This window comes from Leptodactylus fuscus, chromosome 5 (assembly GCF_031893055.1).
Source record: "Leptodactylus fuscus isolate aLepFus1 chromosome 5, aLepFus1.hap2, whole genome shotgun sequence".
NCBI classification, from domain to species: Eukaryota; Metazoa; Chordata; class Amphibia; order Anura; family Leptodactylidae; genus Leptodactylus; species Leptodactylus fuscus.
The window spans coordinates 159,037,321-159,109,409 of record NC_134269.1 but is presented as its reverse complement, the minus strand read 5'-3'; the positions used below and the strand labels follow the sequence as shown (position 1 = coordinate 159,109,409).

The window sequence follows — 72,089 nt, the reverse complement described above, 5'->3', positions numbered from 1 at the left end:
AAGCACAGTATATTTGTATAGCAGCTGTGCTTGGTATTACAGCTCAGACCATTCACTTGAATGAGACTGAGCTGGCCATGTGACTGATGAATGTGACGTCAGCAGAATGGGCATTCATGGTCCACCACTACTCCTTCAGACAGCTGATCCACAGAGGTCCCCAGTTTCAAACCCCCTCGGACACGTGATGACATATCCTAAGAATAGGACATTAAATAAATAGTCCTGGAAAAACCATTTAACTATTTAAGCTCCCAAAACCTTCAATGGGGCAATAAACTGATACCTAGACAGGGATGAACTTAGCTACATGGGACCATGTATTCTGACTTAAAAGAACAGTACAATAATCAGATTTGTTAGACACCGAGGTGGAGGGGAGGAGACACATGCAGGTACTATCTTATCTGAGCTATTAGGGAATATGAGAACAGGTTGGAATTTGTAGTATACAAGAAGAAAAAGATTTTACCACCACTAGGACCAAACAGTAACAAATTTATGTAAGAGATAGCTAAGATGATTGTCCTTAAAATGTTGGTAGTCTCACGTTCAAATCTGTAGTGGATGGTGAGATATGGAGACTGAAGGTCAAAAGTTCAAAACATTGTTACCCTTTTGCCCTTTTGCTTGTGAGAAGGTGACAAGCAGAGTGCTGGAGTCCTGATATATATCAGTCCCAGGTTTCTGACCTATGTATGGTCCAGGTGGGTCCTGGGCTCATGACTGGGCCATAAAAGACTGCAGAGCCTACACTTCAAGGCAGATCCTGGGAGCGAGAGGAGGATCCTGTGTCTGTCCTGACACACTAACAGTTTGGTGAGACTGTACTGCAATATTGTTGTTTGTATGTGTGGTTGGTAGTAAGCCACACATAAAGTTAGCATTGTTATTGTTTAGTTAGTGCTCAGACGAGCAGGGTTTTGTTTGACATTCTCCTGCCTGAAGTTAAGGCTGTATTTTATTTTGAGCCAGAAAAGGCTGCATTCCTGTGCAGATCCATGGAGTGAGAGGAGGCGGCTGGGTCTGTCTTGTAACCTTGAGTCTGGTGAGAAAATATTGTGCTTGTTTTGTTCATGTGGCTGGTAGTAAGCCACAAGTATAATTCGGTTATCATTTCTGTTTAGTTAGTCGCTCAGACGAGCAGGATTTTGTTTTGTTTTTTGCCTAGCTGTATTTTGTTTTGCTCATTTTGTGCCTGAAGTCAAGATTTATATATTTTCCTGTTTTTTTGTAAAATAAACCTGCAAATTTCGTACCTGGTTTAAATAAGCCTGCATATTGCTGCATATTTTGTTTCTGCCTTTGACTGGTTGGGTCTGCACCACTGCTTCTACCAAATTACCTATATATTTGTAAGCCGATGGCTGGTCAGATAATAAATAATCTCACCCAGACTACTCAGGTGGGTGAGATGAGAAACTCCAGAAAGTATGGTTCTCAGCAGATACTTTAGTCTACTGAGTGTTATTTCAAAGTTCTGTTTATTGGGCTGGATTTTTTAGGAATGGCAGGCAGGTTGACAGTGGGACCTGTTATTCCACCCCCCTCCAGTCCACACTTTGCGCTTGTTCCTGCAGCGACTCAGCTGTTGAGACTCTCCTCGTCAAGGAGGCTTAAGAAGCCAGCTCCAGCAGCAGACTTTGGGCAGAGCGTGGCTGGAGAGCCAAAGAAAGAGGTCATATTTTTGGAGCTGTGTCCTGAATGATTCTACTGGCTTTTGGATTTGTTATTCTAGGTGAGGTAACCTATTCTATGTTTAGTTAGAGCCTAGCCGGGCAGGTATTTATTTTGTATTGATTCCTTTTGTTGCTGCACTACCTTTTGGAGTGAAAATAAACTCTACCTTTGTTTCGGACTAAAGAATCTGAACTTTTATGTCTATGCTACCCCACCTAGCAACCCCAAACCCTGACTATATATATATATATATATATATATATATATATATATATTGCTCTAAATAGCGGGAACGTTTACCTTATTGATATTTTTTTATTTTCAACAAAAATCATGAATTCAGAACAATTACATTTTTATTCGATGACAAAAATAGACAGGAAATAATGAGTTTGAAACTGCAAATTTATTTTACATAATATTTTGTCTATATATAACGCATAGGACATGCACAACAGGTTATTGACATAAAAATTGTACTGTATCCTAGCGTATGCCCAGGGCATACTGGGTTTTGAAGATTCAGATAGTCAGAAGTGTACATACAGTATAAAGCACTACGACAGTTCCTTAACAATGTATAGTATCATTGGGATCTTTTTCTTATCTTTAAAACTCTACACATGTGGGTTTCTTCATTTGACTCTAGCATATCTTGTCGAGTGCAGCACATAGACTCCGAAGTTCATCTTTTATTTGACAGAGGGCAGTCCTGACCTTCTGAAAAGAGTCTAAGATTTCAATGCTGCAAGTAAAGGGATCGTAGTGCAGGTAGAAAGGCTTCTTCATCTTCACAACATATTGTCTAAGAAGCAAGTCAAAAACACGTTAGTGCATATATCATTCTATTTGCTTACTAAGTATGATAAATATGGCAGTAATACAATTGAAAATGATTCAGATATTGAAATCTTGCACATACAAGCATATAAGACCCTGGAGGATATAGCTGTGCTGTTATGTTTGTCTGCTTATGTACTGTAGTCAAAGCATCGCTGCTAATTCTATTCAGTTCACTGCGCTCACACTGTATATGCAGTAAAACTGAAGACCATTGTTGCTGGAATATGCTTCTGTCTAGATTGCAAGAACGTAATCCTGTCCTGCATATTTACCATTGAGTGGGTCTAAAGCCCAGGATCATGTATTCTCATCTATGGTTCACGTTTGTTGCTAGATTAAAATGATCCCAATAAAAATAAGCAATAAATGCACAATGTATAGTCAAAATACAATAGGCCCCTATACTTTAGACTGTTGACCAGTTCTGCTAAAATCAATGGATTTGGCTGACTTCATTCTTAAGGGAACTTTTGCCTCCCACTTTTTGCATCCTTCAATAGATATTAATATTAATAGAATTTTTTTTCTCTAGTCCCCATTGTTTGTGAGCAAGTGCTGTAAGTTACAGCGTCCAATATTCAGATCTGGGACTGCCTATCTGACAGTAGACAGCCTAATCGCCATACTCTGTGATGAAACTAACAGCATTGATTGCTCAGCAACACTAGGGGCTAGAGAAAAAATTCTGTGTCAGAATCAGTGGAGCAGCACGTATTGAAGGAAGTAAAGAGTTGTAGTTGGTGAAGGTGGTGAAAAGTTCTCTTTAAGTTCTGTGCTAGTGTATCACTGTATAGGCCTTCTTTATTGCTTTGTTTCTTTCTTTCCCCGCACAGTTGTAGTGTCATCCTCACCTGAGTTTCACTTTGGAGTCTTCAAAACTTTCTGATACAAAGTATACAGGCTGAAAGGAATTGTCTTGATATGGTTGGATTGCGGTAACTTCTGGATCAAATGGCTTAAGTTCAGGCTTATTTGATAACGCATACTGAAAATACACAGTCGTTGTATTATTACAATCTAACAAAAATGGGAGTTATCTTTACAGAATATATCCATATGCTGATGATGTCATAATGCTCATAATGGTAATTTTCTGTCACATAAGCTCATATCTCTGTGCCCCAATTCCTAGTTTAAAAGGTGTCTACCAGCTCCCCCAAGCATATTAAACTACTACCCTAACACCATAGAGCACATTACAATGATAAAAAATATATTCCTTTGCTATATGTGTCACGTTTGGAGATTTCGAGAAAAATAACTTTGACGTCTCATGTAAATGAGACATCCTGTGTACTGTGGTGAGCCTTCAGCCCTAGGAGCACTGGGGTTGCTACTTAAGTAGGATGGGTGAGGTCATAGCAATGGGAGGATCAAGGTTGTGCAGCCATGAGATGGTAGGGGTCTGTGCAGAAAGAGCAGTGCTCCAGGGCCTCCAGTGCACCAAGAAACTCATTTCCATAACATTTCAAAGCTCTTTTTCCCTCAATCTACAAAAGTGTAAAACATAAGAGAGGTATGTAGTGTACCCCTGTAATGTGCTCTGTAACACGCTGACGGCAGATGAATATGTGTAGGACAGATGATAGTCTCCCTTTAACTTGTTAAATGAATAAACAATCTTGTAAGCATAGATTTCTCTTTTAGCTCTATACAAATTTCAATCTACAGGTACCAGACATATGCTGGAAGAATGCTATTTAAAGGGGTTGTCCCAGCTCAAGGATCCTATCTATACTGGTATCATATGTAAATTGAAGACTTTTCCTAAATATTGCTTTAGAAATGCTGCTTTGTTTGCCTGCTATGTGATCTTATTCCTTCCATTGTTTACACAGTGTTGCTATAATCACGGACCTGTAAGACAAGTGTCACTCACTGCTCTTGGAGGCAGGACAATCCGTTCAGCTAATTGCTGATATCTGTTATCTCTCTATGTAAACACACAGATAACATGAGTCTGTTCTCTACAAGCATCTGCATATTATCTGATCTGCATAAGCACTGCAATACTTCTCAGGCCCGTTCAGCAATGGGGCGAGGGAGAAATATAGAAAGTGAGAAGAAGAGACTGCAGGCAGACTGGTGAAACAAGAGGATGGCAAAACCCCTTTAAGACCCCTATGTTGAGTACTACGCTGCATTTTTGAGCATGCATATACTGTAGTACATAACACATACAGCCTATTCATAACAGTGGAAGCTTTCTAATGTTTTATTCTCCATGTGATGGAACTGCAGGGAAAATTAACCCTTGCTTGCAGATTTTACAGCTAATGACAGAGACTTAGTAAGTTAACAGTATTTGGTTCTCCATATACAGGTTAGAGTTTAATGGTCGTGCTTACAGAATTAATCTTTATGTAAACTTCCATGGCTTCCTTTAACCAATCTAGAATTTATCCCTTCCTTCCTGCTACTTTATTGACAATGTAATAGTGAATATTTATTAGGGAAACTCTTTTAGAATTGCATTCGATTCTGCAGATCCATGAATGGTATGTAATACTGAAAAAATTGAAAAAGAGGCATTTTTACAACTTTCTTGTTCTAAAACTGTTTAGAAACTTAACATTGAACATAGATCGCATATGCTGAAGACCTTGCAATAGAAAAATTTAGAAAACACTTGTGGCTATTCTTTAAAATATGCTTTCAAAAATTCTTACCAAGAGTTCCCCATAAGATGACAGCAAACCAGCTCCATAGGCCTTAATAGATCCATGCTGCTTGCAGAGTCCAAATTCAATGGTGAACCAGTACAGCTGCAATGATTTTCCATCTTTTAGAATATGTCTGCTTATGCTAGTACATTTTCTGACTTGATACATTACATATTGCCTATGAGACCCACATAGCATTTATTTTTTACTATATTATTGTGCTTTATATTGTACACAGTGGTGTTTTCTTAATCTATAGACAATATATGCTGAAACCATTAAAGGCAGGATTTTTTTAAAGTCAGTTGTATGTTCAAAGATACACTTGAGATAATTTTCAGCATCCACACGGAAGGAACTGAATTGAAAGGAACTTGTCAGTAACACTACATGGCAGAGATTAAGTTTAGCTTGTAAATAAAGTGGACTCATGAGTTCTGGCAGTCTCTATTTGTACTCCTGAATATCAGAATTATACAGCTATCCCAGTAAGGATTTTCAAATTAAGTGCACAAGTCTTGTGATATCTAAGGGATCTAGTTTATATGGTGAATCCTGATAACAGATCCTATTTAATATCAGATTCTCACATTGCAGTCACATGGGAGCACATCCTCAGTAGTGATATGGCCAAAACTTTGCCAAATCATGTGTTTTCAACTTGTTTGGATATTAATAAGAAGTTACCCCTCATTCACATCTATGTTTGTATTCTGATTGGGGGAGTCCACATTGGGACCTCCCCCAAACGGAATACCAAATGCAATTGCATGCGCTGTGCAGTAAAAGCACATGGACCCCATAAACTATAATGGGGTCCATGTGCTTTTACTGCACAGCGCTTGCAATTGTGTTTGGTATTCCATTCGGTGGGTCCCTATGCGGACTCCCCCAAGATGGAATACCAATGCAGATGTGATTGAGGGATTAAAGATAAATTCCTGGTAGCTATAGCACCCTTGCTTCAATACTTCTCACCAGTCTGTGTTCACTTGACTGAGTGATGATATACTCATCTACCTCCATGATCTCTACAGCAAATCATTGGCCTCAGTGGTTGGATGCGGCAATTATCCGATTACTTAGGCACATTATTGCTGCAGCTATAAGGTGGTGCAGATATAGGCCTTGAAAAGTTGGCTATTTCCTCTGCTGGGATAGGTGCAAGAAGAGTTAAGCCAAGGGTGAGCTGCATGCATAGAGGTAGTATAGGTGCAAGTCTAGGGAAATCTGTTGCCGCAAATTCACCGTTTGTAGTTGTATGTTGAGTTGTTATATTATGAACTATGTAACTGTTGGATTGACATATGCATTAAATTTTATTAGGCATGTATAGCATTTGCATGTGTGATATGTGAGGTCATCATGCACTCACTGATTCTGGTGGTTTCTGAAGACTAAATTGTTGGCTAACTCCGTACAGGCAGAATGAAGTTGTGCCCATGAGTTGCACCATGGGTGAAGTTTGTTGTTTCCCCATGGTGTGACTCACTGACATCAGTTGTCACCCAGGTTGACCAGGGAGGACAATGGCTTGTATTTAAGGGTCCGTTACTGTATTGCAGATGGCCTGCTGCTGCAGGATATCTTGGTAAGTGAAGAGAGGGGAAAGACTGGCTTGGTGAGCTGGCACACCTGTAGGTAGGTAGGAGTATGGGTTCTGTTGTTGCAGACAGTGCACCCTCCACAAGAGCAGGAGTTACTTTACCACTTCACTGTGTTTGCCAACCCTGTTGAAGACCTGCTGTACTACAAATATCTTCTGCAATAAAGTGGGAATCCCAGTGAGAAGCCCGGTGCTAAGAGTGTCCTTTCTCTGCCAAAAGGAGACTCCAGACAATTTTCAGGTTGCTGTATTTGGCTGGCGAGGAGAAACCACATTGAACACAGCAGCACATTGTTTGCAGAAAAGAGCGTTGTCAGCCATGTTGAGCAACCATAGCATTGGTAGCAACCATGTATTATATACAGCCAAGTATACAAAGAGCAGAGGGAAGTGCAACAGGGAATGTATCAGGTGAGTATGGAAACATTCCTATTCTATTGCATTTCCTACCTTTGCCTTATTTTTCTTAAATCTGAACACAAGTAAACATCCCATAACAATTACTTTTACACTTACAGTTGACAGTTTTTCAATATCTTCATCAGATGCTCCAAGTGACGCTAGACCAATATCCTGCACAAAGAAACAATTTTAATAGGAAGTTTTATAGATACTGTCCGTATATTAATCATTTCAATTATATCTGCAATGTTTTACTTTACGTAGATAAGTTACTAGGAATTGATACATTTATTCCAATATCTTACCTGTGAAAATTGTGCAAAATCTTTATCCGCAAGCATAGGGATGTGGCCCAGCAATTCATGGCAGCAATCACTTAAACAAAATATATACAATGTGTAGAAATGCTTTGTACTATATACACAAGTTCATGTAGGTTTAGCAAGATAATTTCGCAGGAAACCCCTATAAGTTCTACTGATCAGACTCTGAGGAGGGGTTTTGAAGGCATCAACACTGATGTTCAGCCCAGTGTACAGAACATGAAGGAGATTATTCAAAACAGCTGATCAGCAGGGGTACTGAATGTCAGGCCCCCCCAGCAATAAAAATTAATGAGCTAGCCTAAGGATAGAACATCAATATTGAGATATGAAGAACCTGTTTGAGGGAAGAGTCTGCTTAAAACAATCTTTCCTTTACTAAGCAATAGGCGGCAACTGGTCAACGAACCATACCTATATATGTGACAACACAAAATGTAGACAAAACAAACAACAACAAAGGCAGGTCAGCTAGCCAAGGGTCCAGTAACAGTCAAGCAATGCAGTACAGAATCAAAATCCAAGAGAGTAGTCAAAGGGTAAGCCAGAGGTCAGAGGTCAGCAATACAGAAGTAGCAGAAGAGGAGCTTCTGCAATAGTCAGCAAGTCTATGAGGGCCGATCTCCTGTATATAGAAAGCCCAAAATCCGCTCTAGGCTAGAATTAACTATTAGATGGACATAGGGAACAAGGTGCAGGAGATGGGTGTGGTGGAAATTCTATTACAGGAATAGATGTAGCAGCGTTCACACAGTGCAACAAAAAACATTAAGCAAGGAATCAAAATGAACTCACTTCCTGCGCCTCAGCGTGCAAGTGGAAGGTGAAGCAGTGACTCGAACAGGCAGAGATGTAACACAGGGTGTGTGGCTATAAAGTTGCTTATGTATATAACATTATTCAGAAAAACTACCTGTGTACATGTCCAGGTTCCTATGACACGACCCTAACTATTTTGTAGATGCATTATTACTGACATGTTATATTCATAAAGGGGAGGAAATATATAGTAAATGTAAAAATTCAGTTCTAGAAACAACATACAACAGTGAGCTTCGCTGTTTCTGTATCTTCTTGGTCAAGGAATTAGTTAATTCATGAAATTGTACTTACGGCTCTGGTGAATGCATTGCAGATGAAGGATGTCTCAGGTACTGGGTACTTGGAAACACACAGAAAGCTAGACATGCCAGGAAATCTCGTGCAGAAAGTAGACCAGCAGCCGGTCTCAGTTTGAACCCTGTTCTTTCTATGCAAAAAACAACACAGTTGTACTCAAGAGACGCTCACAAAAAGTATTTCTAGAAAATTTTTCCCAGGCATCAGTGGTAAGGTCAGTTATTGTTATGAGAAGTATAACAGGGCAAATGTAAATGTAGCATAGTATAAAAGAAATCCCTGTATATTTGAGCTTAAAATCTGAGACTAAGAGATTAAGGCTATGGCACCAAGTAGTGTATTGCAGCGTTTTTCATGGAAAGTCTGCAGAGGTTTCCAGCAGGTAATGGTGTATTAAAAAAAAAAAAAAAAGGATCAGGGGCCCACCAGACCCCCTAAGGTCATGGGCCCTGGGGCAGCCACTATGGAGGTACTTATACCACTGCCCTTAAAGTTACTGTAGGATGTTTTTCAGTAAGACGATCAAAAAACAGCTAAAATGCCTTTTATAGGTATATGAATGTAAATATGTCCAGACAAAAGCTTCTTAGGCAATATAAACCTCAAGCATTCAGGAAATATGCAGGGAAGTAAATACTGTGTTATATTAGTTCCTGAATACTTGCCAAAAGAAAGGATTATTTTCACCACATAGGTAAATCTATGGCAGTGATGTCTTGAGCTTGGTACTTTGTGACATCCCATAATAGGTTATCCTGTTTCCAAAAAGTAACAAAGGATTCCCTGTGGATTATAGGCTTATGTAAACCAAGACTTGGATATGGGAGAAAGCAGCACTAACTAGAGATCTATGTCTGGTCAGTGGTTTATTCTATGGATTGTTCAACATCTTAAAATATGTGTCCAGAAAATGTATCTAAAAAGTGCAGGAACTTGGCCGATCTCCCATAACCGAGGGGGTCTGTTAATATTTCCCGCACCACATTCATTCACAATGACTAACGTAAAGACTACAAGTCCCAGAAAGCAGATCACCCGAGCTAGCTATGTAGAGGCAATGGCTGTGCAAGGATTGATGGGAGATTTCATCTCTGAAGTCTAGACAAATGTGAATATATATTGTGGAATTGTAATACAGGGTGGAGAATCTTTATAAGAACAGGATTGTATCTACAAAGTTATTCAGTTTTTAGTTCTAGATTAATTCTACTTGTAAAATGTAAAAAAGAAAATTTTTAGATTAGATTAGTGTTAGTGATGCCCAATAAGCACAGCAAAATCTGTAACAATAAACAAGGGTTTCTGCAATGTGGGGCCTTAGCTTTACAGGGGTTTTCAAGGTGGGTGTTTTAGATATTGGGGGACAATAACAATATAAGGAGGTATTATTAATATAAGGGGTAATTGGGGCAAACAGTAGTAATACAAAGAGGTCATTACGGGGCATTATTAATATACGGGGGACATTAGGAGGCTGTAGTTGTGTAAGGGGGTATTCATTAACTTATGGGGTATTGGGCCACAATAATTTAAGGTGGACATTATTGATTGAAGGGGGTATGCAGTATTAGGGGGCATGAAAAATTATTATTAATTATGAGGGACACATGGGGCATTAATAATTGAGGGGCACTCTTATTTTAAAGGGGTTATCCCCTCCTTACCTGTACTGGCTTGGCTGTCACCTGCAGCTGTCATATCATGGCAATGGTGGCACAGCACCCAATCACTGTATACTGCTGTCTACTGCTCTGAATAATACTTAGTAAATATTTAGCTATTCTTATATCGTTCCCTATTTTAACCAACATGGTGTCTTATTGACTTTCTTAAAGTACATAAATTGCATAATAAATCACATAAAGCTTAGTCATGTAGAATGACATCAATAAACTGTAAACCATCCTCCCCTTTTCTTGCTCAGGGGCTGTCAGGGGAATCAGATTTCTCATTGGCTTTGGCATAAGGTTTGTTGCCTTCAGCCCTAGGACTCTCCATCTTCTGCTCACACAGATATGGTGTTTCAGCTGGTTAGTGTGCTGACCAAGAATGTTTGTGTTTTATTGTAACACACTGCCACCTGCTGGCTGAAGACAATGTTTATCAGATGAAACAAACTGTGGCCAAGTCATTATTCTAGTGGCTTCAATCACCCATAAGTATGGCTTTTCGGTTGACCACAATGATGTATTTTACATACAAATATGGTTTCAGAGTTGAGCTCCATACAACACCTTTATTCTTTTACACCACATTTCTGGCTACAAAAGTGGCTGAAAACAATTGTAAGTTTGTCCTGACATTTTAAGCCAATGCCACATATTCAACAGGGTATATACTAAGAATTTCCCTTTACTATCCTTGTATGCAGCAATGCTTTTATTATAACTCACCATGCACCCTATTGAATCCCCTGTATTCTGGATACTTACAGCAAAACCTTAAAGAATAACATTGTATTTGTTGAACTTTTACCTTTTAAGAAATTTGATACATCTTGAAGTTGCGGTATGGAATTTTCTGAATATCCGCAATATTTTTCCAACTGGTGAAATGTATCTAAATATTGCTTGCAGGCATAGCTTGGATAGAGACTGCTGAGTGATCTGTACACTTGTCTCCTGTAATTGTAATAAAACAGGTACAATTGCCAATACTGAGGCCCTGTTCACATCTGCGTTCGGGTTATTTCGTTCCTCTAGCCGCATGAGATATGTGGGGAGAAGAGTCCTGCAAGGAGCACTTTTCTCTGTTTTGTGCGGAAACCACATGGATCCCATTATAGTCTATGGGGTCTACGGGTTTCCTTAGGTAATCCCCTTTTTTATGCAGATAGGTTTCCGTTTGGGGGTCCCCAAGTGGACTCCCTGAACGGAGACCTGAACGCAGATGTGAACAGGGTCTTAGATGTATAATGTGCACACAAGGTCAGACACAATCATTTCCTAGTTTTGCAAAGTTATGTGGGGGGGAATTATTGCATCACCTCTTCTCCAGAATATGCTAGAACAAGGAGTGGCGCGATAATTCAGCAGTAGCAATTAAAGTGACAGTAGCCTGATACAACTATACAGTATTATAGTGCACAAACATGAACATTCTGTATTAGTGAACCATACGCGGCATAGACTTGGTACAATACACAGAGAATAAACACACACAGACTATAATACATGGTCTGTCTTGAGCAGTCCTCCTCCACATAGCACACAACTTTGGAGGGGGGGGGGAGGCTTCCACCACCTTACAGCATAAGATGGAAGGACAATTTGCATTTAGTTAAAAAGCACTAGCTAGAAGGCTAATTCTGAACGTCTGCAAAAGTCCCCTCTTTGGGGCTGACAGGCAGAGGCCGATGACATGGCCCACCCAGTTTCTTTGCCAACCTGCAGTGACCAGGAGAAGGTGGTAATAGAAGTTTATATGAAATAAGCTGCTGTGCATTATAATCATAGTTACTGTGACCAGGGGGCCCTAGAAGACAGCACCCCTATGTTGCGGTTTGTGCTATATGACTTTAGTGTAGGTGTCATCAGCTTTACAATTATTGCCCGGCACTCCGAGGACCTCATCTTTGATTTTTTTATTTAAATCGGCACGCCGAACAAAAAAGGTTGCCTACCCCTGCTCTACATCCTACAGGGAGAAGAAGAGTCCACTGTGGAGATCGCTGCCCAATACGTGTCCAGCTGTCACCAACTAAGAGGAAGATGAGACTCCACGGACTGTTATACCCCAAACCACCCGCCCCACCCCACCTCCCCATATAGCGGTCACCAACTAAGAGGAAGATGTGACTCCACGGACTGTTATACCCCAAATCATACACCACCACCCCCATACTCTCCCCCTCGACTCCAACTCCCCCCCCCACACACACACACACACACTTTACTAGCTTTGGCAATGCCAAATATCCATTCAGACATGCTGATAAAGCCTACTTGATTTGATTTGATTTGTTACATAAATAATATGGTTGATACGACCACCAAGTTTGATCATGCTGCAGAGACAACCCTATATACAGGTCTGTAGAATACATCAGTCAGAGAAATCTCTGCAATAAATGTCCAGCAAGGAAAAATTCCCTAGTATGGGATTTCTTATCCAGATCATAGCTAAACAGTCATGGAGTTACTTACCAGGTAGCAACTTCTTCAGCAGTATATTCAATTCTTGGGATAACGTTTCCACTATAATAGAACAAATGACATTGACAATATTTACTGCTTTTGGTTGTTCCAGTGCATAGATCCCATATATGAGCCAGTCTGGACCATATGTACAGTTAATAAGGATACAATGATGGGAAATATTCACAAAATATGGGAAATAATCTAAATCACATCAATATTTGATTTGACCAGCCTTTGCCTTTAAAACTCTCAGTTCGTTTAGGTACACTTGCACACAGTTTTTAAGGACCTTGGCAGGGAAGTTGTTTCAAACATCTTGGAGAACGAACCACAAATCTTCTGTGCATGTTGGATGACGTTGAGATCGTCGTTCTGTGGGAGCCATATCATCACTCCCGAGGGCAGTCACACCAAATATTGATATGATTTAGATTTCTGTTTAGGATTATGTATTCTAGTGGCTCTGCACAGTATCACACAATGTATGAAAAATGGGCCCATTGAGCTCAAACAAGAACCAGGTCCTTGTAGTATCATGAACCTGAGGAGTCCATATTGATTCCTTGCTATTCCTGGCTTTATCTTTGTGAGATTGGTAACACCAGTATCAGTAACTCATGAATGTTTGAAGTTGGTTCTAAGAAACTACATTGGATTCAAAAAAGGAAATTTGCCAAAAATAAGTAAAGGTACTGAACAATTCTTTTTAGACGGTCTAAAAGACAGGTAGTCAGAACAGAATATCCACCAAATTTTTCACTGAAGCTAATACTACATCAGGCGTATCTTTCAGGTGTATAGTCTATATCTATATCACCTATTGGTTGGCTTTGTTTTATCCAAATTTTGGTGCATTTTATCATATCTTAAGCCACATCCTTTTCCTTTTAAGCCATTCCCACGTCTACAAAGACAGAACAATTTTCAAAAATGCACCATATTTTCGCACATTTTATGCCCCAAATATAGACAGATCTACCATAGTAAATTTGCCCCATTGTCTTGTGATTGTATTAAATACTAAGGTAAGACAGAACCATGTTGTCTTATACTACAATGGCAAAGAGACAATTACTCTGAGCTTGGGAATAGGGGGAAGATCACACCTAGACTTCTATTTTTATCCAGAGTTTGAAATTTCCCACTAACTGTATAAGTCCATAAGCAGTTATGTCCCCTAGTGGTACCCGTGTGTAGCAGCCATATTGTTTACCACTGCTGATACAGATTCCATAAATATATATATATATATATATATATATATATATATATTTTTTTATAATAACCTACTCTTTATACTTGAAAGCCAGTTCTGCAAAATATGCTCTTCTTTTCTTGTATTCCTGGTCCCCAAATCCCTATTAACAGAATTAACAAAAGGTAAGACTTAAGTGCACCACTTTACTTATCTTCTATGCATTAAGTTGACTGTAGTATAACTTACAAGGATCACAGGGGTCGGGGGAAGTGGTTAGAAAGGTGTTCGTACTCTTGCATGGTTATTGAAACATTGGGGGAATAGGCAATTCAATGGTCATATCACAATATATATATATATATATATATATATATATATATATACAATATATATATATATATATATATATATATATATGATGTATATATGTATATTGTAACTTTTCTTTCATTGTGGAACTAATAATTGAGAAATCTGCACAATAATTGTAACTATTCAAGGCATGAAACTCGATCATCAGTGTTAACGTTACAGCAATGAAAACATGCTCAACCTTTGCTACAAAGAAGAAACCGTCCAGCTCCCAGCTGTATAGAGCCGCCCGTGTATACATGGGAACGGGCTGTGTTTCCTGCCATATGGTATTAGTTACTCAGCACATACCCACCCAGGGACACAGCCTCTCAGAGCTTCACTAGATGACATTTTCTTGGTTTTAGATCTGACAGCAGTGGATGTAAAACATCCTAATTTCTATGTAAATGATCTGTCTGGGAAAATTATATAATACTTAATTCACGTAGTAATTATATGTGAGCCAAGGGTCTTAGCATTGTGGCTCCCCTACAAATCTGGTTACGATGAGCAAAATGTCTCATTAGTTTTACGTTTATGTAGAATGACAGTTGTCAAATGTTCTGCGGCCGAGCTGAAAATCATTTTGGCACATGTGAGGGTTTCCAAACAGAACAAAACCCATTGCCCGCAAACATGTAAAAATGCTGGATACTGAATATGTATTTTTCTTTAAAAAAAAAAATGAAAAGCTTAAGTCTTGTAAATATGGACTAAAATCTATTTAATGCAAGGTTAGAGAGAGTTTAGCTTTCAAAAGGATTTCTGGAGACCAATAAATGCCCACCAATAATCATAATCAGTATGGTAGCTTACATATGTCTAAATCTGGGAACCCCTGTACACCTATCCACATATTTGTGCAAATATAAGCTTCAGGCCTAAGATTATACCAGGTAACACATGGAAGATAGTTGTAGGTCAAGCAGTGGAGTGTGTGTGTATATATATATATATATATATATATATATATATATATACTACCAATTTTTCTTTAATACTTACGGGATGATCTTTGTCAAAATTTGGTTCAAATCTCAAATTAAGGTGCTGGCACATGTCCAGGTCCTGGACTTTTCTTGGAAATGAAGGTGCTGTTTCAGATATATAATAAAACATACAGCACAGGTGAGACAACACAAAAAAAGCTAAGCAATCATATTTTTACTTAAAGGGTTTATTGTTTACTATGGACACAACTTACCCCATATCGACAGGAGGGGGACAAGTGACTGACTTTTGGCCCCCCATTATTATGAGAAGGAGTGCCATGTATCTTGTTTAAATGGAGCGACGGTAGCATAGGCAGGCTGCCACTTTATTCATCTCTATGGGACTGCCAGGAGATAAAGATACTACAGTCCTATGAAAAAGTTTGGGCACCCCTATTAATCTTAATCATTTTTAGTTCTAAATATTTTGGTGTTTATAACAGCCATTTCAGTTTGATATATCTAATAACTGATGGACACAGTAATATTTAAGGATTGAAATAAGGTTTATTGTACTAACAGAAAATGTGCAATATGCATTAAACCAAAATTTGACCGGTGCAAAAGTATGGGCACCTCAACAGAAAAGTGACATTAATATTTAGTAGATCCTCCTTTTGCAAAGATAACAGCCTCTAGTCGCTTCCTGTAGCTTTTAATCAGTTCCTGGATCCTGGATAAAGGTATTTTGGACAAACAATTCAAGTTCAGTCAAGTTAGATGGTCGCCGAGCATGGACAGCCCGCTTCAAATCATCGCACAGATGTTCAATGATATTCAGGTCTGGGGACTGGGATGGCCATTCCAGAACATTGTAATTGTTCCTCTGCATGAATGCCTGAGGATTTGGAGCGGTGTTTTGGATCATTGTCTTGCTGAAATATCCATCCCCGGCGTAACTTCAACTTCGTCACTGATTCTTGAACATTATTCTCAAGAATCTGCTGATACTGAGTGGAATCCATGCGACTCTCAACTTTAACAAGATTCCCGATGCCGGCATTGGCCACACAGCCCCAAAGCATGATGGAACCTCCACCAAATTTTACAGTGGGTAGCATGTGTTTTTCTTGGAATGCTGTTTCTTTTTGGACGCCATGCATAACGCCTTTTTTTATAACCAAACAACTCAATTTTTGTTTCCAAAATGAAGCTGCCTTGTCCAAATGTGCTTTTTCATACCTCAGGCAACTCTATTTGTGGCGTACGTGCAGAAACGGCTTCTTTCTCATCACTCTCCCATACAGCTTCTATTTGTGCAAAGTGCGCTGTATAGTTGACCGATGCACAGTGACACCATCTGCAGCAAGATGATGCTGCAGCTCTTTGGAGGTGGTCTGTGGATTGTCCTTGACTGTTCTCACCATTCTTCTTCTCTGCCTTTCTGATATTTTTCTTGGCCTGCCACTTCTGGGCTTAACAAGAACTGTCCCTGTGGTCTTCCATTTCCTTACTATGTTCCTCACAGTGGAAACTGACAGGTTAAATCTCTGAGACAACTTTTTGTATCCTTCCCCTGAACAACTATGTTGAACAATCTTTGTTTTCAGATCATTTGAGAGTTGTTTTGAGTAGCCCATGATGCCACTCTTCAGAGGAGATTCAAATAGGAGAACAACTTGCAATTGGCCACCTTAAATACCTTTTCTTATGATTGGATACATCTGGCTATGAAGTTCAAAGCTCACTGAGGTTACAAAACCAATTTTGTGCTTCAGTAAGTCAGTAAAAAGTAGTTAGGGGAATTCAAATCAATAAAATGATAAGGGTGCCCATACTTTTGCACCGGTCAAATTTTGGTTTAATGCATATTGCACATTTTCTGTTAGTACAATAAACCTCATTTCAATCCTGAAATATTACTGTGTCCATCAGTTATTAGATATATCAAACTGAAATGGCTGTTGCAAACACCAAAATATTTAGAACAAAAAAATGATTAAGATTAATAGGGGTGCCCAAACTTTTTCATAGGACTGTAAGCTTCTCTTTGGCCGTCTTATAGAGAACCTGTGTGGCCATCACTCCATGAAAATACAGGTACAATGCACAGGATTCACATACTCATGATCATTGTGTGTCTTTGCTAAGAATAACATATGGATATTGCTCCATATCTGTGCTCAGTGCACGCGGAGTGGGGTACAGTTATTCCATCTATCAACATTATGAATGATTCTTGGCACTTACCTTATGTCCTTAATATTTTATTACAGTTGGATTAATGTAAGCCTCTACAAACCTTTAACAATGGATTCATGATGTTATGAAAGCAAAATGTCTAAAGATGAAAGTCCTAGTTTAGTTAAGGGGAAGGGGGGCTGTCCTCACACCCAGTATGTCTGTAGTAATAAAAGCATGTCTCATGAGCTGACATTTCTGGAGCATTTTTCCTTATAATTTTGTGCTATTTCTCTTTTTGCCTTGGAAATGTAATAATAGATTGCCAACTGGGTGTTACATTCCCCTCGTCAAAGGGGGGGGGGGGGGGGAATCCCTGCATAATCTGACAATAGGGGTGACATAGTCTGTCCAAGTCTAAAGTGTAGGGACACAACACCAACGAGTAACATCAAGATCTATTTCTACACTTCTAGTAGGAATAAAAGGAACAACACAAATAAGGGGAGTTCATCATTCCTCTGCAACAGAAAAGTGCTTTATAGAAGTTGGTCCATCAATTATCGGTCACATTAAATGTCTTACTTCTAGGACTTTTTTGTTTGCAATTTCATATATACGATAGAATCTAAAGTTCTTATAACTAAATGCTGAGGAACTCCAGCATGACTTCACACCTTTATTTGGCTTTGCTACCAATGGCACTACTCACGTGTTAGATCTTTGGCTACTTTTACATCGCCTGCTGTTTTCTTCAGTGAGGATAGTAAAGAACAGATGGAAGAGTTATGGATGAAGCATTTCACAAAGCAGTCTAGTTCTTCTTGCTTATTGAACCACCCAGCAGGCCTGGTTTCTATATGATAGATGATAGCCCCATGTTTCTGAAGAAAGAAGTATACAGTAAGTAGACATTCACTTGTTTGTCCTTGCAAACAAGGTTCCATTTATTATGGGTAATATTCATGTTATTTCAGACAGGCAGACTACATATTCAAGATTTATTGTTTGCCATTGTCAGGCCTGAAGATGATGAAGCTGCAATGGCATGTCTAACAGACTATCCGACTGCATTAAACATTTCCCAGTCCCAATTTTCCATTAGATTCACATTTTATATTTTGATAAATGTTCCATATTTTATCAATAGAAAAACTCTGATCTCTGTTCCAACTGCTTTACAATGTCATTAATCTGTCTGCAAAATAGTTGCAATGGATGGACCATCAGTTGTTGTTTCATCTTATACACTACTAAGCCATTATAAATGAATGAGTCTACATGAAATATTATGAAGAACGATTGTTCTGCCATCTACTGGAGAAATATTATATTCATGATATTCATATTCATATGCAGGTCCAGTTACAATCTATGGTGGTGCCTTTTTAGCTGTTGTAGTACTACTGTACTATACTGTGTCATGAGAAATGGGGCAATGGATAGTCTATGAGATCCAGTTAGAAGAATCACTGTCCATACGTTACTGGGGCTCATAAATATCCTAGAGGGAGATCACCACTTAGTTCTCCCAGTATCACCCAGATATTAGAGCTGTTTCAAGGAGTTTCTCTCTTTCTGGGAAATTTGCAAGATGCCACATAATACAACAGCACCATACAGTAACAACTGAACCCTCAATATCCAGCGGAGCACTGAGGGGTTAAAATTGGAAAGGAATTTGTCCTTTCTGAACCCACTGTAAGTAGTAGTCAGCCTTCAGTTAGATGACCACGTAGAGTTAATATCCAAGCTTTAATACTGTATCTGGTCCTTTTCCTCAGCCCAAACATATGTGTCCTATAAAAACAACAGTGCTATGTCTACTAGAAATCTACAGAATCCAAAGTAAATTTACCATACAAAAGCATATAGATATGGTGTAAATGTACCTTAAACATAAGCATACTCAATGAATACTGATCTGCTATATTGCAGGGCTTGTAGAAAATTAAGAAAATGCACATCTTAAAGATGTATATACATTAGCATTAATCCTACTTTATGACTCAATGTGTAGGTTTTGCTGCAGTTAATCTTAATATCTCATTCCTTGATGTCATTCTCACGTAAACTCAGGATGCTGGTATAGTGTGTCCTCACAATATTGTCACACTATGGGGCTACAATACCTGCACCTGTCTATGGAGTGGAGATACCCACAGGTCAAACTAATTTGGAATGGAGTGAAAAGACAAACCTACCTCTAAGATCTTAAGGCTGCTGGCTAAAGGAGACGCACTGGAGTTCCTGAAGGTAAAAATCAAATTCAAGGTGCTGCCGCCGTCTTCAGGATGTTCAGATGTTACAGCTACGGGGTCAGAGGCCGATAGCTCGGATATTTCCTTTTCCTTACGGGCATCTTCTATAAGACTTTGCTTTCTGCACAGAGATGTTCCCACTTCAGACTTCATAGTCAGCCTTTAGTCAGAACTAAGTGATACATAATACATATGAAGCAGTGCTGAGATTATCATATGGCACAACTATGAAGATGTCATCGGTCATTTGTCACAGGTCAATTAAGTCAACTCCATTATTGTACCTAATAATGATTAGAATGAACCTGACTATAACATACCTGAATATTGAATTGTTTAGCACGCAAACACTTCTGCTGCAGATATGGCAGTCTTCAGTCTTATATAGCCTGCAGTGGAGCATTTATGAATATTCATTGATATACCTTCACACACTTCCTATTCATTGTGAATGCTTTGTGTTGATCCATTGTTATCAGATGCTCTGAAGCATTGTGTGTAGCAAACGATAGGAATAATGATCTGAATGAGATTCTTTTCATCAACAGGAAAGTGATAACATGTATCTGGTTGGCTGTATGTCTCATTGACTGGCCTTATTATAGCTGTAATACTATATGTTATGAGGAAAAGACCTAAAATGAGTTTGTCACCAGGGTGAAGCATGTTAAACCAGTAACACAGGCAGCTAAGTCAGGCTTGCCTGTACTGCTGGTTTAACGGGGAACTGAACCTTGGAATCCAAAAATAAAAACAAAAAGTTGCACAATGTAGTTCATCTCTAGTTATATCATTTGGATTAGCTGCTAAACTTCTGTTAATAGATAGGACAGACAGAGCTTCCTGCCCCTGTGCAGTGCCATTACCAACTGGACACCAGCTTACAAAATAAGCATGACATGGAAGTTTGGAAGGGGCAGGACTTATTGCAGAGGGGGCAGGGCTTAGCTCCCATTTAGTGTAATGGAGATTGCAACTCCAGAGCATGAATTACACCTAGGAGAGGGGACAATTACATGTGTGTGGTTTTCATCTACTTTATTCAAATCACATAGCGTTCCCAGATTCATGAAAGGCAAAACTATCTAGCTGTGTCATAAGAGGTTTATAATGCTTCAGCAGCAGTTTATATTACAGCATTGACTGGTATGTTGCCCAGCTTTTTTGAGTCCCTAAAAGATACATCTGTCAAGTTAAGGAACAATTACAGAGAATGGCATAACCTGGTATGATTTTGGAACAATAATGGAGATTTTTTCTTATTATATTACAATACTCTGTATTCAGCAGTCCCTAATACAGCATTACCTGGTATTCTTCCCAGCTTTCCTGGGACCCTGAAATGCACATCGTATATGATATGGTACAATTATGTGGCAAGGAGTGGGATTTATTTAGATAAATGTAATATTCAGCATTTCATATCACTGCTCTCATGCTATGCTACCCAGCTTTCCCAGAGTCCTAAATGGTATATCTCACATGTTTTAGCATGATTTGGGATCAAGCAGATGAATTTACTAGGTTTATATAGTATTTTGCCGTCCTTATTACTGCATTACCTCGTACATTAATCAGCTTTCTCAAAATCTTTAAGTCCTGGCAAGCTATGGTACGATTATAGAGCAATGAGGTAGATTTATGTAGATGAATACATTATATAGTATTCCTTATTACAACTCCACATGCTATGTTACCCATTTTTTCACAGAAGTCTGAAAGGGAAATCTGGCAAGCTCTGGAGCAAGGAGATTTATTTTATTATACTACTTTGTCCCTCTAACCCTGAAAAGCAAATCTGCCATATTATTCAGTACATATGCATATAGTATCAGGTTGATAGTGAAGTCTGGTATTCAGAACTTTCCAAAACTCCTGAAATGTGAACATGCAGGTATGCAGGAAAGAGAGGGATTATCAATGCATAACTACACATATTTGCCGTTCAGCAGTTTGGGAAAGGTGAACGACTTTCTCTGGGTAGATGTATTGGGTTATATTGTCACTATAAGTACAGCCAATTGGTGTCACTTTCTGTACATTACTGCTGCTACCAGTGGTACTACCATTTGTATCTCTTTCGTACTGTCAGTTACTTAGGGAATTCCTTCCAACAATATGGCCGCACTCACTATAAAGACAAAAAGTGTACCTGCCCTCTCCCCCCCCCATCCCCCCTAAACTTCCCGGCTCACATATACGAGCATTAGAGAAGGGGAGGGAGGAAGGAAAAACATGACTGCTACCATAGAATATGTTGCTTTTATAAATATATTATTTTTCATGCTTTGTAATTATGATATAAAAAAAAGAAGGGAAATAAAAATTTCACATGAGGTGTCATAAAGGAAATAATTTCTTTTTTTATTTATTAGGATTCTGGGTTTAGTGGTCCTTGATGACAGACTCCCTCTACCTTAGAGCTCTCCATGGTGCTGATCCATACATTATGTCTGCTTTAGCTTAAGATCAAAATACTCTATAAATCTTTACTTACTCTCTATACCTTGAAACCTATACACAAGATCATTTCTGGTGGAAAGTGCAGATTCTGTAGCACATTTGCCTTTAGTGTACACTTGAGATTTCTTTGTTTTGAGCCTCGGGTGTTTGCAATACTCATCAATTTATCAGATTGTTCCAGGGTCTGTATAAGGCAGAGGGCTGGCTTCAGTCTTTGCAGGTTTTCGTTGTTGCCAACCTGAATTTGTGGCCTAGTTAGGAGGATATACTTGTGGAAGTTGCACAGCCGCAGGAGCTGATTTGGGAAGTGGTGTGAGTGTTACCTTGTGTGAGAGTTTGTTTTTCCCTCTACACTTCTACTCAACCCCTGTCCTACATTTTCTGGTTTCCTGACACTGTCTGGGTATTAGTGAGGTTTTGTTTTGGGTTCCAGGTTTATTTTTACCCCTGTAATGTATTTTCCCTTTTCCTCACTATTCCACTGTTTCTCTTCTCATACTCCTGTTGTGTGTTTATGTTGTTCTGCGTGTTTGTTTTCCAGCATGTCCCGCCCTAGTTGTTTCTGTTTGCAGCTGCACCTGTTCTTTGCTAGGGGTGACCACCGTTAGTATCCCAGTCCCTAATCTCTTTTAGCTCTCTCCCTACCTATCCGTTAGGTCTACATGTTTAGAGAGCCAGAAGTTGTCGGGGCCAAGGCTTAGCTTGGGAACAGCCGACCAACACCCTCAGGCAGGGCCTAGTCAGCTGTTGTAGCGAAACACAATTGTGACACATACCCTTGGACAAGAGTGGCTTTCTTTGTGTAAAAAGGACTGTAAAAAGCTGTAAAAATTGTGAGTGATTTAATGGCAACAGTCCTGATCTGGTACATCTATAAAATATACTTTCAGCCAGAAATTGTTAATAGAAGAAGCTTGGTCAACATGTGGTATCAAAGTATAGACTGTTTCTTGATGTCAATGATGTTTGTAGGAATGTCATCATTGTTATAGAGGAATATGTGTATCATAAAAATTGGTACTGATCTGATACTGGCAAGTTGTTGTGGAACTAGAGTGCTGGATCAATGATGCTGGTGTTAAGCACAGATGAGACTGCAAGGCATATGGATCCCTGCAGGAAAAACAAGACAATACCTCCCCCCTTCCCACGTCAGAACAGTATGCAAGCACCTTGCTATTCAGTGGTTCTTCCAAGAGTACTCATTTCTGTCCTTCTACAAGTCCAAAAGTAAATGTAATCTATGATGTTTATTAAATCAGTTCCTTATGTGCAATAAGTTACATAGCAGAAAGCTACAGGTCATGGCTGCATCCCTTTTGGTGGCATCTTACATTGTCCCATGGTTCCTTGAAAAAGAAACCTCTGAAGTTCAGCCTTTCTCAGACCAATGTCTGTATAATTTATTGCTAAATTTAGACATGAGCGAATTTTTCAAAAATCCGATTCGGCATCTTCACCAACTTTTCTGGTACGATTTGATCCAAATTAATTCACGGCAAATCTCATTAAAAAAACTATTTCCTGGCTGCAGAGAGCTTGTATAGTGGTGCAGAACACTGTGCCTTGCAGTGGTTTTTTAGTGATCTCCCTTTAGGGAACCTGAATTAGCGATGCATTGATCTCTGGTTCAACACTATAGACTGCAATACACATGCAGACGCATAGGCTGACTTCCTCACTTCTGGGCAGGATAAACAAGGGACTTGGGCTACTAGCAACCCAGGGTCACTGGCCAGACCCCGGGCTGCAGAAGATGCATTTCAGCACCCCCCAATCTTGCCGTGGGGGTTGCTGAGGGGCACATGTAGCGTGGCAGAACCCCTTGGATGCCGCGGTCATGTTTGAGCTTGGCATCCAAGTGGTTAAAACCCACGATGTGAGCTTTGCTCCGACCGGGGGTTGTGGAGCCAGGTGTTAGCTGTCAATTATAGCTAACACCTGCTCCCAATGCCGTAGCGGTCCTGAAGGGGTTAAAGGGCTATGACATCACAGGGCTGACTACTGATTGCCTACATGCATGGCAATGTAGGTGATCCTACATTCCCAGAGTTCCTTTCCCCAAGTCCTAACATGCAGAAGCCATATTTAGAAAAAATGCGATTCATTACCTCAAACCGTGACAAAACCCAGATTTGATGCGAATCGAAATATTTCTTGAAATTCAGATTAAATTCCACTTTGGCAGCTTCGATTCGCTCATCTCTAGTTAAATAATTTAAATATCCCCCAAATTTTTTCAAATGTAGATATGATATCTGAGATTACAATCTTTTCAGGTAGGACATCTCATAATTCAGCTACCCTTTCCTAGATTTACATATGACACACCTAACTTCACAATTATATTATAACAATGTCCTGCGGTCCCAGTTTCTGCAAAGCATTAGCAGATAAAGTCAATAAGAGAAGAAAGAGCTGTAACTAAAAAGAGATTTCCTTTTCTATTTAATTGAGAACTTTTGACTTACCCACATTCAATAAAATTTTACAAAATAAAAATAACAACTTTATTTATATAGTATCAAATCCCTGGTGACACCGTCTGGTTCCAGAGTAAAGATTACAATATATGTGTAATATACTGTATAATAGTACCATGTTATAGCAGTCAGACTACAGTATGGTGGCACAGTGGTTTTAGTACTGTGGTTCTTATGTGCAATCTTACTACAGGTAACCTCTGCATGAAGTTTGCACATCCTTCCTGTGCTTGTGTGCATTTTCCAAACTCCACAATAAATGCAATAAATATTAGCCGTATCTTTCATTTTACCCAGAATATAGTAGAAAAACTCATGCCTGACAATATAAAGCTTTATTATTAATAGTAATATCAATTACAAACATAGAAGGTAATGGAGACAATGTACAATTTTTGACTATTATGAGTTATTGACTACATACAATAGTTTATATATTGGAACAGTATTACAGAAAATGGAATAATGCATTGTATGTCTTATGAATGAACATCTACAATGGAGAACATCCCGTGATGCTTAATACTAACATCTGCCACTGCTGATGATGGAAGATCTGGGCAGAGAAAGACATGATCAGACCTTGGAAATGCTCAGATAATGGTGATGTAGCCAGGAGTAGAAATAGTTACTAAGTGACAGATTCTCCTTTAATTGAATGGCCACAAATAACTTCCAACGCAGATTCTGAACTTCTTACTGAAGAATAAGCATAGTATATAATAATTGTATAATTTGATATAGTTTATCTCTGCTGGGATAGATCTCTTAAGTTACTATTCATTTAAAAAAATAACATATAAAACACGTGACAAGCTATAGAATATCAGTATATCGACAGCTAAATAGTAAGAATTATACAATATATTATTGATTATTACATATTCATTGCAACTATTAATCTAACTATTATTACAATGTGCTATCAGTAACTTTCTATCAGACTGCAGTTACATTAAAGGGGTTGTCCAGGCATAACAATTGACACAAAGAAGGAATGAGATTTTTTTTTTTCTGATTTACTCTTCTAGTTTGTTTCTAGGTTTAGTGTTCTTTTAATGTAATACTGAAACAACTCCTGTGTCTAAAAAAACTAAACATCAGATCAGTTGGTATTCTAAGAATAATGTGATCCTTAATGTAAAGGTGATCATGTTTGCACAGAAATAAATGAGAATTGAGGGATCATACAAGTGAGAATGTTTCTTGATTTTTATACTTACATTGAATTATAATGCAGAGTCCCCCTACTTCTAAAGAGACCCCAACTAATCTATAATAACTGACTGACATTGTAAAAAGTGTCTACTGGAAATCACTTTTAACACACAGTTCAGACTAATTTGCAATACAGTGAAGAGTCTACTGCATACAGTATATGGCAATATACCGTCACTGGGGTTGAGCCGATCTTGAGATTTCAAGATCGATTTTAAAATTTGATTTCCGATCATTTTCCAGCCGAACTCGATCCCAATCTCGATCATGAAATTTGCTTGATCGCCGATCGGAATCCGATCTTTTTCGATCCCGATCTTCAACCCTAGTCAATGCTTTTCTATGGGAAAAGTCACTTTTAGGGTTGAGCCGATCTTGAGATAACTTCCGATCTCGATCCCACTGGAAAATATCAGGTCGGAATTCCGATCGCGATCGTGAAATTTACTCGATCGCCGATCAGAATCCGATCTTTTCTGATCCCGATCGCTCAACCCTAACCGTCACCAATGATGTATCTTGAGTTTCTGACTCTCCAGAAATATTGTACTGCACTATGCTACTCTGCATGTAATGAAGAGATTTATCTAATTAATACAAAGTAATATTTCTATTGCATATAATGTATATTTTTAAATGTTAAATGCAAAAGTACAATCTCTTGACAAATTCACGAAAATATGTTTTTCGATTGAGAGGAAATAATACTATGACAAATGTTATTAACGTTCCTGCCAAATTCCTCCTGATATTCTCTGACCTTAGATATACAGTATAACACTACATTGTATCATCTATATATAGCAATTTCAACATCGTCATACAGTATTCTGTTGTTAAATGATATCTTAGAATGTTATATTTCTTCACTGATATAATGTCTTCAGAATATTCAATGTATGGAAAGGACAAGTGAGGAATATCTTCACTCCAGCTTCTGAAGAGCACAGCAAAGGATCCCAATTTCACCTGCAAATGAAACAGTATAAATATGTATAAAAAATATAACACCATATAAAAAGAGAACTGCATGGAGCCGAGGCATTGTTTGAATAAGGGGCATCTACATTACTTTTTGTTAGTAGCACTGTGGATTTTTTACACTGATCACTAGGTTCAGAATAGCACCGCCTCTACCTTGTTGTGGTCTGTCGAGGGAATATAATGCAGAGACGGGCCACTAAAACAGCGGTTACACATGGAGCTGAGCATATCCCTTTGACTATAATGGGGTAATAAATTTCCAATCCCTTTCAGAGGGATTCAGAAAGGTGATCAGAGGTTTAATCAGCCTTTGTGTGGTGAGGATGACCTATAGACCTTTAGGCTTATGGGCCCAGTGCCAGATGAGACCACTGTGAACCATTTAAGTTAAGCCAGTGCTTATGGGCCTCCTAATGCTCCTGGGCCCGGGTGCGATTGTATCCTTCACACCCCCTCAAGTTACACCCCTGGATACAGTAAATCTGCCTTAGAGTTATAATATAGTAAATGGCTACTTACTGTTAATGCAGTCGGCTAGATTCTTCAACTGCTGTACATTATCTAACACCTCAATGCTTTGAGTGTATGGATTGTAACGCACAGAGAAAGGACGTGGAATTGTGGCAGCAAATTTCCTGTAAATAGTCAGAACATTATTATTATACATAAGTATTGAACAGATGGTCCACAACATTCTAAAAATGGGGGAGCATCAAAAATGCTGATAGAACACACATTTATATCACTAGTTTTCATGCCTATGGGTTTTCCCATATTTTCATAGCAATCCAAACAACGGACAGCCCATCCACTAAAACAGCGGTCACCCGCAGACCACATAGACTATCCTCCATGCATGAATTTAATCTTTGCTAGTTTTCAGCGGAATTTGCAACAAAGTCTCCTACGGAGACTCGATGCAGATGTGAACATAGCCTTATCCTTCCTATCCATTGTATAATGAATAACTAACAGATCACTGATGGTCCAACTGTTCAGAACCCCACTGATCAGGAGAACAGAGACCCACTGTCTACTCTTCTGAATGGAGTGATGACCATGCACCACACACAACTCCAATTTTTTTGACTGATGTGACTTTCCAGTGTCCTGCTGTCTGGATTATGGGGAATATATATATATATATATATATATATATATATATATATATATATATATATGTGTGTGTTAAAGATGCACAACTCATACTGGTTATTTAAAATGTATTGTGTATCATCTTCAGTTTGGCAATATTAACCACGGTTATGGAGTTCTATGGATTTCGTTACAGAATGTCACATCTGGATACAAAAGGCGAACATGAGAGTAAAGTGGTGGGTGAAATTTTAGAATACATTCATAAAATATATGGAAATAGAGGTATCAGATGATTTTCTTTAAATATACAGTAATTGTTCTCAGACAGTATTGTATATACATCCTAATATCCTGTTACTAGTCCCACCTGACTTTTTCTTTTGCATCTTCAAAACTTTCAGCAATAAAATAAACCGGCTGAAACTCAGTTATTGGGTATTTCTGCAGAGACGTCTTCTCAGGCTCAAATGGCTTTAGCTCTGGTTTGTCTGTCAGACAATACTGCAAATAAAAATAAATAGCAATGAATTTGCACTGCAATGAATGAAATCCCTGGAGAATAGACAAGATATTTACAGAACGAGTAGAGAAATCTGCAGATCTTAAAACCAACACCATGTATACAATCTACAGCAATCTTTTAAATGCTATAAGTGAATGAGGTTTGTGGGACTTTTTAAAACCCTATTCACTTACATAGTACTGCAGTTTATTTTGGAATTTCAACACACAAATGAATAAATTGGACATAGTAGGTAAGGACTATTCACATGACTGTTATTTTGAAGGTCCATTGTAACAGTGTCTGTGTCTGTTAGTGTCTGTTAGTGTCAGTTAGTGTCAGTGTCTGTGTCTGTTAGTTTTTGATGGCCATTGTTACGCTTTGTAAATTTTGGTTATCAGACTTAGAATTCTGTGGATTATTATTGAACATTCATTATAAAGTTAAAAAATTAACAATAAAATAAAAAATACAAATCTTATTCAAACCTGTAATTCTCCAAAGGATGAAAGCAGCCCTGCCCCATAGGCCTTTATTTTATCACCTTGTTTGCAAAGTCCAAATTCAGCAGTAAACCAATACACCTTATGACAAGAAGAGAAAGCATTTCATTAGTTTTCGCCCTAACATCATCCTCTATCCTGTTGACAGTAACTGCAAATACCTTGGCCAGCAAAGACTGTTCCTCATAGCAAACTTTTGCCTTTGCTGCCCCTCCTTCACAACATGGCGCCCACTTTCCTAGCCCCTGCACAGTATAATGCCCCATTTACACAATCTATAATATCTCAAAGTGGCCTCTACACAGAATAAAGTCCCATAGTGACCCCTTCACACAGTATTATGTCCCATAGTGGCAGCATAACCTTTCAATGACATATAGGAAAGTCCATGCACGGTTAGGAGTCAACCACACGGATATATATATATATATATAGTCAACAGTGGTCTGGAAAACTAGTCGAGGGTACACGCCTCTCTAATATCTAGTCTTTGGCTGTCCATGAGCCAGTCTGTAGGAGCTTCTGCCTCCAGCCACTGGACCTTGCACCTTTTTAAAAGTAGCAAGAAATGTGTAAAACAGCAGAAAGTCAGAAATGATGAAGGAATATGTGTAGAGACAAGACTGTAAATGGTGTTTGTATACTGAGATAGAAACTGTGAGACTACAGATACAAGTAGTACGTAAATGTTATAAGAAGAGAAAAGTGTTTTACCGTAGCCAGCATTTCAATGTATTCATCTGGTGCCCCAAGCGATGCCAATCCGATCTCCTGAAAACATGTTCAATATTAGCTTATTCTGAATCATGTACAGTTCTCTATTGTACTCTATGTACAGTGAAACCCACTATGGGTTGACCACTTAAAATTGTATATATTGGTCTCCTAGAGGAGTAGTATATGCATATTACATGTTGGGACTAAAATCTGGGCTAGATAAAGTCTTCTTAGCGGTGTCTTAAGAGAAAATTTCTGTGTCTAAATAATTTCTTACTTGTGAAAACTGGGCAAAACTTGGATCAGCAAAGAGGGGCGCATGTCCTAGAAGCTCATGGCAAATATCACTGTAGAGCAAAAACAGACCAATGTTTATGGCAGGTTTCTTACACTGCACTTCTATTCCTCAAGTTATAGCGTTCTCAGCAACACACAAAGGTCAGTGCTGTCCCTCCCCCCATTTTCTAATCTCACATCTGATTATTACAGGACTGGTATGCATCTTTAAAGGGAGACAGTCATCAGGTAACTTGAAATCAAACCATTGTGCATTGGTTATGTCCTATAGATGTGCCATTTCCTGAAAAAAAAAAAAAAGCAGTTTCTCTAAATAAGAAAATGCAACTCAAGTGCAATGTGTCGGGCCAGAATCTCCAAGACTTCTGTGTTTAGGTTGGATAACCTGAGACTATAGCATGCCCAATTGCACTTGAGCTTCATTTGTATATTTAGAAGAATACCCTTCTTCAAGTAAATGGTGCACTTATTGGACTATCTAAAGGTGTGATGGTGCACAGTGTAATGTCCCCTACAATGCACTGTGGCTGGTTTGATATCAAGTTACCTAGTGGTGGACTCCCTACAACTATGAAGCATTTGGAATAAATATAGTGCTGATAGGAATAATGACTATGTCTTCATCCAGGAAGAAGAACCTGCTCTGACATCATACTTGTGCTAAGATATTGATAGAAGTGCTGCCAGGACTTTAGAATGGAACGCAAAGGTATTAAGGACGGTTGTGCTAAGGACTCAGACAGGGTAGTTTTCCTTTTGGGTCCTGCCTAAACATGTATTATGTCTAGTAAGAAGTAAAAAGTAAAGATTGCCTGGACTTTTCCTTTAAGACACAATAACAGCTACAGAACTAGAAGACGAAGGGCAATGTACTCACGGCTCAGGTGTATACATTGGTTTTGACCAATGGCGAATATACTGAGTTGAGTGAAATACTCTGAATGCCAAGCCAGCCAGGAAATCTCGTGATGACAGCAAACCAGCAACAGGGCGCAAGCGGAAACCAGTACAAGCTTTATGGAAGATACAGAAGTGATATTAATATGGATGTGTAACTTGGACATGACTATTTATATTAAAAGGTTATGAGTTAAAAACTAGAAATTCAGAATACAATTCTAGTTCATAAGACACTTTCTAAGGGAATTCACTATGACAGGGGTAGGCAATCTTCGGCTCTCCAGCTGTTGTAAGAACAGCCGAGCAAGTATGCATGCTGGGAATTGTAGTTTTACAACTCCCATGCAAGTGAATGGAGCATGTTGGGAGTTGTAGTACCTAGATTTCTAGGTACACTAACACAAAGACGGACAGAATCCTCCCATATTCAGATTGGATCAGCAAAATTGAACAATTCTTAATAAGACCTGGTACAGAATGTATATTTACATACAATACTTCCACCTACACTAGGGGCACATAAACAAGTCCTGTATTACCCCACAATTTTACAATGTCTAAGACCTCTTAGTCCATACTTTGAAGAAAATTGGAGACGTCTTCAAGCTGAGGTATATTATTTTCATTATATCCACAATATTTTTCAAGAAGCGGAAACACGTGGTTGTGTTCATAGCAGGCATGTGTGGGGTACAGAGTTTTCAGCTCTCTGAACACCGTTCCCCAAGTCTTTTTTTCCTCCTCGGTGTATGTAACACGTGGGATAGGTTGACCACTAGAAAGGAAACAAAGGGGCAGTTACGTCATTCTGCTGAATACACATAGTGGGAAAAAACTTCCATTTTCTAATTGGAAACCACCAGCAAGCTGCAGTTGGCAGACCTATTAGTTATAGTACATGTCTCTATGTAGTATTTTCAGTCCATAAATGGTGTCTCATTCTGCTGCTTCTACTCATAAACTACATAATATACCTGTTTGGTATTTTCATACTGATGGTAAGTTTATCTGAGACACCCATTTTGTGGCACATTAAACCTAGACAGCAATGTTTCATGGTAGGTATCATCCACAAGTATCACACCCAGGGTATGCCAAGATAACATTTCACCATTACTCCATTTCCTCCAGCCTGAATTGTCGACACCTTACAGCTAGGCTTCACCGCTTTTTGCTGCTTGTGCCAAATTCTGACCCTCCCATTGGTGAAAAGAAATCTGTAATCTTCTGACCAGGTAATGCTTTTCCACTGCTCAAGGATCCAGTCTTTTTATTCTTTAGTCCCACTGGAGTCATGATTTTTTTCTTATTTCTCTCAACCTAGATTCACATGGCCAAGTCTCACCCATAAAATTCAATCTGACTTCCCTGCCTGAACAGGGTGCAGGGAGAGGAACTCGGTCATGTGAATCTAGGCTTAGATAGGAACAGACCTTGAACTGTTCATCTATTGCAATCCCCCATCAAGTTGTGTGACAGACATTGGGACATCAACTACAGTTTGCTTCTATGTACACAACCTGTTTGACCAAAGGATTCTTGACATCCTTATTTAACCCCTTTTGTCGATAAATTGTTTTTCACCACAGGATTCTCTTTTGCTGGGTGTTTTGTCTCAATCTCACATTCAATCATATGGTATACTCTCAATACTGATGAGAAAAATCCCATTAAGGCTGAGGACCCACATTGCGGAAATGCAGCTTTTTCTGTTGCAGATTTTGTTGCGGTTTTTTGAGCCAAAGTCAGGAGTGCATTGAGCAGAAGATAGAAATATGAGAGCTTCCTATATATATCCCATTCCCTTTGTAGCCACTCTTGGCTTTGGGATCAAAAAACCGCAACAAAATCTGCAACAAAAAAATCTGTGTTTCTGCAATGTGGGGCCTCAGCCTAAGTTGGGAGTTTTTGAAATACTGGTCCAGTCTTTTCTCGCACCAGTGACCAGGCCTCATCCAAAGTTGCTCTAAACACGAGATTTTGCTATTCTAATGGTGATAGCAAACCAAATTCACAAAAAATTTGCTCACTCAATTTTAGGCTGTGCTCTGGAGTCACTTGTCTAATCCCTATATAAAGAATTGTGGCCATTTGATGAATGAGAATCAGACAATCTAACAGGATATAGTATAAACTCCTGGGCTGCCAGACATGAAGCATGAAACTTCTGGGGTCCAATACAACATATGTACTATGGGACTTTATTGCCTTAATAAGATTTGATATGGATGTTCCAAGGGGTGGTTCTTACCTCCCCGAATCTTTAGTGATACCAATGAGAGTCATTGAAGTAACTATAAGGCAATAGGAAAATGAAGATCTGCCGACAGCTGCAGAAGCCCCTTTGTGGGCAGTATTATATGCACTGCTTATTATGAACAGTGAAAATAACAAAAATGATAAGGAAGATGTAAGGAAGTTAACCAAGGTTTTATATTAGTATACTGGATAGCAAATATAGCTATAGATGAACAATTAGGTTATATACATTCATGTTCATGTATTTTGTAGACTTTGGATACAGAATAGCGAACCATCCATTTGAATGGAGTCAATGACCATTGATGCACGTGCTACAAAAACAATCCCATTCAGATGTTCAATGGATTATGCAATTTCCTGGAACATATCTGCCATACTTCAGCATACCCTTATGCTATAAGGATGTCTGTAGTAGAAAAATTTGTTTAAGGTCCACATGTTTTTCATATTGTAAAGCTGCATTCATATTGTTTGTAAGCAGATTTACATGTAAATATATATATATATATATATATATATATATATATATATATATATATATATATAGATTCCCCAATTCAACTGAAATAGCAAGGTTGTATACACTGTGCCATAAAGAGAGACCATGCAGATTTTGGGGCCCTCTAAAAGATGGGGAACCAGTCTGGATGGACCCCAACATATCATGTAGCAGAATCCAAGAGGTGGGGAGCATTTTATTCTTTGCTATGGGGTCCTATTTCCAGAATGGGCAAAGACAAAGAAGACTCACTGTTTGTAGTTAAATGCAATGTCTGCAAACTCTTTACGTCTGGCCCGATAAACAGGATCAGTGAACCCCTAAAAGGAAAAAACATCAATTTTATTTTTGACACTTTAACAATTTTATATACAATTGGGAAGATTTATTATTGAAAATGTGCCTGAATCCTGGCCCAGCTGGCATCAAAAGATTGTCCAACATGCACATACTCCATCTTTTGGCACTTTGACAGTTTCTGTGCCTTTCTTGACATATGGGCAGGGCTTGCTGAAAAGGGGCAGAGCTTGTTAGGAAAGAGGTTGTGGCTTGAGATGCAACATTGTGTGCCACAAATGCTGTTTTTTGTTAAAACGAATCCATCTCATAGGTGGTGTAAAATTAGTCTAGACAGTCTAACATGGCTCCAGATTTATCATCCAGATAAACAACAATTCACTAGTATATGCAGGCACACGGGGCACCATTGTTGCAGGTCTTCCTGATATATATGCTTTTTTCAGCTTTTTAAAACACATATATAAAATACTTTGTGAGCTAAGCATTTTAGAGACATTATTTTTACAAGCATTTTAGTGGCTTTTCTCATTCTTCTTAAGTTTTTGCGGCTTCTTGATGTGTTTTTCATAGTGCAGCATGTTCCAATTATTTTTCTTTTTTTTTTTTTACAGAATACACTATGCCCAGAAAATCCTTGCAAATTATATCAGTAAAACACCACTCACCACAAACATGCTATAAGGTAGCAACCACCTAAATACTGTCTATAGACATTGCGATTTACTAACATCATATTATCTTAGAGAGGGCCTTTCATGTCCTCATCGATGTCTGGTATTATTTACTGCTAGAAAGCCGACAGTGCGATAATTTCAGCGCACTGTCTGCTTTCCTGGTATGTGCACTGATGTCTACTGTCAGAAGGGCAGGCCTTATAGCCTAGCGTCATCGTTTTCAAGAACAATTACGCTAAGGCGCGTAGGGCCGCCGTTTTGACAGTGGGGAAATATCAGTGCTGAAATAATGTCACCGATATCTCCAGGCATATACCAGGAAAGCCATCAGCACACTGTTTTCTAGTGATATATAATACTGAACATTGATGAGGACATGACACATTCTCTTTAAGACTGTGACATCACTATGTACATTAACATTGTAATGAAACATGTGTGTGTTATATTTGTACTATGATGTCACTATACAAAAACTGAGTTATCGTCATGCTGTGATATCACTGTCTGCATTATCCCTGTACTGTGACATCACTGTGTACATTATCTGTGTACTACAACATTAGTATGTGTTTTATTCCAATACTGAGACAATTCTTTGTGCCTTATCACTTTGCAGTGATGTCACTGCATAGTGCAATATCTGCTGTAATCGTCAATCTCTTGAAATCCCATAGAAAAAGAATTGAACGTCAATGCACATGTGCAGCTTGCTGCTCCACTCCAGACAGAAAGGGGTATTCCCATAACTCTTGTTCTGCAGCCTGAAGGCTCTGTGCTCTCTTCACTTCCTGGATTTCTCGGTACATTGGTGGGCGGGGTTTCACTTGCTCTGCTATCTGCTATGCATTACCACAGCATGAAGCTAATGTGGAAACTGATGTAGCAGAGTTGGATTTGAGTCAGCTTGCATTACATACAGAGGTAACGGACTCCTTAACTCAGCCCTTATCAGCCAAATTCAATTAAACCGGCTGATAAGTGGAAAAGCTGAAGATAGACAGCACAGTAATCCCAGAGCTCTCACCTCCCCTCTCCCCTATCTGAGGAGCTCCATTGCTTGTCAGCCCCTCCTTCTCCCCGAGAGCAGGCAGCACCTCACTTGGGAAATGAGCAGATAAGCACAGCGGCCATAGAAACGGAGTGTCAACAATGAAGTGAATAAATTAAAATAGCGGCCAAACAAAGCAGTTGTATAAAGCAATGTATTTAGGAAAAGTCTAAAATCCACATAAACTAGCAGTATAGATAGGATGCTTTTCATAGGACAACCCCTTTAAGCTCACTAGGGTTTCCAGCTTTAGGATCCCCAACATTTAGGAAGTTATGACCTATCCTGTTGTTGGCACAACCCCTTTAACTCTATAGTACTTATACATGCTAAGGATTCATCTGAGAAAGTATATTGGAAACATTACAGGAAGAAAATAGATGATTCTCAATCCCTATAATAATATGAAGCTCTATTAATATACAGCAGGATGAAGGCTTAATTCACGGCTTATGTCAATGAATTTTAAAGGGACAAGTGCTTTGTCACAAGGAGGAAATGACACAAGGGTATAATAATGTTTATTTCTGCCTCTCTTTTATTTCTCTTTTGAAAATATTACTGAGAACATCATGAATCGGGGCATACAATGCCTTATGCATATTGAATTATTCCAGAGCACAAGTGACCAATTATCTATAATTACACCTAATCATTTATAGTAATAGAAGCATTTTCAGCATTGAATGTGCCCTGTATTGTACATGTAGACTTTCCTAAGCAATGAGTATATTGTATAAAGCACACCTGAGTCTAGACTATAGCAGTAACAGCAGATGAGAGCGCTGCCACATATGAATGTAAATGTAAAGTACTGGGGCAGGTGCGTACATAGCGTCTTGCTTTGGGCTTTCAGTTCTATATTCTATGTTGTACATATAGTTTATACATATATATTGTATATTCTATAACTATATTGTACATATTGTTTGATTTTTTTTCATCCATGAATTGCAGAATAAATTTTAGCCTTCTGATTTTGCAAAGAAGGTATTACATACCCATAAATAGAATGTGCTGTGTTTCAATGATAGTTCACAGTATCATGGTATATAAAGAAGTATAAAACTTAACTTTTAATAAATAATAATAGCTAAAATATCAAGAGACGTCTCAAAATTAGTAGAGATCAAGGATGCTCATCAACATGCATATCTACTAAGGGATAAGTGTTGATAGGTGGAACAGAAACCACCAACTAATTCACTGTCCCCTGATAAAAAAAACTGACTGCAACTCCTGACCAACTACCCTAAAAAATATGTCGTACTGGCCAGAGTGAATAAGATATTCCCATACTACTCCTGGATAACCAGAGCAGTATACATAGCTCACTCTTTCAAAAAATGGCCACAAAGAACAGATGATAATTCCCTAATAGGCCGGGGCCCTACTGGCTGGAAATGCTGTGATTTGCCTGCAGTGGAAACGCCGCAGGGAAAATCGCAGCGTTTTACAGTATCTGCAAAATGGATGAGTTTCATGCAAATCTCATGGCCGCTTTACATTTCAAACTGCAGCGCCGACATGCTGCAATTTCCAAAGCTGCCGCAGTTTTGGAAATAACAGCATGTCAATTATATTTACGGAAACTCCGCGGCTTCCCCATAGATATAATGGTAACAAAGTCCACGAAGGAAAACTTTGTGAACTTTTTGATCAAAGCGCTGCGGGAAGAACCGCGATGTGTTCCCACCACGTTTTTTCCCCGCAGCACTCTAGCGTGGGGCCTTAGCCATAGGGAGATCTCTCAACAGGTCAACTCCCACTATTAGTAACAAATAAGTGGACGTGACACATTCATGTACAGTCATCCACTACAGCTCTACTGTATGCATTTCCCCCTTTTTTTTTTTAGGTATTAGGATTAGTCAGGAGTGGATACTAAGTCAGGCACATTAGCCCCTATTTCCTATCAAACTGTAGACCAGATGTATGTGTTTCACATAATTTTTTTACTTTATATTTGTTCCAGGTAAAGGGTATTGATTTGACTTTTTAATTCTTTTTTTTTTTTACTGTATTTATTAGGCCCCCTTTGCACTGCTGCATAGAGCAGCCTGCAATAGAACTGAATGCCAGACAAGCCTGGGAGCCTTCAATAGGCTCCCGGCTGTCATGGCGATGGGTTGCTGGTCCTGGATCTTGTTCTGGGGACTGACAAGCCTACCCAAAATGACAGTGCCCGTGTATCATCAGGAAAATGGTGTCTCGGTCAGCCTTCAGCTAGGCGCCATGGGCCTTAGTGCCTGCAATCAGTATGTCATACTATTATGTGGATGTAAGGAACATGTTAATAGTATTCACATTGAGACAAGAAAATAGAGCAAAAGGAATGAATGTAATAAACTAATAAAAATACATGCTTACGGGATGATCTGCATCAAGTTCTGCTCCATAGCTCAAAATTTGATTTGCAAACTTGTCAAGGTCTTGAATGGTTCTTGGAAACCATGGGACTAAAATGAAAGCAAAGAACAATCACAAAATGAGATGATTTAATATATGAGTAGAGTTTATTACTGTGCATAATAGTGTATTAATAATGATATGTTTCAGAAGGTTATGGCATTTCATTTCTTACACTTTACAACCCTTGGCTCTATGTTGCTAGCAGCAGGAAGGGGATTTGGGGACAGAATGCAGGCTGCCACTTACCAGTGCAGGACACGTAAGTAGATTTTCTCATAAAAGTACCGCGCGCTAACCGATTGCACCACTGGAGAAACTACACGTAAGTAGATTTACTATGTCAAGGAACCCTTGTATTGTAAAAGGTTAATTTTGCAAGCCTTGGTGCATCTTTAATTTCAATTCTAGCTTTGTTTGAGCAAACTTGATGGCTTCTGATACATAGATGCACGGTCACTTTCCAAACCAGCAACCATAGACATGCACACAACACAGTTTCATGAAATTTTTATATACATTAGGGAGGGGGGCTAGAAGGCTACAAAGGTTTACAAGTATACTAGTTAGCAAGATAACCTGAAAGATTAAAAATGCAGCTTTTCAATGATTATTTATTTTTTTTAATGGAAAAAGCTATCTGAATCATAAATCATCATTTAGATGTCTTTCTGGGTTTTGTGAGCTCCTGGATGAGTTTTTGATGTGCTCTTGGAGTAATTCTGGTTGGCAAGAGGGTTCACCACTGTTTTATGTTTTCTCCTTTTGTGGATAATAGCTCTCACTGTGGTTCACTGGATTCCCAAAGCCTTAAAAATAGCCTTGTAACCTTTAACAGTAACAGACTGATAGATGTCAATGTCAATGTTCTTCAGTTTCCTCAGATTGGGGCATAATGTGCTGCTTTTTGATATCTTTTAGCCTACTTCATGTTGTCAGACAGGTTCTTTTTAGTGCATTTCTTGAATTTACAGGTCTGGGAGTCATCAGGCTTAGGTCTGGCTTGGGAAATAGAACTCAGCTTTCTAAATAATATGGTTAATCCCAATTCATTCGGGGGGGGGGGGGGATTATTTTTTATCACATAGGGCCAGGTTGTTTGGGATAGCTTTTTACTGTTTTGTACTTTCTCATGTTATTTTTATCTGCTATTCAAATTTGAATGATAATCTGAAAATTTAAGTGTGACAAATGTGAAAAAAAACTAAAGAAATTTGTAAGGGGAAATTTCTTTTTCAAACCACTGCATATCTTGGGGTGTCGGAGCACGTGATACTTCATACTATATCATGAAACCATTACAGCCAACAAAAATGGAATAGTGACAAGAAGCCGTCTTACAGAATATGCAACGCTGATGTACCCTTTAGATCACTCACTTGGAATCACATGTTCCTGACGCAGCACAGATGCTGTAGAGGACAAGCTGTCGTAAAGCAAAAAAGCAGGGCTGGAACCTAAAATCAATTACAGGATGGGGAAGGATATAGACACACAATGCAGGACAGGTAAGAATGAGAAAGATAAAGCAGATGTGTCAGATCAATTACAAATCATAATAAAGCCTCCAATACAAACATATATGCAATGAAATAATGTGCAGCAACATATCATATGCATATTGGTATACACATATACATAACACATTTAAGCAGAATTAAAAATTGAGCAGCAGCTAAAGCAGCACATATAACCTGATTCAGGAAATATTTTGATACAGAAAATTTAAATTTACTTATCAGACAAGCTTCCACCTATGTGCAATCAAATATAATTGCAGAAATTATATATATATATATATATATATATATATATATTCATAGTATCCACTGCATTCTTTTCTTGCCATGTTGTGAATAGAGATTGGTGAACTGATTTGACACAACCCGGGTCCGAACCGAATATCCCAATTAGTCTTTTTTTTTTTTTTTTTTTTTTTTTGCCTGTGATTTTTTTTTTCCTACCTCTGAGCTTCCATTAAAATATTAGTAAAAAAAATTGTAATTTTTCCTGTATATAGATGTGCGCTATATATATATATATATATATATATATATATATATATATATAATCTATCTATCTGTGTGTGTATATATATATATATATATATATATATATATATATATATATATATATAAAATCTATATATACAGTAGACACAGATCAGACCACAGTAAGGATACATTTTATTTCAATTAGCACCACTAGATGGTGCTGTATGCCTATCCACTGAGCATGTTTATTAATTCGTACAGAATACTCCTCTTTTACCTGCCTAACTTTTAACTCTGCAGCAAATGTTTTATACATTTTTCCATTCAAAATCAGTGCTGGATCCAATACTGCATCTTTGCTTACACTGACATTAATGGGATAAAAGTTTCAGTACTGGTGCCCTCCCACGGGCACCAGAAGCAACCAAGCAACCCTGAACGGCTTAACCATGCAGGGGCCGGCTGTGCCCCCCTCCTTCACTGATCAGATATCAAGAAAAGAAATCCTGGACTACCCCTTTAAAGATGGGTGACCAATATCCTGTTCCCATAAAAACCCTTTGAATATTACAGTTTCCATTGAAATAGTCTCTTTGTGTAATAATGCAGGGCAAGACAGGCCTTCTAAAGTAAGAGACTCTTTTTGGAGCCACTGTCCATGCTAACTAACAGATGAGCATCCTCAGTAATGGACCCCCATCTATTAACTTAGGCCCAGTTCACATCTGCGTTCGGTATTCCTTTTGGGGAGTCCGCTTGGGGACCCCTCAAATGGATACCTATACGCATTAAAAAGCGGTTAGCTAACAATCCACACGGACCCCATAGACTACATGCGGAGAGAAAAGTACTGAAAGCACCACTTTTCTCTCCGCATGATTCGTGCGGAAATCGAACGGAAACCACATGGACCCCATTATAATCTATGGAGTCCGTGTGGTTTCTTAGGTAACCACTTTTTAATGCATATAGGTTTCCATTCGGGAGTTCGCCAAGTGGACTCCCTGAACAGAATACCGAACGTAGATGTGAACCAGGCCTTACAATCCCTTGTTTAACCAAAATTGCAAATGTGATAAATATTGTGATGTGAATGTGTTCCTGCTATTTTTGGAATATTTGCTGTTTTTCATACCAAATTCCATATAGCAAACACATCATTTGCAGAAATGACCACCTTTGTTAGTATTTATTGTAGTAATTATTATTATTATTATTATTATTATTATTATTGAAACAGTGATAAATTATTAGATATAATGAATCCTCACTGTTCTGATTAGTATTATTAGTGTTAGAAAAGAATAATCTAATCCTAATTGTAAAAACTACAATAAGAAAAGGGAGAAGAAAGCAGGACATGAAGGAACGTGAAAACACATAGGTGTTGATGACTAGGAAAGGCACAGCAATAGGCATGGACAGCATGTCAGCTAGGTATTGCGTGTCTACACATAGCAGTTACATGTATGGTTACATGCATGTCAAGAGTGAGGCATAGAAATTACTAGTTAGAAAAAGACCCAGAATTTCTCCTGTACTAGTTAGGCTCGGTTCACATCTGCACCCGGTCTTCATATGGTCATTCCATTCGCCTTTCTGCATGAACAGAAACTGATGCGCAGAAGTGAACCAAGCCTTAGGAACACATATATACAGTCATAGTTTCCCAAAATGGTTAAATTTTAAAACAATTGTAAAAGTTGCACATTTATAAATTCTGTGTTTGAAAAACAATTTTTAACATTAACAGTTAAAACATGATGAGGGGAGCCTGTCACCTAGCTAAACTGTACCCTGCCCTGATAACAACTCCGCTGTCTGAGGATGGCAGTATTTTATGTTATGGAAGAAATTTTCACCCAACACTAATATGGTCTCTTCATTTAGACTAAATTCTGCTCAACTACTGAGTGCACCCAAAAAATAGAAGGCATGTTGAATCTTAGCACACCAATTGTTTGGGCACCTTAGTTAGTTAGTAACACAGTTATGTAGTGAGTTCCAGTAACCTCTGTAGATACACATCATATACACACAGCATTCAAAAATAATAGTACACACAGAATACCACAAAAACGGAAGCAGCATTTTTTGTTGCGGATTTTGCTGTGGTTATTTGATCTAAAGCCAGGAATGTGAAATATATAGGAAGTTCTTATTCTTCTACCTTCTGTAACAAAAAAATACTGCATTTACGCAATGTGAAGCTTCAGCATGAGAATAGTAAAATAATAAAACTACCACATAAACTTATATACTGTTCTGCATAATATCAGGAACCCTAGAACTATAGGTTCTGCCTATATGCTGACTAGCACAGTTTTTTTTTTTTTTTTTTAACCCTAGCAGGTCATGGGCCCTATTTACCTACCCCATTCCTACTCACTGCAGCCTCCGCTAACCCTTCTGCCCTCCAGGGGGCCCTGTGCGTCCCATAGCACATTGATAGGGCCCCCTGGAGGGAAGAAGGGGAAGCTGAGGCTGATGTGAGCAGGAGAGGGGATTGTTAAGTAAGACTGCGGGACGACGGCAGGAGTATTTGTTGAGTGAATCCCAACAAATACTGCTATTATTATACTCTGAGGTCTTTTTATACCCCAAAGTATCATGACTGGAGGTCCAGGGGAGGTGAGTGAACTTAAAAATCAGTGTTATTCACCTCTCCTGGGCTCCAGTGTGACCTCTGTCTTCGTGCCTGGGTCAGGCCAGCATAACCTATGTCTATGATGTTATTGAAAAGGGCCGAAAACAGAAGGGAGTCATGCCAGAGTGCAGGAGAGGTGAGTATATTTCTTTTGCCAGGTAGCAAACATTACATGTTCCTATTATGATAATGTATCTGACAACAAAACCCACTTAGTTTTCGTTACTATTTATGATGCTGAATCCCACTATTAAACACTATCTCAGTTTAATACAATGAGGGCTTTCTTTTCTGTTTCTAAAAACAGCCTGCCCAGTAGCTCCACTATAAATGAGACATAGACCCGTGCCTCCCTCTCTAAATCTAAACTAATTGAATTTCCCAATAAGTCTCATTCTGTCAGAGTCTGACTGGATACTGGACTGACTCTAGACAGACTGGATGTCTTCCTGCCTAGTTATAAATCACAGACAGGAGCTGGTTTAACACTGACCCCCAGTGAAAACTAAGGACATCTTGTTGTCTCTTGACCAATAAATATTGATTTGCTTTTTCCGAATAAAGGGGCATTTTATGAGTCACACTGAACACCCAAGTTGTAACTAAGTTAATGCAGGGGTCAAATATTAGATAATTGGTCAGTTGGCTATTGATAGGAATTGATAGGGATCTGAGCAAAAGTCCTTGTCACTGGTCAGGAACTCTGTTAAGGTCATAGTAAAACATCTCATACTAGCGGTTAAAAATGAAATGAATAACTTAGAATATCCAATACTATGACTCTACTGTATATATGGGGATGTTTATCAAGCAATTTACATCAGCTTTGTGACTTTAAAAAGTTACAGATATTGACTCTTACCATGTTTGTGCCGCACGTTGCACCTCTTTAAGCCTCCTGCCACGTTTTATAAGTAGCTAAAAAAAGTGGGGTCTTTCATGGAAAATCGAGGGTTTATGCCATTGGAGCAAGGACTTCTATGGACTGACAGATTTACTGTAACTTATGCCAGAAATTGGTGAAAATGATAACACAAATCCACAGCTTCTTATAGTAGATGTTAATTTCTGGACAGTCCAAAAACAGATGTTGTTCCATAGTAGTGTATTTATTAGTCTTAAAACCATCTGGTTTCTGTACATATGCTGTCCCCCGCAGCGCGTAGTTGAATCAAATACAATCAAGATTTATATGTAGATTTATTATAGGTAGGCTCTATTTAGATAATGTTTTTTACATCTTTTAAGCGTATGCAAAAATCAGATGCAGACGGATGCATTTACATAGACAGCAATGTTAAATGAATGGATCTGTTGCTGTCTCTTTTTTTTTTTTTGAAGGGCACAAAAACGTATATAGGGTTGAGCGATCGGGAAAGATCGGATCCCAAACGTTGATCAAGCAAATTTCACGATCGGGATCGGCTGGAAAATGATCGGAAATCGGATTTTGAAATTTCAAGATCGGCTCAACTCCCCTGTATATACAATTAGGGTTGAGCGATCGGGATCGGGAAAGATCGGATTTTTCATGATCGCAATCGGGATTGGCTGGAAAATGATCGGAAATCGGATTTTAAAATTGATCCTGAAATCTCAAGATCGGCTCAACGCAGTAGTATGCCTTACTTTCGTGTCTCTCCAAAATAAGGGATACGTTTTTTAAACATGTATGTGTATGTAAACTGATGGCCATTTGTTCGCTTCCGTTTTTGCCTCCAATAAGTGAATGAAAAAACAAGATCTGAATAGTGCCATACGTAGTAAATAACATTGAAAAAGACACAGGTCCATCAAATTAAATATATAACCCAACAGCATTAATATAGAGGAAGGCAGGAATGTCTACAAGGCGGACACCAATGGTGCAGGCTCAGTTCCTAATCCCACACCATCGCCATGCAGCGCTGTATACAGTATATCAGCACAAAACTATAGTCCTAACAGTGACATGACTGTAAAAGGTAGAAATTGACTTTGATGTCAAATATGCCAAATAAACCACATTTCAAATCCTATATATTCAAGTAGAGATTGCTTCTGAATAAAAATAACAAAATTCTGAAGGCAACTTTAATAAATAAAAATTGCAAATAAATATAAAAAACTCTTCAAGAATGTGTAAACTCCTATAAGGACTGCAAGGACTGTTATGGTCTGTAAGGATAGTATTGAAGGCTACCCTTTTTGCACTTTTCCAATGTATATATATATTTATTAGCAAAGGGCTCCATCTAGTATGGCTGCAGGATGGTGTTAATTAATTCTGTACATGGCATCTTCTACATATAATCAAGTTAAAGCGGAACATGAGGCAATGAGAATGAATAGAGGATGTGTTCTTGTCCTCAATGACAATATTGTATGACATTTGTAATGTCTCTATGTTGGCCAGAATGTCTAGGAATAATATTTTATGTCACGGAGAAGACAAGTAACCTCCTATAAATCATTGTCTTCGTGGGTGCATTGTTAGGAAAATATTTTGCAACCTTATGGTAGGAAGAGAAAAGCGTTTTACATTATTATGTAGGGATACTTGAATTAAGAGGGGGGATTTCAGCCAAATAGATCTTCTGATAAGGAATACACACATGTAATAAACATGTAAAGTTCTAAAAGGTTTCATTCCTTACCCCAGCACACACTGAAGCCCTCCAGCTGTCCATGGTTCCTCTGTATAATCATTGGTTGGTTGTCTGTCGTATTCGTAGTGTTATGCGTAGTGTTAAATATCTGATCATTTTTGTTGAAATAATAGGAAATAAGTATCCAAATCACCCCAACCCAAATGTATTCCACCCATCCACCCTCCTAATCCAGTTTTCAATCTAGTAGGTAATAAACAGTCACCAGCACATGAAACATCATTGCTGATAAAGCCATATTTGCAAGCACTCAAGTCATACTAAAAACCATAGAAAGATAAGATGGCACCATTGACATCAATGTTAAAATAGAAATGAACAGATAAATAAATAGAAGTCTTTGAATTCTATAGTTGTATGTATCAGGACATAACAAATTAAAAAAAGAAGTGGGCTACCCTTTCTTCAGGCAGATTCCGTGGCTCATTGAGCCGCAGTGTCCGCCTGGCAGCAGCAACCTCCGGAGTCAGCCCATTCATTTGAGCTTGCTCCAGAAGAGGAAGCCACAACTGTCGGAAGCCGCAACAGTCGTGGCAGGAGGGTTTTGACCCAAGAGTGACGTGGCTCCCCGTGTCACTCTCGGTACCAAAATTCGCCCCACCACCCCCCATGTGAACTTAGCCTAAGAGGGTAAGTAGAAGCCAGGTGCTGATAATCAAATGCCTTTGTTAGCAAGTGTGACCACTTCTTTAAAAGCAGAAGTTTTGGCAGTTTGCTGGTTTGGAGTATTCAGGTATGTGTTAACACTATTCCAAGCCCATGATTCAACAGTAAGAAACATTGTTCACAAGTAAAAAACATTCAGAATAGTTTACAATTTTCCGAGGAGTAGGTGGCCCAGGAAATTCAATCCAAGGCCAGACCTTGCAAAAAACCTGAGAGCTACATCTAAGACACTACAGGCCTCACTATCTCAAATGCTCAAGTTCATGACAATACAGTAAGAAAATTATTGAAGTATGGGTTGTTTGGAAGGATTTCCAGGAGGAAGCATCTCCGTTCTGAAAAGAACATGGGATCACAGCATATCATCATAAACACCGCATATCAACTTTCAAGCACAGTTGCAGAGGGGTGAAGATTTCGGGTTGTTTTGTAGCCACAAGATCTCATCACTTTACAGTCATTGAGTCGACCATAAACTCTGTTTCTTGGGTCACGCAACAGAACAATTTTCCCAAGCACACCAGCAAATCTACAGCAAAATGGCTGAAAAAAGAAATGAAACAAAGAGGATGCAATGGCCCAATCAAGGCTCAAACCTCAACTCAAAGTGCAAATACTTTGTTTTTCTCACAACTGTATAAGGCACACAACTTACTGTAAATGTTTTATGTGCCTATTTCATTGTCTAGCCTAATGGATATATTTGGATAACTAGAACCAACTGGTAATGTTATAGTTTAATTTCCACAAGGTAATTCTACATTAGGAATATCAGATTGTATGACTGATATCATATCTATTGGAAATTATCATTATTTTACTGTTTTTACATTGTTTATATACTCAGAAATTGCTCATAAATTCAGTGAGTAACATTTATAAGAGAAGTAAAACTACCAGCCCTTACCAGAATCTTTCTTCTTGTCTCGGGACAGTTCATGCACAGTAGCTCCTATGTCTTGCCGCAGACATCTCACAATTTCATCCAGAGCCGAGGTACTTTTGTTGTCCAAATTAATGAAGAACTGATACTCATCTCTATTTAGCCGGGAAGGCCTGGACTCTATGTGGGTCAGACTAATACCCCTCTCCTAAAATATGAAATGTAAATAAACACAGTGAGGCCATGTCATCAAAAATGATAATAAAAAAACTCCCCATGAAAGTGGATGTGGTGCTCTCAACATTATTATTATTATTATTATTATTATTATTATTATTATTATTATTATTATTATTATTAATAATAATAATAATAATAATACATTTTATTTATATTACACCAACATATTCCGCAGCGCTGTACAATTTGTAGGGTTCAAGTACAGACAAAAAGATACATTGCAAAGAAATAGTCACTTCACACAATAGGACTGAGGGCCCTGCTCGCAAGAGCTTACAATCTATGAGGTATAGAGGGTGACACAAGAGGTAGCATAAAACTGAATCAGCCATCACCAGTCGTGTCCTTTAACATGTGGATGGTGCCTGGAACATATAAAGTTAGCCTGAAACGGCATCATATCGTGTTGGTTAATGTGGGAGCAGGAACAGAGGAGCATTCATTATAGCGATTCTAATTACAGTACGGAAGGGTTTACATTAGGAATTGGGATAGGCCTGTCTGAATAGAGGTGTCTTTAGTTTGCGCTTGAAGCTGTAGAAATTGGGAGTTATTCTGATTGTCTGGGGTAGAGCATTCCAGAGAAGTGGTGCAGCTCGGGAGAAGTCTTGTATATGAGCGTGGGAGGTTCTGATAATGGAGGATGTAAGTGTTAGGTCATTGAGTTAACGGAGAGCACGGATTTGGCAGTAGACAGAGATGAGGGAGGAAATGTAGGGAGGTGCAGCATTATATAGAGCCTTGTGAATGAGGGGGATAAGTTTATATATTGAATATATCATTGAATAAATCAGATTTTTCTTACATTTTTATTAACATTATTTTGCAAAATAAAATAAGCCCTTCACTATTTAATTGCACATGGGAAAGCTCAGACAGATATAAGCTACTCTTTCATTCTCATAGAGGGCCACCATGCTATCAGAATTAAAATGGCCAAGGTGACTTCACTTCACTAGGCATAAATGATATTTCTCTTTCTATACAAGAAAACAGGCCCTGTAAGGATTTCTGATTTTTAGGTTGTCTTGACCGCAATATCATGTCTCATGTCTCTGTTTATTTCAGGTTGGATTATTTTCACTTTTATTTTTATTGCTAACATGAAATATTATTTAATACTTCACTTTGATATTGGTAGCATAACAGATTGTGTAACAAATACGAGTTAAACTGTGAACAGAATATTCATCCAAAACAATCTCTATTGCAAAAAGATCAGAACATGTTGAGTCTTTATGCAAACAAGCGCTGATCATAATGTTGACAAATGTCCAGGGTGGAGAAAGTAAATGATGTTTGAAGTTATCCATTTTACAAATACGTGAGCGGGGGTGGATATCCATTCTAAACGTTCATAGGGCAGAGAGTTACAGTTTTGTAATAGCCTTCAAACTAACATTTTTGGTAAACCAAGGAAACCTTCCCCTAATAAATTGCTTAAGCCTTGGACTCTGTTCAAGACCATATGAAGTATATTAACTAAAAACACACAGTGTTTTATCCTTCCCATTCATTTATTACAACATCTGGGTAGAATATTTAATACAATGTTTCAATTTGTAGGGAAAGCTGCTACCGACAAATGAAAAGACTAATATTTTTAAGATGGACATGTATGTGAACCACAGAGGGCACAACCCGCAGTGGATTTGATTTGTCCTAGTCCTAGGCAAAACCTGGGTAAATAATAGGGTCCTCTGGGTTTGGGTGGCATATTTCCATTTGAGTGATTATGCTGTATGCTTATCTAGCTACATGTGGAATGCTAACTATGACTCTGTCAAGTGGGTGGCGTCAGACAGGAGTAGTCAAGGGGGTGTAAGTCAGAGCTGCAATCAGAAGCCATCAAGGTTCAGAATCGCCCCTCTTACTCCTGCCTTACACACCCCATCTGACCATAAAGTACAGAGCCTAAACAGCATATCACTTACCAAAGCTAACAGCACTTATTGCTCAGGAACAGTGAGGACTAGAAAAAAAATCCAACTGTGCTGGAATCAGTGGAGCAGCGCCTAATACATGATGCAAAGAGCAGTTGAAAAGTACTTTTTAACATAAGATCTCTAATGTTTGACCCATGATGGTCTAATCCTCGGGACCTCTGCCAGAATAAAAGGGACACAATGCTCCAGCAGGGGCAATCTCCCCTGCTTTGTTTAGAGTCACTGCAGCTACAGGGGCAAGCTCAGTTATCCCTTAAGACAAACCACCTGTTGTGGCCATAAGGTGGCTGAAACATTGAACAGTCTGTGTACTGGCACAGTATACGTGGATTGTCAGGAAGGCATGTTGTGGCCACCAGGTGGCTAAGACATTGAATAGTCTTGTGTACTGTCACAGTATACATGGATTGTCAGGAAGGCATGTTGTGGCCACCAGGTGGCTGAGACATTGGACAGTCTTGTGTACTGTGAGTATACGTGGATTGTCAGTCGATTGCTTATTGCTAATGGCCACATGGTTTTGAGGTTTTACTCAAAACTAGATCACAAAGGCATTAACAACAAACAATGTGATGGCCACCACATAGGATTGTACATTAAGTACAAAAACAATTAAAAGATTGCATTCTAAGTATACGAATTAACACCAAAATGACATGCCAAAAATGTACCGCTGCTCAGTTGTGAGGTCCAACTACCAGGGCATTTCATTATAAGGCTAGGGTAGCAAAATGAATCTTTGTCTTTCATAGAGGAAGACCTAGCTACAACTCTGACCCCAAGAATTGCAAAGATGTGCATTTTAAAATTCAAAACAAAAAGTGTTGACTTTTACGACTTAAGAAAATTTCTAATACCATCACCTAGAAAGGTGGGGGAAAGTAATGTTAGCTAGTGAGAATCATATAAATATTCTTACTGCTTGTAGATGACTTTAAACTGTCTTTAGACACGTCATTGACAAGATAGCGTTTGAGCTCAGAATTGTTGTGCCATTGATTGTAAAGAAAGGACAAGTGCAAATGAAATGCAGCTATGCAGTAAATATCTTTTGTGGGCCAGGTTTAGACTAAAAAATACATGAAATTGTTTTTTGTGCTGATTTTACAGCATTTTTTAGCAAAAGCCAGGAGTTGATTGAGAAGGAAGAAAACGTATCTGCACGAAAATGTGCACCATAAAAAAAAAAAAAACAAAAAAAAACAACAAACTCTCTCCAGCCTTAAACATTTACTTGTGCAGCTGGAGCAGAATATTTTAATGACAAGATCTGCTTTGAAGTTACCTTTGCCTGCACTCACAAGACCAGAGAGTCCTGCAGATAACGGATCACAGTAACCTTTTATATGTCCTTCAGAAATATTTGAGTTAGAAAGCAAACATTTACTGAACAGTTTGCAGACTTTCTTCTAAAGGGATGTTCTTCATTACACATAAACAGCAGAGCAAAATAATTACAAAATCCAAAGCAGCAAGTCATGTGTATACAGGGAATTGATCGGGACAACAATAAAATGTAATCATATAACCCGAAATCCTGAATAGAAAAGCATGGTATTCAGATTTAAAGGGACTCTATCATTGGGAAAAGTCATTTTTAATAGAGATGAGCGAACACCCAAATGTTCGAAGTTCGAAATCGATTCACTGTTCGACTGTTCGAACGGGTTTTGAACCCCATTATAGTCTATGGGGAACATATACTCGTTAAGGGGGAAACCCAAATCCGTCTCAGGAGGGTCACCAAGTCCACTATGACACCCCAGGAAATGATACCAACACCCTGGAATGACACTGGGACAGCAGGGGAAGCATGTCTGGGGGCATATAAGTCACTTTATTACATGGAAATCCCTGTCAGCTTGCGATTTTCGCAAGCTAACTTTTTCCCATAGGAATGCATTGGCCAGCGTTGATTGGCCAGTCTTCAGAATTCGGCCAATCAGCGCTGGCTTTGCCGGAGGAGGCGGAGTCTAAGATCGCTCCACACCAGTCTCCATTCAGGTCCGACCTTAGACTCCGCCTCCTCCGGCAGAGCCAGTGCTGATTGGCTGGAGACTGGCCAATGCATTCCTATGGGTATGCGGTGATGCAGCCGAGCTGAGCGAGTGCACACACTCACCACTGCTGTGCAGAGACCGGCACACACTCAGCTCTGCTGATTCTGTATACTGATTCTGTATACTGGCCAATCAACGCTGGCCAATGCCAGTGGTGATGCAGCCGAGCTGAGCGAGTGCACACACTCACCACTGCTGTGCAGAGACTGGCACACACTCAACTCTGCTGATTCTGTATACTGATTCTGTATACTGGCCAATCAACGCTGGCCAACGCTCGCACAGCAGAGCCGACCGGCACATGGTGTAGTTGAGCAGAACTGGCTCAACACTGTGAGTCTCTGCACGTCTTCTGTATCTCATTCGGCCAATCAACGCTGCTCAATGCATTCCTATGGGAAAAAGTTTATCTCACAAAAAACACAATTACACACCCGATAGAGCCCCAAAAAGTTATTTTTAATAACATTCCCACATAAATAAAGGTTATCCCTAGCTATCCCTGCCTGTACAGCTATCCCTGTCTCATAGTCACAAAGTTCACATTCTCATATGACCCGGATTTGAAATCCACTATTCGTCTAAAATGGGGGTCACCTGATTTCGGCAGCCAATGACTTTTTCCGATTTTTTTCAATGCCCCCGTTGTCATAGTTCCTGTTCCACCTCCCCTGCGCTGTTATCTGTGCAAAAAAAAGCGCCAGGGAAGGTGGGAGGGGAATCGAGTAATGGCGCACTTTACCACACGGTGTTCGATTCGATTCGAACATGGCGAACAGCGTGATATCCGATCGAACATGTGTTCGATAGAACACTGTTCGCTCATCTCTAATTTTTAACTAAGCATATACATGCATAGGCTTTAGAAAGGCTATTCCACGCCTACCTTTTGCATGTTAATCCCCTCAGTAGTTTTTGAATGAAACCATTTTTATTCATATGCTAATTAGCCTCCAGCACTCCGGAAGTCTCATCAGCACTGTTTACTATGTGTACAGCACAGGCTGCTACTGCTGATGTCTCATCTCCCTGCTCTCACATTACACATAGCAGAGAATAGCAGACAGTGCTCCATGAGACTTCCGGTGCACGTTTAAGGCACGCTTGAATTCACTCTGCTAGGCATCAGGCCTGGGCAGAGCCGACGCACATGCCCACACTACAATCGGACATGCGCAGTCGGCTCTGCCCAGGCCCGATGCCTGGCAGAGTGAATGCAGAGCCGGAAGAGGACGCGGGAGCAGTGCGCAGGGAGAAGACTTCTAAAGGTAAGAGAAGAACCAGCGTTGATTGGCAATGTATAGCATTCTGCCAATCAACGCTGGTTCTGCATCGAATCTTAACTTCGAACAGCTAGTACTACTCGCTCATCTCTACTTAACATGTTTCCATTTTCACACTGGTCTCCTAAGGGTAAGTTCACACGGAGTAAAATGGAGTGTATTTTGGAGTGTAATTTTACACGTGTAAAAAAATTTACACGCGTATTTTGGAGCGTTTTTTTACACGTGGCGTTTACGGAGCGTTTTTTGGAGCGTTTACGCGTGTAAAAAAACACGCTTCCGTAAACGCTCAAAAAAACTCTCCGTAAACACTCCGTAAACGCCACGTGTAAAAAAACACTCCAAAATACGCGTGTAAATTTTTTACACGTGTAACATTACACTCCAAAATACACTCCATTTTACTCCGTGTGAACTTACCCTAAGATAGGTTGTTAATTCCAGTTTTATGCAGATCATTTGCCGGGTTTGTTTTATTGACTGGAAAAGTGTTAGCAAAGGGCAACATAAGCTTGCCATACACATTAGATGTATATCAAGCTTAGCCGCTGATTTTGATAGGACTGGCCAGATATCCGCTGTGTAAAGCAGGGAAGACCTGATGGTTATGGCACTCACTCATTTTAAGACTTGAGGACACCAGGAAGGAGTTAAGAACATGTGGTAAGATTTAATCTGAAAATCCAGAACATCTCTTATATAACTGTTGGGCATTGTCTGGAATAGGCTCAGGAATTAAGGAGGAACTACAGTATGATGGATCTGAAAGGTATGTTGTTTATAGGGGAGTTTAGTGAGATAACTATAATGACAGATCTGTTGTACGGCTCTAGATAAGCCGGGATAGTGATATATATATATATATATATATATATATATATATATATATATATATATATATATATATATATTATAGACATGGCTCCATATGCATCTTCCCTATAACCGAACCCTACCACTTCCTGGAGACTGTAATACACTATGGTATTTCTCTGTCAGGTAATTCCTATAAAACACACACATACCCTGCTGTACTGCCTATTTAATAGTTACCTGAGGGATGCCATATTGTATCCCTGATTTATATGGGCAGTATAAATAGGTAGTTTTTTTTTTCCAGTATGGAAGCCCTCACGGAAATTTTAAGTATAAAAACCATATAAGTACATGTATAAACACAACATGTTAAAATAGAACAAAAGCATTATTTACCTTCTTCAGATTTCCATTTAATTAATAAGACTGCATGAGACATTTCTTTAAATCAAAAGGGAAAACTAAGGCTCTGTTCACATTAGCATTTTGTGACTTCTGTTTATAATTGTCTATAACTGTAAAAAAAAGCCATAATGTTGTGTCAGATCTCTTGTTTAGCTGCTAAGTAGAGGCACAAGTGGAATATGAAAGGTTGCTTTCCCAGAATTTCGCCATTGGGTTAATTTTCTACTACAAAGCTGCCTTTGCTGCCTATAAGATAACAGGAGCTGAAAGTTGATCCCATATTTGGGATGTATGCGTCTGTAATAGGAAGTCTGAAAATCAGGAAAACGTATTTTCCACTTTTGTTCATTTCTACTCTAAACTGAACTTAACAGAAAGGTGTGCCAATTAATAAAATTCTGTCTACAACTTTAATAATAATAATAATAATAATAATAATAATAATTATTATTATTATTATTATTTTATTTATGTAGCGCCAACATATTCTGCAGCACTCTACAATTTGTAGGGTTTAAGTACAGACAAAAAGATACATTACAAGGAAAATAGTCACTTCACACAATGGGACCAAGGGCCTTGCTCACAAGAGCTTACAATCTATGAGGTGGAGGGGTGACACAAAAGGTAGCAGGGGCGGCATCGGAGGTAGCATTGCTTATACAATGGTCAGACAACTCTGTAATAGAGGTTACTGTCATTACACAACTAATAAAATTATCCACATTTATCATCCATTATTCCTGTAATCAGTTGGCATTAAAATCAGTAAATCTATTTGTCAACCAGCAACTGGGTGCAATACTGAGTAATAGAAACATCATGGACAAGATCGAGAGCACATGTATCCTTACCTCAAATATACGCAGGACCTTGGCCAGTGCACCAACTTCTTCTTTTAGGGTAAAGATCAAAGAGAGCCTGTTGTCTTTCGTATTTTCTTCAATGTAGTTAGACTCCTGTGTAAAGAAGATCATTTTTTAAGACTTTGTAAAAGAGGAAGCTGTTAATATTTATTTTCTCAAGCTAGGTCCACATGTGTTGGATAGGGTTGAGTCCATCTTGAGATTTCAAGATCGATTTTAAAACCCGATTTCTGATCATTTTCCAGCCGTTCCCGATCTCGATCGTGAAATGCTCGATCGCTGATTGGGATACGATCTTTCCCGATCCCGATCGCTCAACCCTAGTCAATGCTTCTCTATGGGAAAAGTCACTTTTAGGGTTGAGCCGATCTTGAGATTTCAAAACCTGATTTCCGATCACTTTCTAGCCGGTCCAATCGTGAAATTTGCTCGATCGCAGATCGTGATCCGATTTTTTCCGATCCCGATTGATCAACGCTAGTCTCCGTCCATCCTAAGATCGGTGGAGAGAAAAAAAAAGTCCTGCAAGGACCAGCGGAAACCCCACTATAATGATGTCCAAGGGGTCCTTTGGTAGCGATAGTGTGAACCTAGTCTAAGAAATAATGCACTGAGCTTCTATGCATTCAGACACTCACTTTCTAAAAGTAAGGTTGAAAACTACAAAAAAGACGAAACGTGCTGCCATGGTACTAGATTAGATCATATTTAATTTTACTTTCAGGATTATATTTGCACTGCTCATTTGGACAATATGAAGCTTTTCACTTCAGCCCAATTTTAATGGAAGCAATATTATCCTTACTAACCATACTCATCTCTCACTAATTAAAAATAAAGCCTAATTAAAACCATGTTGTACAGTCAGAGGCAGCCAGGCCATTCTGCAAACTGTTCCTACAGCTCACAAATATGTGTGAATATTATTATTCCAAAAGAATGTATTTCTTCAGCAAGAAAACTGTCAATAATCCTGAAAAATATCCTGCAGTGATAGAATATCTTTAGATATAAAAATATTATATTTTTTGCAAATAACTAATAATCTTTGCCTGTTTAACGCTAATGATTACAATGAGCTTGTATGCGAATTTCCATATTCAGGTTTCTATTGCTGTTTCTATCTCTAAATATCATGATGGAGTTGTTACATAGTGTGCAGTGTGAATCAAACTTCAGTTTTACACACGACATCTACTTGAGTCTTTGGGGATCCATGTGTCATTCATACAGGCAACAAATAACATGGTAAAATTAATTGTATACTTTTGGTGTCTTAGCTCATTTAGGAGAATACAGTCCAGAGGGAAGGATAATCAAACTGTTCTTTTAGCAGGCAGAGATGGCACTGGCTCTAGCTACTCATGTAAGGGCTAGATCACACAGAGTTTTTTTACAGGCGGATATTGACGTGGAATCCGCCTGCAAAAATGGCTCCCATTGACTTCAATGGCAACCGCTCACTTTTCTTCCCCCCACTAGATAGTAGTGGAAAATAGGAGTGAGATGACCTATATTCCGGCGGATTCCACGGCTGAATCAGCCACGGCGTCCACGGCTCGAGACACGCATCTGTTGAGGTCCATTCATTCAGGCCTAAACAGGAGCGGGATTCTGCGACTGAATGCCGATGCTGCATCAGTATCCCATCGCGGCTAGCTGTGTGGAATGTTCACATGGCGGAAAAGGTTTACGCGACCTTTTCCTCTGTGTGAACATACCCTAAGACTTGGATCATGGGATTGGTAGCAAAGCAGATAGAAAGCATTAGAAAGCATGGTGAAATCTAAAATTCACAATGGAGTCTGACTATTCAGGATGCTGAATTTTAGAGAAGCGAGTGTCATAGTCGATGTTGGGGTTGCCTCGATAAAAAGTGATATTTCTGCTGGAGGTCTTCTTTAACAGAATGCATTTATAATATGGCCTGTGTGATAACACATGGGAACAGCATAAAGAAACATGTTTTGTGCATATTCTTACAGTAGTAACATTGTTTCCTCTGATAGCCTGTGTGTGATAGCTACTTACAATATCCTTATTTTACCTGTTGATAGGCAGAGGAAATGTTACAGGACTATCTTTCTACCAAATGTAGACATGCAAAACACATTCACATGTATGACAGGCCACTGTGACATTTATTTTGCACCTGTAATTCTATATTCTAAAACAAAGTTCATGAGATCAGTGTACTTGCCATTTCTGTTTGCCTAGTAAATATGGTTATGTCTATTTACTGAGGACTCTATACAGTTATGCCTATATATGTGTAACTGTGCAGCTGCTACTCACTGTATACCACATGCAAATATTATCATTTACTGAAATCGCTGCAGTCACTATGTATAATATGCCAAATATAATGATTTATGTAGACCAATACTATTCTATTCTTGTCTATATATTATTAATGACAATAAAATAATGATACAAATACTATAGTATAGTTGCTATAATAATAACATAAATTGAGTGTTTGTAAATTGTTTACTAATAAAATATATAGCACATAAGTATTTCTTTCTTTACATGCAAAAAATACCCATGCAAATCAATTAGATCCATAGTAGCTCTGACTTACGTATGTGTGAGCCCCATTCATTTTGCAGGTAGCTTTGTCCATCTGTGTTCGAAGTATGATTCACTCACAGCGCTGAGGTCACTCAAGTCACCTATGTGAAGGCTGAGATGCCAAAAGCCAAGAGGAGAGTATTTAAAGCCCTCCTCCTCTCCCAATCTCCCAACTCTTTAAACCACCCTCATCTATGTCACTGAAACCACTGCTTTTCCATCATGTGAGTGGCTGGATCCAGCCATCGCCTCCTTAGTTGTCTGCTCACATGGAAATATACACGTGGTTCTCATCATCAAAGATACAGCAAACTCTTCAGCCTGGTTTTCATCCAAAACATGTGGTGCATCAATGTGGCAACTAGTTCTGCTGTTTACTGCTTGTGCTCATTTACAATTGTTTATGGATCACTTGGGACTGCTATTTTCCTATTTTTCCTCGTTTCCTTGTAGACTTCTTATTTCTATGTCTCTATTACCCTATTGCATGTGCTTTGTTTTGTTCCACACCAAGTTAGTAACACTGCCATGTTCAACATAGACATCATGAAGATTATGTTCAAAGACTTGGTCCTTTTCTTTGGTGGAGGAACGAGGATGTTTCTGTTCCGTTGGAGATCTTCTATGATGTTGTTTCCAGCAAGATATACGGTCCATTATAATTAACATGAATTGTAAATTATTTAATATATTTTATGGATGTTTGTAATTATCTGTAATTTATTATTTTAGAGCTGAGTAACACTCGTGCATTAATGATTAATAACTGTGATATTCAGTCCCGCGCAGACCTGAATATCATTGAACATCTGTGGGATGATTTGAGAGCGGGCTGTCCATGCTCAGCTACCATCAAACTTAACTGAACTTGAATTGTTTTGTAAAGAGGAATGGTCCAAAATCCCTTCATCCAGGATCTAGGAACTGATTAAAAGCTACAGGAAGCGACTAGAGGCAAAAGGAGGATCTACTAAATATTAACCGGTTAAGGACCGCCGTACGTAAATTTACGGCCTGCGGTCCAGGAACCTAAAGACCGGACTATTGTAAAAATACGTCCTGTCTTTAGGTACCTATTTCGCGGGGGGAGGGGTGCGGGGAGGACGGGGGTTAGGTGTTACTAACACCTAACCCCTTCCTCAATAACGTCCAGTCGGAACTGAGTCCGACTGGACGTTTTAACCCTTTCGATCGCGCCGTGAAACATCACGGCGCGATCGAAAGTCATCCGCCGACAATTGAAGCTGATCGGCACCCCCCGCGGCGAGATCGGAGGGTGCCGATAGCAGTAAAAGGTAGTCTGGGGTCTGGCCAGTGACCCCAGACTGCCCGGAGCCCCCACATACCTGGTGATCCTGCCAGGACCTTCTGATGTCAGGCTGTGCGTCTACACAGCCTGACATCCTGCTACGGAATGCCATGTGGGACACCTGCATGCTGTGTCTCACATGGCATTCTATATCAGCAAAGTATTGCTGATTGAAGTGTCCTAAATGGACACATGAAAAAGTTAAAAAAATGTAAAAAAAATAAAATGAAGTGTATGAAAAAAATTAATAAAGTTATAAAGCCCAAAAATCCCTTTTTCTCAATAGAAAATGAATTATATAAAAAAAGAACTAAAAAGTAATAAAAACAATGCATATTTGGTATTGTCGCTTCCGTAACAATCTTTGCAATAAAACTGAAATAATATTTAATGTACACGGCGAACGCCGGAAAAAAAACCCGGAAAAAACTCGCCGGAAGTAATGATTTTTCGCCATCTCACCATACAAAATATGCTATAAAAAGTGATCAAAAAGTCATATGCATCCGACAACAGTACCAATAAAAAGCGCAGGTTGTCCCGCAAAAAATAAGCCCTCAACCAACTCTGTCAAAAATAAAAATGTTACGCCTCTTAGAAGATGCGATGCAAAAAACATTGATTTATGTCCCCAAATGTGTTTTTCCTCTGCAGAACTAGTAACACATAAAAAAATGCTATAAATGAGGTATCGCCGTAACCGTACCGACCCGCAGAATAAAGGGAACATGTTACTTATACTGTACGCTGCATGGTGTAAAATTAAAAAAGTAAAACTCAATGCCAGGATTGATTTTTTTTTTTTAAATCCAGCAAAAAAGGGTTAATAAAATGTATTCAATAAGATGTAGACACCCAAAAATGGTGTCATTACGAAATGCATCTCATCCCGCAAAGAATAAGCCCTTATATGGCTGCGTCACCAGAAAAATAAAGAAAATATAGCATCTCACAATGTGAAGACAAAAACCCTCAAAAATCGCCAAATTATTAGAACACAACTGGGTGCTTCATGTAGGGAATATATAAGCTGTGTGAGCGGATATCAGGGGACACCCCAGATTTACAGCTTATGAGGGAACAGACACCAGAAGTGACCCCTAAAGTGACCCCCAGAGTGACTCCCCCAATCATAGGAGCTACGGGGACATAGTAGGGAATTTGGTGTCTGCAATGTCCTCCGCACAGCTTATACATTCCCTCTTCGCCATCCGCTGTGCAGTCACGTCCGGGATACTAATACTCACTACACCCCCTGATAAATTCTTTGAGGGGTGCAGTTTTCAAAATGGGGTCACTCCTGGTACCCCATGGAATCCAGTTTTCTGGTACCTTACAGGCTCTACAAACATGACATGGCGCCCAGATACCAAACATCTGAATCTGTACTCCAAAAGCCGCATAGCGCTCCTTCACTTCTGCGCCCTGCTGTACGTCCAAACTGCAGTTTATGACACATGTATGACACATGTATGACACTGGTGTACCCCGGATAACGGACATAATGTCATATGTGGGTATAAACTGATATTAGGGCACAGCCGGACACAGAAGGGAAGAAGGGTCATTTGGTTTTTGGAGAACAGACGGTTTGGTTTTTGGATGCCATGACACTTTTGTAGAGCTGAAGCGCCAGTAATTTGGAATCCCCTGATAAATTACCTTATTTTGGAAACTACACCCCTGAAGGATTTATCCAGGGGTACAGACAGCATTTTTAACCCCCAAGTGTTGCTATAACTTTATATATATAACTATAACTGTAGTGGATTGTGAGAGGTGAAAATGACCATTTTTCCAGGAATACGTCCTTTCAGTGCGTAATATGTTATGCCTGGCTTGTATCAGAGATGAACGCTCTAAAAGCTGTTGTGCCTGGGATACCCGTTTAACAGTTTTTGGAGTGTCTCTGCTGACATAAGTCGGGCACAACATGTTGCACACTGAAATGGCAAATCTGTAAAATTTTCATTTTTAACTTCTCTATCAGTTGCGATTTCATTTCTGGAAACTAAATAAATGCAACACTCAAGGGTTAAAAATTCTCGCTACACCACTTGATAAATCCCATCAGTGGGGTAGTGTCCAAAATAGGGTGACATGTCTGCGGATTCCACTTTATTGGCAATTCAGGGGCTTTGCAAAAGTGGCATGACGTCCAAAAACCAAACTGTGCTCCAAAAACCAAAATAGCGCTCCTTCCCTTCTGTCCCCGGCTGTGCCAAAACAGCCATTTCTACCCACATATGGCATTAAGTACGTTATCCGGGGTACACCAGTGTCATACATGTGGGCATACACTGCTATTTGGGTACCCAGCAGGGTGCAGATGTGAAGGAGCAATATGTGCTTTTGGAGTGCAGATTTAGATTCTTCGTTTTTGGACACCATGTCACATTTGCAGAGACCCTAAAATTGCCCCTACAAAATGGGGTCACTTCTTGGTGAATTCCAGTTTACTGGAACCTCCAGGGCTCTGCAAAAACATCATGGCGCCCAGAGGGTCCCTCTAAATCTGTACCCCAAAAGCTAAAACGCACAGTGGTCCTTCCCTTCTGAGCCCTGCTGTGTGCCCAAGCAGCAGTTTACACCCACATATATAATTTTTTGACCCCCGGGATGGCCCACTTAATAGTTTTAGGAGTGCAGGTCTCTGACAACACAAAGTGGGTGCAACGTATTGGGCACCGAAATGGCATATTTTTAAAAATTTCAATTTTCATTTTGTACATTAATTTTTGGGAAGCATTTTAGGCTCAAAATGATAATACCCCTTGATACATTCCTTGACAGGTGTAGTTTCTAAAATGGGGTCACTTTTGAGGGGTTTCCATTGTATTGATACTTTAGGGGCTCTGCAAATGCGACATGGCCCCTGAAAACTATTCCAGCAACATCTGCCCTCCAAAATCCAAATAGCGCTCTTTCCATTCTGAGCCCCAGCATGTACCCATACAGCAGATTTTGGCCACATATGGGGTATTGCCGTGTTCAGAAGAAATTGTGTAACAAACTGTGGGGGGCTTTTAATTCTTAAACTATTTGCAAAATTAAAACTATGGCGCTAAATGGACGATTTATTGGGAAAAAAAGTAATTTTTCATTTTCACGTCCCAATGTTAATAAAATCTGTGAAACACCTGTGAGGCCAAAATACTCACTCTACCCCTAGACAAATTCTATGAGGGGTGTAGTTTCCAAAATGGGGTCACTTATAGGGGGTTTCCACTGTATTGGTACTTTAGGGGCTCTGCAAATGCGACATGGGACCTGAAAAATATTCCAGCAAAATCTGCCCTCCAAAAGCCAAATAGCCCTCTTTCCATTCTGAGCCCCGCCATGTTCCCATACAGCAGATTATGACCACATATGGGGCATTTCTGTGTTCAGCAGAATTTGTGTAACGAACTTTAGGGAGCTTTTTCTCCTTTATCCTCTTGTGAAAATTAAAAATTTGGGGCTAAATTGACAGTTTGTTGGAAAAAAAGTAATTTTTCATTTTCATGGCCCAATGTTAATAAAATCTGTGAAACAGCTGTAGGGTCAAAATGCTCACTCTACCCTTTAATATGTTCTGTGGGGGGTGTAGTTTCCCAAATGGGGTCACTTTTAGGGGGTTTCCACTGTATTGGTACTCTAGGGGCTCTGCTAATGCGACATGGCACCTAAAATTATTCCAGCAAAATCTGCCATCCAAAAGCCAAATAGCGCTCCTTCCATTCTGAGCCCCGCCATGTACCCATACAGCAGAATATGGCCACACATGGGGTATTGCCGTGTTCAGGAGAAATTGTTTAACAAACTGTGGGGGGCTTTTACTCCTTTAACCCCTTGTGAAAATGAAAACTTTGGAGATAAAGTGACATTTTAGTAATTTTTCATTTACACATCCCAATGTTAGTAAAATCTGTGAAACAACTGTAGGGTCTAAATGCTGACTATACCCCTTGATGAATTCTGTGAGGGGTGTGGATTCTAAAATGGGGTCACTTTTGGGGGGTTTCCATTGTTTTGGTACTCTAGGGTCTCTGCAAATAAGGCATGGCGCTGAAAATTATTCCAGCAAAATCTGCTGTTCAAACACCCAGTGTCGCTCCTTCCCTTCCATGCACTGCCGTGTGCCCAAAAATCAGTTTACACCCACATGTGGGGTATTTCTGTGCACGGGAGAAATTGCACAATAAACTGTCAGATGCATTTTCTCCTTCAACCCTTTGTGAATGTGTTAATTTTGGGTCTAAATGAATGTATTAGTGAAAAAAAATGAAATGTCTAAATTTCACTGCCATATTATTTTTATTCTTATGAAATGCTTAAAGGGTTAACAAACATCCCAAATTCTGTTTTGAATAATTTGAGGGGTGCAGTTTTGAAAATGGGGTAATTTATGGGGGTTTCTATTATACAGGCCTTTATAATTACTTTCAGAACTGAAGTGGTCCCTAAAAAATTGGTTTGGAGAATTTTCTTGTAAATCTGGAAAATTGCTGTTACATTTGTAAGCCTTGTGACGTCCAAAATAAATTAAAAGACAATCAAAAGATGATGCCAATATAAAGCAGAGATATGGGAGATAATATTTATTCATGTATTTGGATGGTATGACTATCTGCCTGAAAAGCAGAGAATTTCACATTTTGAAAATTGCAATTTTTTTCAAATTTCCATCAAATTTCCTAGTTTTTTTATAAATAAATGCAAAAATATTGATTAGTGTTTACCACTAACATGAAGTATAATGTGTTACGAGAAAAAAATCTCAAATTCATTTGTGTAAGTTAAAGCGTCTCAAAGTTATTGCCATTTAAATTGACACATGTCAGTTTTGAAAAAAGAGGCCTGGTCTTTAACATACTTTTGGGCCTGGTCCTTAACCGGTTAATGTCACCTTTCTGTTGAGGTGCCCATACTTTTGCACCGGTCAAATTTTGGTTTAATGCATATTACACATTTTCTGTTAGTACAATAAACCTCATTTCAGTCCTGAAATATTACTGTGTCAATCAGTTATTAGATATATCAAACTGAAATGGCTGTTGCAAACACCAAAATATTTAGAACTAAAAATGATTAAGATTAATAGGGGTGTCCAAACTTTTTCATAGGGCTGTATATGTACATTTATTTGTTTATATAGCCATACATATGCATTCTCTTTTCTTTTATTCTTTTGGTCCGAAATATTTTTTTAAATGAGTACCTACACCTTGTAGACTAGCATTACTTGCCTTAAAACAGGGGGGGAAAAAATCACAATAAACAGTAAAATAGTAAAATGACATTTGGTCACTGGTAAGCTGATCAACAGCACTATAATCAGCAAAAAGCATGTTCTTAGGTGACCTTGTTGCCGATAAAAGCCCTGAATATCAGGCTGTCTAATAAAGCCATTATGGTCTTTCCTGTAGTGATGGTAATAGTGTTGTCATGAAGGGATATGAGTATACAACAATGTTTAGGAAGGTGATAAACGTAAAACGTAGAATATTGTCTAAAGCATCACAATGACTCATAAGCATGAGCCGGAATCAGTAAGTAAATAGAGCCCGTTATCAGCAGCCAATTGGGCCCAGTAAGGATCTTGGGGCCCTGCACTTGCCCTGATGGACCAAGTGCTGATGCTGGCCCTGGTCCCAGACGTCACCTAGTGACTACTGCTCTCAGTTCTCACCAGGGGTCCCACTGAAATGTATGGAGAGTCCTCAAATGATTCATCGAAAACTTTTCTAAGATTCTGGTTGCTGTTTTGCTATCAGGTGATACATATAGGATCAGAAGTCAACAGTACCATGGAGCCTGGTGTAGCCAAATATCCCATAATAGTCTATCAGACAGATACCCTGTGACATCTCTGCCTGTTCGGGTCTCTGCACCACCTTCTGCTCACGTGCTGCGGCGCAGGAGGCGTGTGCAGTTTGGTTCATGGCTTAAAGTTTTTGGTCACACTGTGTGAACACGGCTCTACTGCTGTGATTGTATTTGCACCACACCCATCTTCTGCCTTTGTTTGTCTCTGCTCCTCTAATGGTTAATCTGGCCTTGCCCTGTGATTGACAGCTGCCTTCCTGTCAACTCCATGGGCGGGTTCTTCCTCCCTATTTAACCTAGGCTCTCATTTACACCAGTGTTTGCTATTGCCTTGTGCATACTCGCTCCTTACTGTCACTATTTTGCTTGCTTTCTTATCCTACCTTTGGCTTCCCTCACTGACTATTCTCTGGACTCCGATTTGGCATTGCATCACTTGACTTTTTCCTGACCCTTGGCTAGCTAACCTCTCTTTTTTGTTGTCCGTCTTGTCTGCGTTTTGTGTCTCACCTATACAGGAAGGGACTGTCTTCGTGGTTGCCGCCTATTACATAGGATAGGGCCTGGCAATAGGAGGGGAAAATTGGGGGCTTCAGCTTAGGGCTCACTGTCTGTTGTTTCCCGTCCCAGGGTTCAAACAGTTACTGGGGAATTGCGGCCCTAGCAATTCCTTTACATACCTCATATTATTGTGTTAGACAGATATCCCATAATGTTGTATGTTGCATAATGTTGCATGTGTTGGCTATCCCATAACAATATGTTAGCCAGATATCCCATTACAATATGTTAGCCAGATATCCCATAATGGAGTCAGTATGTCTTTACACTATTTGCAAATCTAATACAATGTCAATAATTTTGTTGCAATTTTTTGTGTAGCGCAAGTTGTGGTGCTCACACCCTCCAACTCCTCGTAAAGCAGTGGACCTGGCAGAGTGGATACCGCGGATTGTTGTGGATCCAGGTGGTGATGCAGGCCTTATGATACATGTGGGAACAGGGCAGCATGGTGAGCGTCTCTCCTATCATGTAGTCCTCCATACAAATTGTACATGACTGGAGATCCCCAGAGCCTGTTATGACCTGAGTTGGGATACAATCAACCCTTCTGTCCCTCCTGCCTTAAATAGTGGTCATGAATCTCATATTTATTTCATTCTGGTTAAGTATAGCTACAAATTCCCAGAATCGTTCAAGGGATTCAGTTCAAAAGAACAAAATTTGTCTGTCTCTCTCTCTCTCTCTCTCTCTCTCTCTCTCTATATATATATATCTTAACCATAATAAAATTGACAATGTGCATTCTTCCATCTTCTCTGAAAACACACACTGTTTCTCTCACAAACCCAAAAATAAGTTGGCGAAAGTAAGTTTGGCCGGGCTCTGTATTGCGGTCCCGATCAGTTGGAGAAAGAAACAGATATGAAAGAGGAACTAGTTAAATTGGTTGTGTATTGCAAACTGATTCCCTCTGAATTCTAGAAATGTCTAGTAGCCTCATACATGTGGTATGGAGCGATAGAGTGCCTGCTTGCAAAGTATATACTAATGGGATGGACACCACCCAGATGATGTAAGACGTCCATTGTGTTACGGACATAGGATGACAAAGCCGTGACAAAGGGCTTCAGGACAATATTAATATAAGTATTGATATCAGTCCACAGGCTAATGAATTCCAGAAGCAAACAGTAATATGAGTCCACAGCCTGTCAAATGAAATAACTGATGATGCACGGACCAGTCCCCCGGATTGGGACGGCAAGACGTATGCAAAGGGAAAAATAGTCCAGCACCAGGAGCATATAATGTGCTAAAACATAGCTTTTAATTTAAATAGAAAAAATAAAAAACATATAGGAGGATACAGAAAGATACACGATATCTTCTAAATTCGACACATATTCATGAAAAAAAAATTCAATAGATGGAAAAGAGCATGACTGTGAAAATAAGATGGAACAAACCACGTCCTTGTTCCCATGATGGGAGCTGACGCGTTTCGAGACACTGGTCTCTTAGTCGTAGCCATACTGAATGAGACGGAAACTCAAACTTAAGTACCCGACCCACCTATACATAATTGACTCATAATGAGTAACACCTGATTCATGAACACACGGACTCAATATACAACAAAAGACAAACATATAAACTAATAACAAACAAAGTTTTTTAAAATTTTCTTTAAAAACACCATGATATACACAAATGAAATGATGCTCAAAATAATCCAATTTCAACAGTTATTGCTCCATATTATTTTATTGACACAAAAGAAAAGAATGTATATAAAATACTGTTACTTGCCCCACATATATTATCCAAGAAGAAATAAAAAATAATACAAAAAAAGAAAGAAGAGGAGAATCCTACAAAAGAACTAACAATATGAAAGCAGCATAAAGAGTACCCAGGTAAGTATATCATATCACCTCCCCTTCCTATGAATGAAATACCATGCGAAAATGTATCCAATACCAATATGCTAAACCACATTAGTCCATAACTTAAGTAAAAGGAGGACATGCAAAACCAGCATCCAGGATAATCGCTATATATGTATATTCCATACACAATCATATGATCAAAAATGGTAAAAGAATAATCGCGGAAAAGCGGAATAATCGCGATGTGTATATGTCCCAGGTCTTCTATGTAGATCCGGTCATGTGATAGTATATCACATGATGCGGGACATATACATATAGCGATTATTCCGGATATCAGCTTGCAGTATATTGGGTAGGTCCTCTTTCTTATTTTTTTCTTTATTAACTTTGTCCATAATGTAGTTTCTTTTACCATTTTTGATCATATGATTGTGTATGGAATATACATATATAGCGATTATCCTGGATGCTGGTTTTGCATGTCCTCCTTTTGCTTAAGTTATGGACTAATGTGGTTTAGCATATTGGTATTGGATACATTTTCGCATGGTATTTCATTCATAGGAAGGGGAGGTGATATGATATACTTACCTGGGTACTCTTTATGCTGCTTTCATATTGTTAGTTCTTTTGTAGGATTCTCTTCTTCTTTCTTTTTTTGCATTATTTTTTATTTTCTTCTTGGATAATATTTGTGGGGCAAGTAACAGTATTTTATATACATTCTTTTCTTTTGTGTCAATAACATAATATGGAGCAATAACTGTTGAAATTGGATTATTTTGAGCATCATTTCATTTGTGTATATCATGGTGTTTTTAAAGAAAATTGTAAAAAACTTTGTTATTAGTTTATATGTTTGTCTTTTGTTGTATATTGAGTCCGTGTGTTCATGAATCAGGTGTTACTCATTATGAGTCAATTATGTATAGGTGGGTCGGGTACTTAAGTTTGAGTTTCCGTCTCATTCAGTATGGCTACGACTAAGAGACCAGTGTCTTGAAACGCGTCAGCTCCCATCATGGGAACAAGGACGTGGTTTGTTCCATCTTATTTTCACAGTCATGCTATTTTCCATCTATTGAATTTTTTTTTCATGAATATGTGTCGAATTTAGAAGATATCGTGTATTTTTCTTTATTCTCCTATATGTTTTTTATTTTTTCTATTTAAATTAAAAGCTGTTTTAGCACATTATATGCTTCTGGTGCTGGACTATTTTTCCCTTTGCATAATGAATTCCAGACACTGTTGATCTTCTTATCAGACGGTGAACACCCTTATGTACTTTGGGTAGGAAGTAAAATGTGAGGATCTGAGGTCTACTGGGCCTTATGAAGAAACACTCCTTTTTATTAAAGGAAAACACCCTATCTAGAATGTGAATTTTATTTTGGAATAAACCTGTTGGGTCAGACTCAAATACCCGAGAATATCAAAGCACATCTGTTTGTATTTAGTGCAGTCCATAAACTCAATATTACCCTTTATCCGAGGGTATCCTCTTCCGCATTATGTAAGACATGAAACTGAGGATTACTAAAATTATTCCTCTCTCTCCTGGATTTAGCCAAAGAATCAGATAAATTCTGGGTGACCATTTCTTCGAATGTATCTATTCAGCCAGTGTCAAAAATCGAGTATTTACATTTAGTAAGACTATTTGACATGGTACCTGTCAGACCCGCGCAAGTGTATACCCATGTAATTGAATATACTCTACAAACAGACCGCAAAGTAATGCGAAAATATGTTTGATGTTTAGGTGATATCTGTTTAAGCTGTGTTTAGATGTGAATTTGTTGAATATATGATACAGCTCAGTTCAATGCATGTAAATAGAGTTTGGAAAACTGTTTTATATGTAGCATTAAGATTTATGTAAGTAGTATATAGATTTTTGGGCTTGTTACTGATTTTTAATCTGTATCAAGCCCTTTATGCTTCGTATTTGCCACCAATTTAATTCTTTGCAATTCAGAGAGTGAAATCTGCAGTAACATCAGCAAATTTGTTGTGTCACATCTTTCCTATATTATTAAATCAAAATTGGCTTTCCTATTTGGGAATGTAGAGAAAATGATGCAAATCTTACCTAGTGAATGAAACACTAAAAATGTTACCACAATCTCTTAAACTTTACAAAAACAAATATGTTACACTATGATGGTTGCCTCTGTCCTACCCTACCTAGTACTATAACTGCAGCCTGCAACCTACTATGCACCCCTCAACCTTCATACAAGCTTAGGCTAGATTCATATCTGCGCATAGGTTTCTGTTGTTTGGTCCCAGGACTAAAACAGGAGTTACTCACAGACCCCATAGACTATAATGCTGGACTTTTTTCTCTGCCAATGTGAACCTGGCCTTAGATGAGCGAACAGTTTGGTAAGAAGGAGGAATTCACATGGCTGTATCTTGGGATCTATAGGACTTAGTGCTCAAATTATCAGATTTAAAATGATACAGGGATTACGGTTTGCACAGCTATATAGCCAGATATATAACCAGTTGAAAACAGTCAGGAGTAAAATCTGTATATACTGGCAAATGCATTTCCCACTCTTGACTATTTCTTCAACTGGCTTTCATTCTGGTTGTATAACAAAACCACAGTCTTGATTCCAGTTTAAGCCCTTCCCAACATCCACCATACTGGTACGGAGGATGCCAGGTGTTTAAACATGGCGGCCTCTCAGGAGCCAGCAGCTGCCATAGCTGCCGGGTGTCTTCCCAGACACCCAGCACTAATGCTCGCAATCAGTGCTTGCTCCATTCGCGGGCATTAAACCCTTTGGTGTCTTGGTCAAAGGTGATCGAGGCGCCATTTTCACGGCGATCGCAGGCACCCAGAGTAAGCTCTGGGGCCGGGATCCCGTTGGCATGACAGTGGAGAGCCTTGTGAAGGCTCCCCGGCCTGTCATTCAATGGATTCTATTGTAGGCTATGCTATGTAGACTGCAATAGAATTGCTGGTTTTTTTTTTTGCAAAGCATTGCAATGCATTGGCATTGTAATGCATTGCATTAGTGATCAGACCACCTGGGGTACAAGACCTGTAGAAAGGTCTAACAAATGCATCATTTTTTTTAATTTTTTTAAAGAAGTAAAAAAAATATAAAAAATAATAAAAGTTCAAATCACCCCCCTTTCCCTAGAACACATATAAAAGTACTTAAATACTGTGAAACACATATACATCAGGTATCCCTGTGTCCGAAAACGTCCGGTCTAAAAATCTATAAAAATATTTTTCCCGTACAGTAAACGCTGTTAGTGGGGAAAAAAGAATCAAAAGTTCCAAACCACCATTTTTTCACTTTTTTGCCTCTGATAAAATTTTTAATAAATAGTGATTAAAGCAATAGACATCACATTACCCAAAATGGCACAACTAAAAAGTACACCGGCCCCGCAAAAAAGATACCCTATACATCCCTGTGCAAAGAACTGTAAAAAAAAGTTACGGGTGTCAGAATATGGCGACTTTTAGAAAAAAAAAAATTGGAACAGTCTTGGATTTTTGTTAAGGGGTTAAAATGTAAATAAAACCATATAAATTTGGTATCCTCAGAATCGTAACGAAACATACAATACATGTGACATCTCATTTTGTATGCTCAGTGAATGCTGTAAAAATTAACCCTGCAAGAAAGTCGTACAAATGCACTTTTTCTTCAACTAAACCCCATTCAGAATTTTTTCCAGCTTCCCAGTACATTGTACAGAATAATTATTGGTAGCATAATGAAGAAAAATTTGTACATTAAGACCTCATATGGCTCTGAGAGCGGAGAAATAAAAAAGTTTTGAGTTTGGAAGGAGAGGAGTCGAAAATGAAAAAACAAAAATTTAAAAAATGCCTGCGGTGGGAAGGGGTTAAATATGCTACAGATCCTGCCATACAGCCTTATGAAGCTCTTCCCTCCTTGCCTCCACCTTAGCCTCTAGTTCCTAAATTCTCCTTTATTTTAACACGCTATATCCTACAGGAATCTGAACAAATGCTGAGAAGTTTAGCCAATCTTCGAGAATTACAGGAAGACAAAATACATTTTCAGTCATTTATAAAAACATGAAAAAATCAGATAAAATGTAGTTGCATCAGCAAAGAGACAGATGTCTACAGCACTAGCCACAAGTTGCTTAGGAAGTTGTGCAATCTTGACAATCCAAGTCATTATTCTGAAGGAAAGTACGTATTACATGTCACAATTAACTTCAGGGAGAAATTGAATTTATTACGGTTGTGCAGATTACTTCCTTTTGATGCAGGCACATAATATTGTATATAAAATGTTGTTTTTCTCATGGTGTGCTTTGCATCTTTTAATGGTAACCATAAATCATAATGTAAATGATATATTGTATCCATACCTGATTTCCTATGTCTAGGCTGGCACATACTCAGAAGTGATAATCCTTTTTTATTTTTTTATTTTTTAATTTTAACTCTCAGGAAATGACAATGACAAAGATGAGTCCCAAGAAAGGAACTTGATGTATGTTGAACTCTATTTTGTAACTAATATAAAGTACGGTATACATAATCTACACGTAAATTGTTAATAATAAATACTACAATAAAATACTAATATTTATTTAACCTTTCAACTTTGGCAGATGGACATCTATTTGCTCTCGCTCGTGATATAATCAAATATTAATTTGACCACCCACCATTTATTTTGTTAATTAATGTAAAATTTTAATGATTTTACACAATATGAATAACATTTCTACACTTACCACAGGTCAGTCTCATATCGAGAAACCCTCTAGAGAAAATGAGTGTTGGTCCTACTGACAAAGTGCATACACTGTTTATATTACCGGAGCATATACAATGTTTATATTACCTGTACATACACAATGTTTATATTACCTGAGCATATACACTGTTTATATTACCAGAGCATATACATTGTTTATATCACCTGTGCATATACATTGTTTATATTACCTGAGCATATACATTATTTATATTACTTGTGCGTATACATTATTTATATTACCTGTACATATATACTGTTTATATTACCTGTGCATATACATTGTTTATATCACCTGTACATATACATTGTTTGTATTATCTGTACATATACATTATTTATATTACTTGTGCATATACATTATTTATATTACCTGTACATATATACTGTTTATATTACCTGTACGTATACATTGTTTATATTACCTGAGCATATACATTGTTTATATTACCTGAGCAAATATATTGTTTATATTACCTGAGCATATACATTGTTTATTTTACCTGAGCATATACATTGTTTATATTACCTGTACATATATACTGTTTATATTACCTGTACATATACATTGTTTGTATTATCTGTACATATACATTATTTATATTACTTGTGCATATACATTATTTATATTACCTGTACATATATACTGTTTATATTACCTGTACATATACATTGTTTATATTACCTGTACATATACATTGCTTATAGAGAT

The 72,089-nt window shown here is 38.7% G+C and overlaps 2 protein-coding genes across 2 annotated transcripts; both read right to left on the bottom strand.

Moving 5' to 3' along the window:
* Nucleotides 1–2,325: 2,325 nt before the first annotated feature.
* LOC142204996 (tyrosine 3-monooxygenase-like) lies at nucleotides 2,326–19,854 on the bottom strand. Its single transcript, XM_075276342.1, has 12 exons — nucleotides 19,645–19,854; nucleotides 18,153–18,324; nucleotides 15,333–15,421; nucleotides 14,066–14,133; nucleotides 12,782–12,832; nucleotides 11,112–11,257; nucleotides 8,631–8,766; nucleotides 7,500–7,569; nucleotides 7,309–7,365; nucleotides 5,193–5,288; nucleotides 3,375–3,508; nucleotides 2,326–2,485 (listed from the first exon to the last, which is right to left on the bottom strand). The coding sequence occupies exons 1-12, from the start codon at nucleotides 19,852–19,854 to the stop codon at nucleotides 2,326–2,328; spliced, it is 1,389 nt and encodes a 462-aa protein (XP_075132443.1).
* A 6,936-nt stretch (nucleotides 19,855–26,790) lies between these two features.
* On the bottom strand, nucleotides 26,791–57,141 carry PAH (phenylalanine hydroxylase). Its single transcript, XM_075274562.1, has 13 exons — nucleotides 57,100–57,141; nucleotides 54,504–54,608; nucleotides 46,924–47,107; nucleotides 38,023–38,111; nucleotides 33,880–33,947; nucleotides 31,445–31,641; nucleotides 30,844–30,979; nucleotides 29,947–30,016; nucleotides 29,667–29,723; nucleotides 28,938–29,033; nucleotides 28,315–28,448; nucleotides 27,369–27,484; nucleotides 26,791–26,834 (listed from the first exon to the last, which is right to left on the bottom strand). Exons 1-13 carry the CDS (start codon nucleotides 57,139–57,141, stop codon nucleotides 26,791–26,793), a joined length of 1,338 nt encoding a protein of 445 aa, XP_075130663.1.
* Nucleotides 57,142–72,089: the final 14,948 nt, after the last annotated feature.

Bases quoted from the DNA above. Each gene is read 5' to 3' on its own strand.
- LOC142204996 (XM_075276342.1), bottom strand. From the start codon at position 19,854: ATGAAGTCTGAAGTGGGAACATCTCTGTGCAGAAAGCAAAGTCTTATA. The intron at 12,833-14,065 runs GTAGGTTATTAT...GTTCTATTATAG, and splicing joins CTGGCTTTCAAGTATAAAGA to TGGAAACGTTATCCCAAGAA. The intron at 7,570-8,630 runs GTAAGTACAATT...ATTTTGTTTAAG, and splicing joins GCAATGCATTCACCAGAGCC to TGATTGCTGCCATGAATTGC.
- PAH (XM_075274562.1), bottom strand. From the start codon at position 57,141: ATGGACAAAGCTACCTGCAAAATGAATGGGGCTCACACATAC. The intron at 33,948-38,022 runs GTAAGCATGTAT...TTTTCCTTTTAG, and splicing joins AACTTGATGCAGATCATCCC to GGGTTCACTGATCCTGTTTA. The intron at 29,724-29,946 runs GTAAGAAATTAT...ACATGTTTTCAG, and splicing joins GTTTTGCCCAGTTTTCACAA to GAGATCGGATTGGCATCGCT.